The sequence below is a fragment of the Marmota monax genome, unplaced genomic scaffold (genome assembly GCF_021218885.2).
Source record: "Marmota monax isolate L192 unplaced genomic scaffold, Marmota_monax_Labrador192_F-V1.1 WCK01_AAM20220418_F8-fsc00281, whole genome shotgun sequence".
NCBI lineage: Eukaryota > Metazoa > Chordata > Mammalia > Rodentia > Sciuridae > Marmota > Marmota monax.
The window spans coordinates 36,303-92,380 of NW_026693208.1; the positions used below are offsets into that span (position 1 = coordinate 36,303).

The 56,078-nt window shown below is 38.2% G+C and overlaps 1 protein-coding gene across 2 annotated transcripts; it reads left to right on the forward strand.

The window, feature by feature from the left end:
* Nucleotides 1-15,686: 15,686 nt before the first annotated feature.
* Mep1a (meprin A subunit alpha) lies at nucleotides 15,687-55,690 on the forward strand. Of its 2 annotated transcripts, none has more exons than XM_046456042.2 (14): nucleotides 15,687-15,785; nucleotides 15,871-15,895; nucleotides 15,983-16,033; nucleotides 19,732-19,772; nucleotides 20,272-20,347; nucleotides 32,569-32,686; nucleotides 36,044-36,219; nucleotides 41,240-41,461; nucleotides 42,243-42,392; nucleotides 45,847-46,062; nucleotides 49,503-49,976; nucleotides 50,704-50,877; nucleotides 51,529-51,829; nucleotides 55,114-55,690. In XM_046456042.2, the coding sequence occupies exons 1-14, from the start codon at nucleotides 15,717-15,719 to the stop codon at nucleotides 55,271-55,273; spliced, it is 2,253 nt and encodes a 750-aa protein (XP_046311998.1). In that variant the 5' UTR covers nucleotides 15,687-15,716; the 3' UTR covers nucleotides 55,274-55,690. The 2 variants fall into 2 exon arrangements, with proteins under 2 accessions (XP_046311998.1, XP_046311999.1); XM_046456043.2 differs by lacking the exon at nucleotides 55,114-55,690 and adding an exon at nucleotides 52,333-52,459.
* Nucleotides 55,691-56,078: the final 388 nt, after the last annotated feature.

Here is a 56,078-nt window from a genome sequence, read left to right on the forward strand (position 1 = left end):
TCATTATTATGCATTCTTTTATATGGAATTTCTTTCACTCAACACATTTTGAGATTTATGTTATTAACTGTGTCAATAGCTTATTCCCTATATGAATTATACCACGATTTGTTCATGAGTTCATCATTTCATGGACACTGTGTTGCTTCCAGTGTGAGGCCATTACAATTAAAGCTGTGATGAACATTGTGTGCACACCTTTCTGTTTACACGTATTTTCATTTCTCTCTGGCAAACATTGAGGAGTGATATTGCGTAGTAACTAGGTAGACAAATGTTAAGGTTCATGAGTTTTGTTTCTAATTGAGTTGCCATGCCTGGGAAGGCAGGAGAGTCCTGGCTAAAGGACTTACTGGCTCTGAGTCTTAGAAGTAAAACCTATGTGGTGAGAGAGATAAACACGGCAATAAAGTGGATGGAGTGGCGGAGAAGAGGAAGATAATGACGATAGCTATGTTAAAGCTTCTGCTTTTGCAGTGCTTAACATGGACAGCACATTCCATTTTACTTTATTAAATCCTTACAACATCACTGAGAAGTATTATTATCCTCATTTTAAAGTTGAAGAAACATCAGTTAACTTTCTCAAGGTCACTCCAACCCATACTGAAAGCCAATTTCTTTCCTACTGGCTCTATGACCTCATTTAAGAAGTCCTTGTGGTTGTCACCTTTCACCTTGTTTCCTGATGCCATAGCCAAACTTCAGGGTAGCTACTTTGCCTTTTATGTGACTTTTTGTGTCCCAGTGTCCACTTACTTGGCTGCTGCCACCTCAGATGCTGACCTAACGTCCACCTGCACTGGGTCCCTTGGAGTATCAGTTGGTTTGGTTTGCCCCCACCCCTGCCTGCTCCACTGAATCTGCCCACTCCTTTCTCTTCCCTTCCCTTATTCCTATCAACTTGGCTCCACCCCTTCATCATCTCCACCCTCTCCATTGACAACCTCCATTATAATTTACCTAAGACCCTAAATGTGAATTCTTAAATTCACTTTTCTCAAAGCTTAGCAGACTCTTTCCTCAAAACTGCTCATTTGTTCTCCAAAATGTTTTGTTGTTTTTGTAAATAATTGTGGAAAAAGTAATTTTATACAGAAAATATTTGACTCTATAGCCTTACTCTGATAAAAACACATGTAGCATAAAAGGTATGGTGCTGTTGAGAGAAAGTATGTGGCTACTTTTTATCTGTTTGATATGAACTTCAAGATGAAAAACTGGATTTTTAAATGATTTGATTTTTCCTTCATCCCCTACAAATATCTAATTATAAGTAGGATAATTGACACACATTCTGACCCCTGATTTTTTTTTTACCAATAAATTCCTGCTTAGTAATAGTACCCTAAATTTAGGTCATATTTCAAATCATTTATATATTCCTTAAATTGTCCTCCAAAAGCCCCTCTGAGGCTCAACATGCAGATGTAATAGGAAGCATGGCTATTAACTAGGCAATTGGTAAGTTAAGAAAATGGGAGGTCACCGTGTGCCAAATGCAATCTCAAATCCATACAGATTTTACACATTATCACTTTGATATCCTGTATAAAATAACTAATTCACCCCATGTGTGAAGTTACTCTTTAAAAAAAAAACTTGAAATCAATTTGTAGTAAAATTTATCCTTTGAAATATCTAAGTAAAGTTATAAATGATGTTTAAATTATAATCCTGTGCGGGCAGTGATTTCCCTGAAGAGAACAACTTTATGAGGCCACAGCTATTAATATTCCTTGTGCTGGAGAGTGGTGCCCCCTGGTGGAAGATACAATACCAAAAAAAAAATCAGATCTACACTGGAAGCTTATAACAGTTCCTGCTTAGTATAAATAGCAATCACCAATGTGCAAACTAAATCCAAAATTGAATTTAAAAAACAAATGAAATCTTAGTAGATAAGGTTTTCAATATGAAACTGTATTATATGTAAAAATATAAATTATAATATAAAAATATAAAATTTGAAAATGACATCACTTCACAGATTTTAAAAAAACCAATGTTCAAAGATTTAAGTAACTTACCCTCAAGTCATAAAACAAATCTGAGATCCTGCTAAGAATTTTAGAACTTCTGGGAAAGCAACATTAGTATGCTGGCTGTCTACAATAGACCACAGAAATATCTGTCATGAGCAATACCTACATGTGGTGTGGCAAAGAAAAAAATCTTCATGATATCTCACCATTGTGTGTTCCTTAGACACGCTTGCTGTGTCTCACCCTCCAAAAGAGTGAATTGGTGGGAAGTTAGATAGGGGGCTGATGGCAACAAGGAAGGGGCTGCCAGGAAAGGTGTGAAGGAGTTGGGGTAGAGATTTAGAACTGAGGGTGAATCCATAGCACTGACTCAGGTGTTGCTGAAGAGGAAGAGGCTGGCTTGAGGCAACTTAGTGCAGGGTAATTGATAGAGGGAATACAAAAACAAGAGCAGGTTTGAATGAATAAATGATGTTCCAAAAAGTTAGTAGCTCTGTTTTTCAGGATTAGGCGACATGATCTGAAGTCTTGTAGGGTGTGTGTCTGCATGGATATTTCATTGACAGCCAGGAGATTATAGAAAGTTTATGCCTGACTGTGTTCATGAGATTCAAAAAACAGAACAAAACTCAAGTAAATCCACAAATAAATAAAAAGACCAAGAGCATAACAAAGTCTTCGTTCTTCTGTCTTTTGTGTGTGTGTGTATGTGTGTGTGTGTGAGTAATGTCAAAATACCCCAATGTTAAGATGTAATTATCATAACATAGTTCTAAGTCATATAATAATTGCATTTAGCTTTGATTATGACTACTTATGGATCCCAGCCTCCTTGTCTGAGAATTATTTATAGTATTATTGCAGCGATGGGCACCAGCTTAGGCTTAATTGGTCTCCTTATGCTGTCTAGGTTATTAGACAAGGGTAATGTTCTGAAAACTTTAGGTGTCCCTTTGAAGAGAGAATTCCACAATAGATTTCTTGGTTTAAAAGTATTATTCTTTCTAGGACTTTCAGGATTTTATAGGTTTCCAAGAACAGAAGTGAAAGAGAAGACATTGGAAAATTAGACAAATATACTCTAATCGTAGATTTTCAGGAACTGAGACAAGTGATAAAGGACATGTCTTGGGATCTGGAAGAATTGAGTAAAGTGTCTTAAATCACACTGACAGGTAGTCACCAACTTGTGCTCCTTGTAGAGTCAGGAGAATAAAACAAGTAGAACACAGGCTGTGGATTCAGAAAGAGGAGTGTTTGAAAACTGGTATTATGGTTTGGATGTGAGATGTCCCCCAAAAGCTCAGGTGTGAGACAGTGCATGAACATTTAGAGGTTCATTCATAAATGATTGAGTTATGAGAGCCTTAACCCAATCAGTAAATTAATCCCTTGGTGGGATTAACTGAGTGGTAACTGAAGGCATGGAGGGTATAGCTGGAGGAGGAGGGCATTAGGGTCATGGCTTTCGGGTATCTATTTTGTATCTGGCTAGTGGAGTCTCTCTGCTTCCTGATCATCATGTGAGCTACTTCCCTCTGCCACACTCTTTCTTCATGATGTTCTGCCTCACCTTGAGCCCTGAGGTATGGAGCTGGCTGTCTGTGGACTGAAACCTCTGAAACCGTGAGTCCTTAAATGAATAATTTTTTCCTCCTTAAAATTGTTCTTGTCAGATCTTCTAGTCACAGCAGTAAAAAAGCTGACTAAAACAGCTGGCTGCCAGTGACTTGGGGTCTTGTATAAGAGGTCAGGCTTTCTCAGTCAGAGTTTCTTAGCTGTATATAGATGCTGCTGCTGCTGATACCCAAGATGTTAGCTAGTCTACTCAGACAGCTACATCTGAAAACCACTGGGAGGCTACATGACAGCAATTAGTTTTCTTACTGTTCAAAGGCTGCTAAGTCTGAGATCAAGATGTCAGCAACTCTGATGTCTGATGATGATTTTCTTTCCTTCTTCCTGGCTTGTAGATGATTGCCTTCCCCCCTTCTCACATGACCTTTCATGTGTGTGTGTGTGTGTGTGTGTGTGTGTGTGTGTGTGTTGAGAGAGAAGGAGAATGTTCTATGGTATCTCTTCTTATAAGTACACTAATTCTATTGAATCAGGGCCCACGTTTATGAGCTCATTTAACCTTGAACATCATTAGATCTCCTAATAAAACCTCCCTGGAGATTAAGACTTCAACATAGTCATTTTAGGAGGACACAAAATTTAGTCCATAACAAACATCCAAGGGCTTTAGTGAAGATTAAGTGATAAAATGGTGTTGAATAGCTGGCTGCATTCTGGTTGTAGCACAGTGATAACAAAGGTTGACCTCCTTTGCCCCTTAAGGCACTTGCTGTGTCTGTCACATGTCTATCCTACTTGAAGGGTCTGCTATAGGAAACTTACATTTGGTCATTCTTGCAAACTGTTCTTGCTTGTATCATAGCATTTAACAAAGACTGGAAGCAAATTGGTTTGTTCATGTCATTAGTCTAACTATTCCTCACTTTTGTGTTGCCTTTGGCTGAAGGAATTTTCTCTGAGATGCTTTCAGAGGGTGGGAGAATTGGGGATGTTTTGCAGTATAATTACTTAAAAAAAAAAAAAAAAACAACTCAGTACATTGTTTTTTGAATTTGTTCTAAGGTCCAATCTGAGATACATTTCAATTGCAAATTCAGAGATTTGCATTTACTGTAGCATTTGCCTGTGATAAGTAAAATCTATTCTCACAACACAGAAAAATTCAGCATATCCATTTAACAGAACTTGAGGAAGCCACTGAAAGGCAAGCTGTTGAAGAACATCTATCAACATGGGGAAACCTTTATAGCCAGGCTATAATCCTAATGTATGAGGGGTAAAAATTTGCTCCCAGGATGTGGGCTCTCTGTTCATCTCACAGATTGTTTCTTTCTCTGTGAAGAAACTTTTTAGTTTGATTCCATCCCATTTATTGATTCCTGGTTTTAATTCTTGCGCTATAGGGGTCTTATTAAGGAAGTTGGGGCCTAATCCCACATGATGAAGATTAGGGCCTCCTTTTTCTTCTATTAGATGCAGAGTCTCTGGTTTAATTCCTAGGACCCCTCACACATCAGATAGAGCACTAATCTTTAGGGTATATAAAAAACTCAAAAAGCTAAGCACCGAAAAAACAAATAACCCAATCAATAAATGGGCCAAGGACCTGAACAGACACTTCTCAGAAGAGGATATACAATTAATCAACAAATATATGAAAAAATGCTCATCATTTCTAGCAATCAGAGAAATGCAAATCAAAACTACTCTAAGATATCATCTCACTCCAGTCAGAAAGGCAGCTATTATGAAGACAAACAACAATAAGTGTTGGAGAGGATGTGGGGGAAAAGGTACACTCATACATTGCTGATAGGACTGCAAATTGGTACAGCCAATATGGAAAGCAGTATGGAGATTCCTTGAAAATCTTGGAATGGAACCACTATTTGACCCAGCTATCCCTCTCCTCGGACTATACCCAAAGGACTTAAAAACAGCCTACTACAGGGACACAGCCATATCAATGTTTATAGCAGCACAATTCACGATAGCTAAACTGTAGAGCCAACCTAGATGCCCTTCAGTGGATGAATGGATAAAAAAAATGTGGCATATATACACAATGAAATTTTACTCAGCATTAAAAGAGAATAAAATCATGGCATTTGCAGGCAAATGGATGGCATTGGAGAAGATAATGCTAAGTGAAGTTAGCAATCCCAAAAAACCAAATGCTAAATGTTTTCTTTGATATAAGGAGGCTGACTCATAGTGGGGTAGGGACGGGAGCATGGGAGGATTAGATGAATTCTAGATAGGAAAGAAGGGTAGGAGGGAAAAGGAGGGGCCAGGGGATTAGCAAGAGCGGTGGAATGTGATGGATATCATTACCCAAAGTACATGTATGAAGAATCAAATTGGGTGTCAACATACTTTATATATAAACAGAGATATGAAAAATTGTGGTATAATTATGTAATAAGAATTGTATTGCAAAAAAAAAACAAAGTACATGTATAAAGACGTGAATTGGCATGAATATACTCTATATACAAAGATATGAAAAATAATTCTAATGCATTCTGCTGTCGTGTATTTGAAAAAATAAAATCAATAAAACTAGAAAAATAATTCTAATGTAATTAGTATATATATATATATATATTTTAAATCATGAAGGGAAAATCTGGTACATATACCAAGATGTTAGCAGTAGTTATTTTGGGTAGTGGTATTAAAGATAGCATTTTACTGCTTTGTTTTCTAAACTCTAAAACTATGGATAGTGAATAGAGAAACTTTAAACATTATTTTTTAAAAAGCTAAGACATCTGAAGCAGTGCTTTTTGTGAAATTCTCTATCAACCTGTTGGGGAGACTGAGCACTGATGAGTATTCTTGAGAAGGATAGGAAAATTTGTGACATTCCAATTCATTTAAATGGATAAATACATAATACAACATGCATTTTCAATGATAAAAATGTCATTTATAAAAGATAAAATATGTCAACAATGACATTCATAGAGATTTTCTTCTTCTTCATATATATTTATATATTTTTTTAATTTTAAAGATGTTTTAGAATTTTATAATATTCCATAATACACCCATTTTAGTATTGAAAACATTTTCTCCCTGCCCAGTAAATGAAGAGGCTGAATTCTCAAGAAAAGTCAAATTTAAAAGCCTTGAGAACAGGGATGTACATTATTCTCTGTTTCCCTCTCAGCACACATCCCCAGCTCAAGTGCATGTGGTGGCTAGATAAATACTGGCTGGGTGGTTAATATGGTGAGATAGACCATCTAATGGATTATCTGTGTTACTCATGTTCCTTGTTAGTGTGGATGGTTTTGAAATTGGTGGCATATTGAACTGCAAAATAAATATAATCAAATAAAAATTGTTGGTGGTGAATTGCTTTCAGACATCTTTCTTCCCCCTCTTTAGGAAACCTGTCAGTGTTTAGGAGATAAATTGTTGGATGAGAATCAGGGAGCTTTTTTAACCACAAAGCTACTCATCAATAGTTCATTTTGTTTGCAACCAGGCACTGTGGATTGCCCTCAGCATCTAGCCATGTAGGGTACATGAACTTATTAATTCATCAGGGGTTGTGTGGTCATTGGCAAAGACCTTCAAACGATGTTATTTCCATCTGCTCAGCCACTTGATGGTCCAAAGCCAGAGCACATGGGTGGGTCTTCTCTGAAACATGCTGACCCAGGATTATGAGGCTCTGTCTTGGTCTGTGAGGCTGCCCTGTGTTACAAGTAGATCAAAGACTCAAATGTTATGAAACCTTTCAAGTGAAGTTCACTGGTGGCCTCTGGGAATCAGGATAGAACAGACCCCAGTGAGGGAACAGCAATGAAGTTACTCATTTATATGGTACCTGATATGTTACAAAGCCTTTCACCTGCACTTTTAAAATTCTCTTAATCTTGTGATAAGGGAAGCAGAACAGATCTCATGAACCTATTCTTTTTATTTATTTATTGGTATGTGGTGCTGAGAATCGAACCCAGTGCCTCACACACGCTAGCCACTGAGCTACAATCCCAGCCCCTCACGAACCTGTTTTAAAAAAGAAGAAAACAAAACATGGATTCAGTATTTTGCCCAATGCCATCTGCTATGCTAGAGGAAGAATCGGGATTGTGGTCCCCAGGCTTCCTAAATTTTTTTAAGTCAACTTCATTGGAGTGTAACTTACAATCAAATTACCTAGTTTTAAGCAATCAATTCCATGATTTTCAACCACATTATATAGTTGCGTAACCACCAATACAACCAAGATGCAGGACAATTCTATCATGCCTAAAAGTTTCCTATGCTTTAGTGGTCAGTCAACTTCCACTTCCAGCTCCAGGGCTCTAGCAACACTGGTCTGGATTCTATCACTGTAGTTTTGCCTTTTGTAGTATTGAACAGATAGGTACCACATAGTAGAGTGAATCTCAATAGCATAATGTTATTGAGATTTATCTATGTTGTTACATGAATCAATAGTTCAATGCTTTTTATTGCTGATTACTGTTCCATGGTGAGCGTATTTTATATGTACTGTATCCTAATAGGAATTCGACTGTGACCTGTAAATATATCATAATTTGTTCATCTTTACTTGGGGATCCACTAAAATGCTGATGGATAGGATGCTTCCTATGATGTTTGCTTCTAAGCTCCATGAAGGTAGGAGCACCATGCCAACTCTGTTTGCCCCATGCCTAAAGTGACATCTGGCACAAGAAGGCACTCAATAAAAATATTATGGTGGTGCATGCTTGTAATCCCAGAGGTTCGGGAGGCTGAGGCAGGAGGATTATAAATTCAAAGCTAGCCTCAGTAACAGCAAGGTGCTAAGCAATTCAAGTGAGACCCTGTCTCTAAATAAAATACAAAATAGGGCTGGGGATGTGGCTCAGTGTTTGTGTGTCCTTGAGTTCAATCCCTAGTACCCCCAAAAAATTTATATTATGGATGAATGCACAAATGAATGAATGTTCCCATATAGCATGCAATCTGTTGACTAGTGAATCAGGTGAGAATGGAGACTGACCTGGGAAGAGAAACACATTTACTAATTCCTCTATTTAGATGAGTTGTGAGCATTGTACTTAACTTCTTCAAGTTCAGTCTTTCATATGAATACAATAATTCTTACCTTATGTGATATGAGAATTAAGAGAACCTATGTAGAAAAATTTATGCAGTCCTGCCATGTAATAGGTGTTGTTATAATAATTGCTATTATTTAAAAAAGAAATACCATTCAAGGTAAAGAACTTTGTAGGGGGTTGACAAACAGCTATTACCAGAAATTATACAGGAAAACCAAGGTATGACTTGTTTCCTTCCTTTCCTGATTTGTAAAGCAATTCAACCCATCAATTCACCCAACAATCAGTCATCAGTGACCAACATTCTTGCTTGCATGTTTGTGCAAAATTGTCCTCCTTAGTGTGTGACATGTGGCATTATTTTAGAAAGTGGCTGCTACTGTAGTTTTCCTATTCCCATCCTTGGAAATTAGAAGGTGAACTTACTTTTAAAATTTTGATTCAGCATGGGAATATAAACTGATCTGCTACTAATACAAGAAGTCTCCTTTACTAGTCTATTAACTAATTGATAACCCTGAAAATTTCCAATAGTGCCTGTTTTAGTCAGCTTTTTCACTGCTGTGACTGAAGTACCTAACCAGCACAATTGTAGAGGAGAAAAAGTTTATTAGAAGGCTCACAGTTTCAGGAGTCTTAGTCCATAGAAGGCCAGCTCCATTTTCTCAGGGCTCTGGGTGAGGCTGAACATCATGGCAGGAGAGGGTGGCAGAGGGAAGCATCTTACATCATGGTGACCAGGAAGCAGATAGAGTGACTCCACTCACCAGATACAAATATATATCCCATAGCCATGCCCCAATTCCCACCTCCTCCAGCCACACCTACCAATTCAGTTAATCCCATCAGGGATTAACTCGCTGATTAGGGTGAGGCTATAACCCAACAATTTCTCCCCCAAATCTTCTTGCATTGTCTCACATGTGAGCTTTTGGGGGACACCTCACATCCAAACCATAAAAATGCCTCACCCCATAGGGCCTCCAATTACCTTCCCCTTGTTACTTTAACTCAGATTCCTTGAGATAGCAGATAACACAGTTGGCTCTGAACAGTCTTTGGCCACTGGCCACTTGCATATGAAAATCAATCGTATGCAAACCACTGCAGTTATTGAAGGGAGATAGTATTACAAATCCCATTGTTTTTAAGAGGACGGATCGATCTTCCTGTTCTCTGAATCAAATCACATGTGCAACTTCCCCATCATCTTGTTCCATTTAAAAGATCTCAGAAGGAATGACTTTTTCCTAGGACAAAGAAAAATCTTCAAACCAAGCCCCGATCATTCTTTCTCCAACACCACCTCTCTCTGAAGGATTTCATCAGTCAGAAGCCCCCACACCCCACAACCCCGCGGGTCATGGCACCATTCTCTGTGACTAACACCATCTCCCTCCTTAAAACACTTTAGGATCCAAGAATCCTCAAATGACCAGGAACATCTTTATATTTAACAATTAAGTGTCCCTTTTGCAACTCATACTTGTTTCCTTATACCCAAACTTCTGAGGCAGTAGAAAACAGACCTCTTCCTCGGAATCACATTTCTGAGAACAGCCCCGTCCAGCTGTGCCTCCCTTCACTCAACAGTCCCCACATGTTTCCTCTTTGCTCCCAGATGCTGTGGTCCAGCTGGGCTGTCTGGACAGTGACAACCCTTCATTAGCAGAAGTTGGAGACCCTTCCAGAGCCTTGTGGTTTTCAGCTGAGTGGCTTCAATCCAAATACTTTACCAGGGTTGAATAATAAATTGGAAGATAATTAGCAACAAATGAAATAAACTGATTGTCTGATTTCTTCCCACACCATGCCAGGAGGGTGACAATGTGTTCTTTGTGTCCTATAAAGGAGAAAAAGCTGAGATCAAACTCACTGAATGCCCACATGGAGTTGGAGGGCAGTGTATCAAGGACCTAAAGCAGTGCCCAGGTGAATAAATCCTCCCTGGGTCTCCAACCCTGCCTGCTGGGAATGGTGTTTGCATAGCCCTAAATAGTTACCTACAGGGGTCTCAAAATTTCCACACAGGAATAACCCCCAAGCTTATTAAAATTGCAGGTTCTAAAAGGGTGAAGAAGGGCTGTTCCTAGGGTCACTCTAAAGTGGATTTCTGTGTTGACAGTCTCTCCAAATCTTCATATCTGATATGTCCCCAGTAGGAAACTAGAGGCTGTTATGATCTTTTGATTTTCTTATAAAAGGGAACCAGAGGGAAGCTATCCAATAACCATAAGCACAAATTCCACAGAGCCCTGTCCATCAAAGTATGTTCCACAGACTATCTGTACCAGCATCACAGCAGGTGCTTATTAAAAAGGCAGATTCCTGGGTCTCAGCCTCTGACTTGAATCAGAATTTCCAAATTCCACACTCAGGAATCTGTACTTTAACAAGTTTTTCAAGGAAATTTGAAGGACTCTGTAACTTGGAATCTATTACCCTAGAGGCTAAATCTTCTTAGTAAGCTATTAGAGATGGAATCCTGCACATTGGGACCCTGCATTGCTGCAGCTTGATTGTGGAAGCTTCGGCTGCCAGGGGCCAGATTTAGGTAGAGAAAGCTGCTTTTCGATGGTATTTTAGGAGCATTTGGCTTAGATTTGTGTGACTCTGGGAAAGTTTCTTAAACTTTCTGAGCCTCAGTTTCTTAGTCTGAAAAATGGGGATTATGTAGTTCCTACTTGATAGAATTATTGTAAGGACTACACTTCCAGTCCTTAGAACAGGGCCTGGCCCACTGTACTATGCACCGGTTGATTGCCACTGCTTCTGCTTCCATTAAAATTTTGACCACTACCTCAATCTCTACCATCTAGGGAGTTAACTTTCTAAAGCCTGGGACTATGACCATTTTCCAGGTTTTATAAATAAAGTTCTACTGGAATACAATCATACTTACAACTACACATATTGTGTAGGGCTGCTTTCTGGGGACAACAGGAGAGTTAAATAGTCACAGCAGGGATCATATAGCTTTGCAGCTTGAAATATCTGGTCTCTCTCTCTTCTTCTCCCTCTCCCTCTCCCTCCTCCCTCTCTCTCTCCTTTTTTTCTTGCAGTATTGCAGACTGAACCCATGGTACTCTACCACTCAGGTACATCCCCACCCCTTTTAATTTTTAATTTTGAGTCACAGTCTTGATAAATTGTTGAGGCTGGTCTCCGACTACAATCTCCTGCCTCCACTTCCCCAGTTGCTGGGATTACAGGCATCAGCCACTACACCTGGGGAAGTATTTTCTCTTTGACCCTTCACAGAAAAAGTTTGCTGACTCTCTCTTTACACACAGTGAAGCCCTGGTTAATATGTGGATCTCCCTGGGAGGAATTACAAGGTCGGTTGTGTTAGTAGTTAACTGCCAGCTGGCTGAGTGCCACCCACTGGACTGGCATCTATTGCAAGAACTTGGTGAGAGGAGAAACAGGGCAGAAAACATCTTCTAGAAGGGCTTGAGAGTCTTCTGGTTCAGCTCCCAGAGGACTCGCCCTGGACTTCTATGAGACTGAAGAGTCTGACAAAAGCACAGGTAGGGGTTTGTCATTTTCCACCGGTGATGGCTTTCCTCCCGCCACCCTGCTTCACAGGCTTCTTCAGTTAGTTGTTTGTAAAATGTCCTGATATCAAAGCAAGTCACTCCATCCAACACCTTCAGAGAAAATCATGTTTTGCCATTTTTTTCACCCAATATAACTAGTGGTTTACTATGTGCCAGACACTGGGACAGATATTAAAAATAAGCATGGACATTGCCCACAGGGTACATAATCTGCATTTGAACTGCAAAATCATAAGCCCTTCAAACCACGGACTTATGGCTCCAGCCTCATTCACTTAACATCCCAAACAACGAGGAAGTGCCTAGGATTGCAAATAACTGGTAACTAATTAACACCTTCAATCAAGATCATAAAAAGAAAATCACCAGGGCCAGTTGTGTCAACTGAGCTCTGATCACTGGCGGTCTCCCTGGAAGGAATGTACTATGTTCTTCTTGCCTGCCTTCCATCAGGAGGCAAGTGTGTGGATACAATGAGCTGTAGTTTATGGAGTGCTTCCTATGTTGCTCGTACCTGTGGTTTACATATGCAATCTCACCAAATTCTGTATCAGCTCCATGAAGCAGGAACCACTACCCATCTTAAACATAGAAAGCAGATGCTCAAAATCACCATGGAGATAGTCAACGGTGGAGGTGTAATTTCAATTCCTCTTCATCTGACTCCAACATTATCTTTAATCCTTATAGCACAGTGTTTACATATTTTTATGAAGGAAGGGAAAGATCTGGCTGGAAGCCAGGGAAGGTAGAGAGACCTGAATAGCCCCACTATTGCCCATTTGAAATCCAGACACCTAAGATTTAACAGAGTGCCTTGTCAAGCAACAGCATTGCCCTATTCCATTCCATTCCATTTCTTCTTTCTTTCTTTCCTCCTTCCTTCCTTCCTTCCTTCCTTCCTTCTCTCTCTCTCTCTCTCTCTCTCTCTCTCTCTCTGTCTCTCTCTCTCTCTTTCTTTCTTTCATACTGGGATTGAATTCAGGGGTGCCCTAGCACTGAGCTACATCCTCAGCTCTTTTTATTGTTTCAATCTTGAGACAGATCTTGCTAAGTTACCTAGGCTTGCCTCGAACAGGAATCCTCTTGTCTCAGCCTCCGGAGGAATGGGAGTACCTACCTGGCTACCTTAGCCTTTAGAAAACAAACTTCTACTTCCTGGCTTCCAAAATTAGCAAATATTCACTTTCATCATAATTGCTTCAGAATTTGAAAAAAAAATAATGTATTTAAGAGATAAAAGTCAGCTATGTTTTTTGCTCCCTGATACTTAGAGCCAATTATTCTTGTTAAGTTGATGTTCATCCTGTCCCTCCTCACCCATTTTTAAAATCTTATGGATTCATTTGCTGACTTAAGCTATTTTAGCTGTTGAGCAAGTTCTGGTTCTTTTGGAAAGCATATCTAATTCCAGCAATTAGAGATGGTAGGGGATGGCTTTCTATTCCCTTTTACACAGATGGCTTTGATAAAATAAAAGTTGGTCACAGGCATTTTCTGCCCATCGGAAACTGATCCCCAGCTGACAGCCTCCTGTTTTATGTCTCTGCCTCTTGGAATGTTCCTGTGGCAGGAAATGTTCTTCTATTGGGCAGCAGATCTGAGATGGAGAGATGCAGGCTCTAGACCTAGAAGAGTGCTCTAATATCAAAGATTCTTACACCTTGTGAATGCAACAACAGGAGAGCCTGGATATCCAGGAAGTACTGTGCTGGAGGAGATGGAGCCCACTGTGCACCTCTTCCCAACACTTCATTCAGTGACTTAGTGTTTTAGCTTGAACTCGACCATGATGAGAATATTTACACCATGGAAATCAACAACTACTACAATTGAAGGCTAGTTTCTTAGAGAGCTGATTGTTAAATATTCACCTGTGACTAACTGAATGTATCCTGTAGTTTATTTTCTATTCTAGCATAAACACAAAAAGGTACTATAAGGAAGATATTGTGGGAACTTTTCATTGTATTTAACTAGAAGTGGAACTTGTAGCCTATAAGTTTTATGTGCTTCAACTTCATTAGGTAGCATCAAATGCCCACCTGTATCCTAACTGCAGTGCTGAGATCTCCTATTTCCTCCTATTCTTGGTGACACTTAGTATTGTCAGCCTTCTCAATTTATGCTAGTCTGAGGTTGGGTTTGCATTTCATTGTTATTTGAATTTACATTTTTCTGATTACTTGTGAGGTTGAAAATCATTTTTTATTTTATTGAGTTTTCTTCTTTGTGAATTTCCTATTCATATTTTTCCCATTTTTCTCTTAGATCATATGCCTCTTTTTTCCCCCTTGTTGACTCATAGGAAATCCTTAAATTTCATGGATATTTATGAATTATTCTGGAATGAGTTTAGAATATGTCTAGAATTAGTCTAGAATTATATGTCATGAATATCCGATTATATGCAATATAAATATCTTCTCTCATTTGTGGCTTCTCTATTAATTGTGTTGTGTATTTGTCATAAAGAAGATTAAATTGTGATATAGTCAAACTTATTATTTTTCTTTTATGATTTCTAAGCCTCTTTCTTTTTAAAATAATCTTTTCTAGCCTCCAAGTTAAAGGAATATTTCCTATGTTTTCTTTTTCAAAGTTTAATCTTATATCTATGCTTTAATTTATCTATAGTTTATATTTGCAAATAGTGTGGGGGTGAGAATTTAATTTATTCCTCATGGAAATGCTATTTTTTCCAACATTATTATTAAACAGACAAAATTTTCCCCATTGATATTTTGGTTCCTCTCACATATGAAAACCCCATATAAACTTGCATCTCTTTTGATTCTTTCTATTGCACTCAGCGATCTTTTGTGCAATATTGCACTTTCTAATAATCATAACTTTGTAAAAATTCTTGATATTTATGTTTTAGCAATTCCTTTCTCTTTATTCTTTCTTTTCAGATTTTTCTTATTTATTCTGGGACATTTACTATTTTATGTAAAGTTCTAAACATTTTGTCAATTTGGCAGATTCTTCTGAAAACTCTGTTAAGATTTTTACTGAAATGACATGGAATTTATAGACTAATTTCAGACCAATCCATGAATATTTCATATATGTGTACACACACACACACACACACACACTGAGACAAAGGGAGAGAAAATATGAACAGAGAGGATTATATTATTTTATATTCTTCAATAATTGCTTTATAGCAGTTCCATAAAATTTTAATTCATCTTTTATGCTATAATGATTTAGGTGCCTTACCTATTGCCCATCATATATACTGAATGATTTTCATTCTACTATAAACTTTATGGTGTATAGAAATATATGCTGCGAACTTAGTATTATTTTTCCAAACTTTTCCCAGTCTCTAGTGCATAAGCTTTTCAAGTAGACTTAGTCTCTGCTCTTGAAAGGTCAATGACATTATCTTTGTCTACCATTTTTAAAACTACAGGATATAAGGAAGGGTTAAAGTTTCTAATATGACAATCAGGGCAAAGTCCAAAAGGTATTTATGACAAGGTGTCTTTGCTAAAATCAGCTCATTTGCAGCAATGGTCTGGGTTGGATCCACTTGTGTTCTCTCTTTTACCTTGTTTTTTGCCCACATAGCAGCTGTATCGGTAAGTACAGCTCTGCTCCTCAGAGTATTTTGAAATGCCACTCTAGTAAAAATTATCAATTTTCCCTATGTTTATTTCCTTTCAGATTAAGCATCTTCCGAAAGGAGATGGTAAGAATCAATTCAAATACACAATGTTTCTGAAATTTCTCTCTCTTGTTCAGCAAAATTAATGATTTTTTTTCTACTTTTAACAAGTACCAGATGCAGAATTTCATGAAGAGAAGGACATTTCAGAAATCAACTTAGGTGGGTACAATTTTCTAGATTGTTAATTTCTTGAAATAATTTAAAACCTAGTGATAAGATTGCTGAAAAGCTCTTACCTTCATAATACTTCATTGCATACTTTTTTGGGGGGATATATTTCTTGGTACTTAATTGAGATTTATAGTTTCTGAAAAATGGCAATATAGCAAGAAAAAGATTAGATTTTCTAGGGGGGTTTTCGAGTCTCACATAACAATTTTCTGTTTGTAAATATATCATATTGCCAGTTTTTATTGAAAAAAATAAGGGAAAATAAGAATGGGTGATTATTCTGCTTGCTAAAGACAATTATAAGGTATAAGATCAGGATTTATTTACTGGGGAAAAGACCCTGCCTTACCTATTGCCCATCATATATACGGAGCATTTGGTTGGGACCCAGAGCAGCATGTCAGTGGATTTCTGTTTAGACAACCTGCTCACAGGTACATTTACCTGTGAGCATTACATTGGAGAAATCCATGGTCTCATCCACTACTGGGAGGAGAGAAGAGCTGAGGAGCTGTCTCTTTTCCCTGTGTCCTTCTTCTGAAATGAGAGGAAAGCCTTTACATTTCAGGGTCTTCAGCCAGGAGTGATGGAAGTGGAGACATTCATGATCATAAGCACCTTAGAGTTTGCCACAGCTTTCTATCTAATGACTTCTCGGTCCAATCTTGAAGTGGAGTAAATGTCTTCCTTTAGCAGGAAGACAGGAAGCTCCTCCCAGTGAGGCTGACTCACCCCAGATCATAGGTTACAGTAATGAGGCTCTCCTCCAGGTCTTCTGACTCATATCTCAATATCTCAGTGCTAGCTGATGACAAATACAAAAACCCAGACCTAAGAGTTAAATCTCTCTGGCTTTGTTCCATTCACAGAGAAGGCAACTGGTTGATATTTAATTGAAACAGCTTGAGAATGTCTGCATGGGCAAGGTAGAAAGAGCTTAGGAAAGTAAATGAATGAATGAATGTAAACAGTTCTGAGGAGCTACTCTAAAACAGGGCTAGGATTAGAATTAGAAGTTTCTCAATCTCATCCTTATTTATCTAGTAAAAGTTAATTATTTTACCTCTGCACCATTTTTTTTTCTGGTCACCACCTCTGAACTCTGACCCCAATGAAGAAACCTCTCTATTATGTATCCCTCCTTTTTTTAGACCATTCCAGTGAAGCCTCTAGGACTGATTAGCTTAGCCATGTGGCTAGATTCTAACCTCACAGATGGGTTGGGACAACCCCACAGAGAAAGTTGTCAGCTTTTGCTTCCTTCTTTCCAAGACCTGCAACCTTGATTGAACCTTTCTATTCTGCATCACAGACCGACTCCTCTAAGTCTGTCATTTCAGGAAAGATAGCTCCTCCTCCTGGATTTCAGGCTCAGATCCTCAGTTTTCCCTAATCTTGTTTTTTTTTTTTTTTCCCCATACCTTACAATCTTCCAGCAAATGCCGCCATGCATACTTTCGGATTGGATGCCAGCTGACATATTTCCACCCTGTCATTGCTCCACCTGGTCCAAGTCCCCTCACAGCTGGCTTGCCCTTTCCCCGACCTCATGGCTGCTCCTCCTTTTCTGCTTTCATCCCATCTAGACCACTCCACACGACAGGGACAGAGCCCTCCTCTTAATAGTTTTCAGGTCATGTCTCTGGTCCAACCTACTAAGGACTTCTCTTCTAACACACAATGACAGCCTTACAACCTTGATTCCCAAAGCATGGTCCACAGGCCAATATCACCCGCATGGCTTAAGAGCTTCCTCAGCAAAGCAGTGCTTCGGAGCTCCACCAACTGAATCAGCATCTCCATTTTGATAGACCTCAGGTGATTCCAGGTGATCTGACCCTGCCCCATTTCTTACTACTCTTCCCCTTTCTTACGTGAGCTTTCCAGGCACGATGACCATGTAGCCATTCCACCATGAAAGCATCTGTCCAGTGTGTCCTCCCCCAACTTGCAGCATTGGCATTTTAGGAAACACATTAGAAATGAAAACTCTTGGGCCCTTCCCAGCCTTAGCTGCTGCCTCTACCTCCAACATGCTTCCTTTACTCCCTCCATCAGGTTTCTGTTCAAATACCACATCCTCAGTGAGGTCTTTCCTGACTACCTTTGTAAAATGGCAACCATCTTTCACCTTAGAACTCTTTCTCCCTTACCCTGTTTTTTTAAAATCATATATATATTTTTTTACCATTTGCCTTACTCTACATTTGTTTATTCATGTGCCTCCCCTTTCCCTCATTTAAGAATGTCATTATCTTAATGGCTTTGTTCTATTCTCTGCAGTATCCCTTAGCATCTAGAAAAAAGCCTGAGATATACTAGGCACTTAATCAGTATGTGTTACCATGAACCAATTGGGTAGATTGAGGCTTGCTTTCCCTGAGTGTGTACTTCCACGGAAAGTGCTTCCCAACCCCCAACTCTGGCTATGCTGAGCAAGCACTGGACCCAGGTCTGAGTGAGCTTGTTCACATTATTCTGGAAGAGCTCTCCTCTCAATTTATTCCCAATCTAGGCCAGGTGCCAGGAAATGCATATATTTGCTCATGTCAAGCCTAGGTAAGAGCAGGATGGACCAGCACAAAGTGCCCTTACTAAAAAGATAACTCAGAACCTGGAGCCGACTGACAATGAGGCAGTGGAGTCCTTGCTGTTTGTTAGTTTTTGATTATACTGTTATCATAGGAATAGATCAGGATAACAACATTAAAACAAATCTAGGAAATGTGTGCATAAGGAGGGGGACAAGGCAAGCATGTCTCCTCTTACCTAACACTCCATGGTGTCATTTGAGAGATTGAACCCAACTTTTAAAGGACCATAGGCTTTGCCACGTGGGCCTTTGGCTACTGCTTGAGATTGTGAGTGCCTGCTGATTATTCTCTGGCTTGGCTTCCCAGCTGTAAAACAGGGGCTGCCCTCAGATTAAAGTACAACCCACTGATCCTGTCTGAAGTTGTTTGCATTTTTGGGGGAATGCTGCTTGTCTCTTGAGGGTTATGATAAGAAGTGACATTCTTTTAAACCCTCAAAAAGTTTTCCCATAAGGATATTGCCCTTTAAGAATCCTATTTTCAGAAACAATTTGAGGCCAGGATTAAGCAATAGCTGCAGAGTCTGTTCTGCTAAGCATCTGGCAGTGGGTGTTTGGAGATGGTTTTGAACAGATCTGTCTGCAATCCCCTGTGGCCTTCTTTATTTCAAGGGCAGAAATTTAGGCTTCGTTTTGGAGGATGCCATCATTTTATCATGGGAGAAAGCAAAACCAGCCTATTGACCTAGGGACAAGGCAGGAAAGTACAACAGCACAAGGGACCCTGGATGAGAAGTCAGGAGAGTCAGTGTTCATTTGGTCACCGACCAACAAGAAGTTTGTTACTTCTTGTCTTTGGGTTCCATTTCTTCCTTTGATGAGAGGTTCAGAGTCACTGATCAATGAAATTCCTTCTAATTCACCCCCAGGCTTTTTAGACAAAGTCTTTTTCCAAAATTGAAAAGAGAACATAATAATACGTTATATTTTCCTGGCTATTCACGTATATCAGAGGGAATTTTTCAAAAAGAGTTTAACCACATAAAGATTAAAATTAAAGTTATATAATGGCAAAGATGAATTTTAATGTGGGAGATACCTTTTAATAATGTTCATTCACATTTTTTTTTTAATTTTTAAAATCCACCTCTAGCTGCAGGCTTGGACCTATTTCAAGGGGACATCTTGCTGCAGGTGAGTACCTCCCATTGACACAATAATGTGCTCCAGGACTGCTACACCACAGTGATATGGGTAAACCTGTGCTCTATGGCCAGCCCTGGGGTGGATTCTAATTGTTAGGCACATCCACAAGGACTTACACTGTGGTTGATAGTGACAAAAAAAATAGGAAAACGAAGCAAACAGCAGAAGAGTGTATAATTATTAAATGGCCTATCTATCCAATTTTCCTATAAGCCAAGAATAAGAGAAAAAGAAATGCACCAAGGTATGTATTCAGCTGTCCATTTTGGGTGATTGTAGCTTTCCTTTATTTTGTTCTTAATAATTTCTCGAATTTTCCAGATTATCTCTAGGGACTTTCTATTACTTTTATAACAAGAAGACAAATGTCATTAAATTGTTTGAATCACTTGATAGATTCTATATGGTGTAAGAATTTAGTGAAAGAGAAGGTCAATGTTACTTTGAGCACCAGGCTTCCCAGGTATCTTTGCTTGTGTTTTCACAGAACTCCAGGAATGCCCTCAGAGACCCAGACTCCAGGTGGAAGTTCCCTATTCCTTACATCCTGGCTGACAATCTGGGTAATACACTTTGCTCTTCATTCGGAGCATCTGGTTTAACTTTTCTTTCTCTCCTTCTTCCTACTCAATGACTTCAGTGTGTGTGTGTATATGGTGGGGTGTGTGTCACCATCAATGTATAGGAGAATATCCCAGCCCTGACAATTCTCATGGAAAGAAAGACATGACGTTTCATCAAAACCAGGGCTGCTTACCCAGTTTGAGATGGAGTGTCAAAGAACAATTTTAAAATTGCAGCACACATTAAAATATTAATAAAACCAAAAGCAACATAAATGAAAGCACACTGAGATAAAATTTGGCATCCTGGTCATGAAAAATTTGTACTTGAATAGTTTTTAGGTGGTATGAGGATACTATTTTGCCAGAGAAATATGTCATGTGTTTGAGAAATAAAGTGTATATTTCACTTGTTCATGGTCCTTTTACACATTAATAATATCTTTTTTCTCTCTCTTAAGATAATGATCTGCATTTTACTCATTGTTAAAAATCATAATTAGAAATAAGTAAGAGAAGCTAAGAGTGACTGACAGCTGAACATCCAGCTGAATTCATGCTTGCAAGACCCATTCTTCCTAGATAAACACCATTGTCCTAATTTGTTGGGAAATTGAGTTGTTTTCCCCAATGTTTGCCAGCATACTTGCAAATTCGTACGATGCCAATATTTATTGGAACATGATTTGAGAAACACCAACGTTCAAAGGGATTCTTTCCCATTACAATTGTTCCTCTTATTTGTCACATCTGTACCACCTTGTCAAGTGCCAGGCTCTGCATCTCCACCTGGAATTTTGTGGAGTCCTCACCATGCCTCTGTGATGTCTAAGTCAGTGTTTCTCAGAATCTCAGGTGCATTAGACCCACCTGAGAACCTTGGTAACATGCAGAGTAGGTCAAGGTGAGGACTGATATCCTGGGTGTCTGATGGTCTCCTAAGTAATTCTGACACTGTCAGTCCCATGCAGACACTTACTTGAGTGACAGAGTCTCATTAGCTGCCAGGGAGGGAAGAAATAATAGAGACAGGAAATAAACCTGAAATAAGACAGTGGCGTGGCACTAACGTTATAGCAGTACTTCTCAAGCAGTATCTCTTGAAAATCACCTTTAATGTTAAAAAAAATCAAAACAGTTTGCCCGCTTCCTAGCCCCTTCTCTTTATCCTCCCCAGCCCCTGGTAATCCCTCCTCTATCTTACCTCCCTGCTAAATAATTAATTCTTTTTAAAATTTCACTACTCAGTAATATTTCCTTGTATTAATATATGATAAATTAGTTGTTTTCCTGTTGATGAACATTTGGTTGGTTTTTTAAGTTTGTTTTTTATTTGTTCCAATTAGTTATACATTTCAGCAGAATGCATTTCGACTCATTGTACACAAATGGAACACAACTTTTCATTTCTCTGATTATACATGATGCAGAGCCACACCATTTGTGCAATCATACATGTACATAGGGTAATAACATCCATCACTCCACCATCTTTCCCACTCCCATACCCCCTCCGCTCCTCTCATTCCCCTCTGCCTATCCTAAGTTCCTCCATTCTTCCCTTGCCACTGCCTCCACATTATGGATCATAATTCACATATCAGAGAAAATATTTTGGCCTTTGGTTTTGGGGGGATTGGCTTATTTCGCTTAGCATGATATTCTCCAGCTCCGTCTATTTACCTGAAAATGCCATAATTTCATTCTTTTTAAGGTTGAGTAATATTCCATTATGTATATATACCACAGCTGCTTTATCCATTCATCTATTGAAGGGCATCTAGGTTGGTTCTACAGTTTTGCTATTGTGAATTGAGCTTCTATCAACATTGATGTGGCTGCGTCACTGTAGTATGCTATTTTTAAGTCCTTTAGGTATAGACTAAAGAGTGGGATAGCTGGGTCAAATAGTGCTGGAAATACTGCTTTCCAGAGTGATTGCACAAATTTGCGGTCCCACCAGCAATGTGTGAGAGTACCTTTCCCCCCACATCCTTGCCAATACTTATTGTTGCTTTGCTTGTATTCTTGATAATTGTCATTCTGGCTGGAGTGAGAAGAAATATTAGAGTACTTTTGATTTGCATTTCTCTAATTGCTAGAGAATGTTGGACAAGATTCTTAAAGCACAAGAAATCTTGTTAAGGAAGTGAGGGCCTAATCCGACATGGTGGAGATTGGGCCTATTTTTTCTTCTCTTGGGCACAGGGTCTCTGGTCTAATTCCTAGGTCTTTGATCCACTTTGAGTTGAGATTTGTGTAGAGTGAGAGATAGGGGTTTAATTTCACTTTGCTGCATATGGATTTTCAGTTTTCCCAGCACCATTTGTTGAACAGGCTATCCTTTATCCAATGTATTTTTTAGCACCTTTGTCTAGTATGAGATAACTGTATTTATGTGGGTGTGTGTCTGAGTCTTCTATTCTGTACCATTGGTCTACATGTCTATTTTGGTGCCAATACTATGCCATTTTTGTTACTATTGCTCTGTAGTATAGTTTAAGGTCTGATATTATGATGCCTCCTCTTTCACTCTTCTTGCTAAGGATTGCTTTGGCTATTCTGGGTCTCCTATTTTTCCAAATGAATTTCATGATTGCTCTTACTATTTCTATGAGGAATATGGTTGGGATTTTAATTGGAATTGCATTAAATCTGCAAAACACTTTTGGTAGCATGGTTATTTTGACAATATTAATTCTGTCTATCCAAGAACATGGGAGATCTTTCCATCTTCTAAGGTCTTCTTCAATTTCTTTCTTTAGTATTCAGTTTGTTTTATATTTGCAGTTATTATGAAGAAAACTGCTCTGATCATTGTTACACAAGTCTGTGTGGATATACTTTTTTAAATTTGGGGGAAAATACTTAGGAATAGAATTGCTTAGTAATATGGTAAGTGAATGTTAAATTTTATAAGGAAATGCCAGTTTTCCAAAGTGGCTGTGCCATATTACATCCCTGCTAAGTACGCATTTAAGTGTTCTATCTGTTCCACATTCTCACTAAAATTGGTAGTGCTAATTTTTTAGATTATAGCTATTTAATTATTGTGAAATGGAGTCTTGTGATTTGAATTTGCACTTCCTTAATGACAACTGATATTTTACACATTCTCATATGGTATTGACTATTTGTGTATTTAATTTTATGAGGTGTCTAACTTTTATGATTTTGTTTTTTATTGTCTATATTGTTTGTAGAATAATTTTATATATTATGAAGTCCTTTATCATACGTACAGTGAATATTTTCTCCTACTTTGTGGTGTATCTTTTTAAGCAGTGTGCTTTACAGGGCAAAAGTTTTAATTCTGATAAAGTCTGGTTTATCAAGTTTTAAACTTATACTTTGTATTTTTATATTCTAAACATTGTTGCTTAACTTGAAGTCATAATCATATTCTCCAATATTTTATAGTTTCAACTTATGTCTATAATTAAAATTATCATGTTTTCTAATCCCTAAACATTAGTTAGGTCTATTTAATTTCTCTCATCAATGTTTTATAAATTTCAGTGTAGAGATATTATGTGTCTTTGGTTAAATTTATTTTTAGACATTTCATTTTTTTGATGCTACTAAAATAGTAAAATAGTATTTCAAATTTTTTATTCAAATTTTTCTTATATAAAAATACAATGGATTTTTAATAATGACTTTGTATCTTTCTAACTTCCTAGATTTATTCATTAGTTCTTTTTATAAAAATTTGTATTTGTTCTTTTTAGATATACATGACTGTAGAATATATTTGGACATTCTATACATACATGGAGTATAACTTCCCATTCTTGTGGTTGTACATGATGTGGAGTTACACTGGTCAGTGTATTCATATACGAACATAGTAATGTATTAATTAGTTCTAATGTTTGCTGATTTTTATTAGTTCTAATTTTTGCTCCTTAGATTTCTTGGAATTTTCCATGAAAACATTTTATACAAATACATACACTATCATCATCATCGTCGTCATCATTTTCTATTGTTGTTTTTTTCTGTTGTTATTGTTGTTATTATTATTATTATTATTATTATTATTATCATTATGATGATGCTGGGGATTGATCCCAGGGCCTCATGCATGCTAGGCAAGCACTCTACCACGGAGCTACATTTTGATTTAGAATTATCTTTTTTCCAAGTCTTCTATTCATCTGACCTCTACCCCCTTTTTCCTGACTTTGTTTAATCACAGTTTTAACATTTCATCTTAATTCTCCTGTTGGCTTATTAGCTCAAACTCTTTGTATTAGCGCTCTCTCTCTCTCTCTCTCTATATATATATATATATATATAAAATGTACAGCTCTAGGGGTTACAGCATTCATTCTCTATATGTGATAGTCTCCTTAGATGGAATGTTATGCCATTTTGCATGAAATACAAGCATTTTACAATAGTATAATACCATTTATACCCATACCTTTTGTGTTATATATTTTTGTCTATATACTTTATTAGTCTGACCATTTTTGCTTCACATTATTGTTTTTTAGAATATTTAATAGAAATTATAGTCTTCACATTTACCTTCATAGAGCAACTTCTGGTGCTCTTAATTCCCCTATACATCTCAGTTCCTATCTATGTCATTTCTCTTCAGTCTGAAGAACTTTCTTTAGCATTTCTTGAAGAGCAGATGTATTGGTGACAAATTCTCTTCTAATTTTCATCCAAAAATAGGCTTTATTTTGCAGGATATTTTTATTGGAAATAGAATTTGGATTCGTAGTCTCCATTTTTTAATTTCAGCATTTTAAGGTTGCAATCCATTTTGTCTTTCTTTTTTCCTACATTTTATTGTAAGAAATTTAAATATGAAAAAAACATAAAAGCATTTTACAATGGATATTTACAAACTCACCACCTAGATTACAGAATTAACATTTTGTGTTTTGCTTTATCTCTTCTGTCCCTCCTATCCATCCCTCGATATCCAAGCCATTCTAATTTTGATGGATTTAAAAGTAAATTTCAAAGGCCTGGGTATAACTCAGTGATAGAGTGTGTGCTTAGAATACTTAAGACCCTGGGTTCAATCTCAAGCATCTGAATACATACATACATACATACATACAGACATACATTGTAGTTTAGTGGTAGAGAGCTTGTGCAATACACCAGTCCCTAAGTTTGAGCCCCAGTACCACAAAAATAACTAAATTAAATTAATAAGATTAAAAATAAATAAATAATTTTCATGCACTAGTATATGTTCTGTCAAATATCTCAGCCTACATATTGTTAACTCAAGCTCAATATTTGTTAATGGTTCTATTTAATGTAAAATGTACATAGGGTAAAAAATATATAAATTTAAGTATATAGTTTAATGAGTTCTTAAAGGATTATACACCTCTGAAACCTAAATTTCTTTCAAGAGATGGAACATTGTTCTCTCATGTCCTTCCCACTTACCTCACCTTACTGAACAAAAACTGTTCTATATTTGTCCTTTTGACTCCTAGATTTTCATATTCTAGACTTTTATATAAATGGATTCATATGTTTTGGTATCACATTACTTTGACTAACAATTTTTTTTTACTCAATAGAATGTTCTTGAGATTCCTCAGTGTTGCATGCATCAGCAACTTGTTCCTTTTTATTACTGAGTGCCATTTATTGTATGATTTAGTTTATCACAGTTCTTGTAACTATTTAGGGTTGATTTCCATGTTTTGGCTACTATGAATAAAGCTATTAAACTCCAACTCCACAAACAAAATAAAACAAAAAACAAAACAAAAGACAAGAAAAATCTACTAGAAACATTTGTTCACGTGCTTTTAAAAATATGTTTGTATCTTCAGAATAAATACCTAAGAGCAGAATTAGTGGACTTAACCATAGCTGTAAGATTAGTGTTAGCCTCTTTCTATGAGCTTGTACCATTGTACATATCCACAAACAATGTATGAGAGTTCTAATCACTCCACAACCTCACTAACATTTGCATTGACCTTCTTTTTAATTTTGGCCATTATAGTAGGCCAAAATTATAGTGGGACATGTAGCACTGTTTTATGAATTGTTTATAATAGCAAGTGGTGCTATTTTATTAATTTGTATTTCCATGATGGCTCATGATGTCTCCTTCTTTCAGTTACTTATTGGTCATTTCTCTATCTTCCCTTGTGAAATATTTGTTCAAATGGTTTAGCTATTAAAAAATTAGTTTGCTTATCAATTTATTGTTGTGTTGTAGAAATATTTATGTATTTTAGATATGTCTTTTGTCCAATATATTTATATATTTGGCAAGCATTTTGCCCGTTACATTGTCTTTGGTCTCAAATGTTTTTGTTGAGAAATCAGCCATCTCCATATTATGGTTCCCCTGTATGTAATGTGTTCATTTTTTCTCTAGATGCTCTTTATTTTTGTTTTTGTAACAGTTTCACTATATGCTTTTGTTGATTTTCTTTGTATTTATCCTACTTGGGTTCACCAAGCTTCTTAGATCTGTAAGGTAATTTCAAAATTACCAAATATTAGTAATTTTGGGCCATTATTTTGCTCAAATAATATTCATTTTTAAGAATATTTTCTCTCTGATTCTTACCACTTGTAGTCTTTTGTTAAACTCATCAAGTAAATTTTCTATTCTGGATATAATGCTGATAGAATTTTCATTTGTTCTTTCTTCTCATTTACTTTTTTGCTGAGATTCTTTGTATATTGCTTTTTTTCTTTAATTCCTTGAACAAATATATAATAATGATTTTCTTTGGATTTGTTTCTCTATTGACTGCTATTACTATATTTATGGATTATATTTTCCTGTTTCTTCGCAGTTCCAGTAATTTTTAGTTCTATATTAGAAAGTTGTAGATGTTACATTGTAGAGATGCTACATTCTATGTTAATTTTTGTTAGAGCAGTTAAATTACTGTATGATCTTCTGGGATTTGTAGAGGATTTGTTTTGGTCTTATCCTTTGTTGAAAGCAAATCCCTAAGAGCTGGAACACTGTCTTTACTCTTAAGCTATGGCCTTGCCCAGGTTTTAGTGGATTGCCCAAGGGTTTTCACAGCCTGTCTATTTTGGCTTTGCTCAAACTCCAAATTCTTTTTGTACTGTGGTGGGCATCCCTGAATTAGGTGTTCAACCTGATCAACTTTCCACTAAGCTGTGCTCAGCCCTCTCCCATTTATGCTGAGTTCATGAGTCAGACAGGATTAGAGGGTCACTTATATACAGATTTGGGGGACCACTTTCCCTCCTCATCAACCATGACTTTCCTTTTCCATACTACCTTCCTTGATTTTCAGCCACTCAGGCTGGAACTCAGTCTCAAACTCTTCCCTGTGATATGTCGAGAAAATACAACAGCAGATATGCTTGAGTTCTCTTTTCCTTGCACTGAAAGAATTGGGAAGCATCCTCAAACAAAATAGTGTGAATCAAAATAGTGTGAATAGTATAAGTGTGAATCTTACCCAGTGAAATTTCCTTTCATGGTTAGAAGTTTTCTCAGTTTTCTTGTTTGGTCCTTTTTCAGTGTATGCAAAGTTTTTTTTTAATTTTTCAAAGTTTCTAACTGTTATCTGTGGGAGGTGTAGTCAGATTCCACCTCCTCTATCATTACAACCTACGAAACTCAAAGGATTCTTACATGAAATATAATTAACCTTCCTTTGCTCGTGTTTCACTGTGTATAGTCATTAGTGCCTGAAGCTAATTCTTATATTATTTGATCCAGACTTAGGAGAACTAGTGGTTTCAAAACTAATGTGTTGTTCAAGATAAAACCATGTAAAACTTACAATGTCCACACATTCTGCTGGGAATGAGGGACACAGAAAAAGATATGCTCCTTTTTTTCAAGGACCTAACAGCATACTAAGTGGAACAGATCATCTCTGTAAAAACAGCTCATGAAAATCTGGTGTGGCTCCCACATTGAGAGGAGGATCACCCAGGGTTGGAAAGATGGAGGCTTCAACTGGCTTTGCTTTCTTTTTTTGTCCCCCTGCTCAATGTTGTTGGGATAATTTTCACAAAAATATCAGAGTTGACAAGTTTGCTTATTTAGGTGTTCAGAGGGAAGAAAAGGTATGATTTTGATATTAACTGCTCACAGAACCCCCAGTATTTGGCTTCAGGAAAACAAAAGCAGTACTCCAGATAGCTTGCCTTCAGTATTAGCAAACAAATTTTTGTTTTTACACTTTATTCGGGTATCCTGGATATATCTCTTCATATTATAGATAACTAAGTAAAAATAGGTAAATGTGTATGCAATTTACCTATTAGGTAGGTTTAATGAATGCTCTTGTTATTGTTATTTGTGTTGTTTCCACAAGTTATTTATTGACTATCCAATGACTATTTTGTTTTAATTTTATAAATTATTATTTTAATGGTACTAGTAATGGGGTACAATACAACAATTTGATACATGTATACAACATGTAATGATCAAATCAGAATATTTAACATTTCCATTTAGTTAAAGATTTTAACAAGATTTTTGACTAACATAATTATTGTACATGTTATGAGGTACAAAATGATATTTCAATATATGTAGATAATGGATAGTGATCAAATCAGGGTACTTAATATTTCTATCTCCATAGCATTACTTGTATTTGAAGTCTTCAAGCTACTCTCTTCTTGTTCTTTATAAAATATGTAAAAGGTTATTGTGAATTATGATCACCCACTGTGCTGTGGAACCCTAGAACTTTTTGCTTCCATCTGTGTTTTGATATTCTTTATTCAGCCTCTCTCTATTTTCCCTCCAACTCTCCGTTCCCAGCCTCTAATAATTACTGATCTACATTCAAATTGACTCTTTTTTAGTACCCACATGAGAAAGAGAAAATGCAGTGTTTGTCTTTTGATGTCTGACTTATTTCACTAAGCATAAATTTGCTGCACATGTTTGGATATTTCTTCTTATGGCTGAATCACATTTCATTATGGATACACACCACGTTTTCTGTATCTGTTCATCTATTGGTGGGCATCTAGGTTCATTCCATGTCTTTGCTAATGTGAACAGAGCAGCAAGGGAATTGAGGTATTTCTTTGATCGCTGATATCATTTCCTTTAGAAATACACCTAGAAATGAGATGGATGGATCATTTGATAGATTTGCTTCTAGTTTTTTGAGCAACCTCTGTGCAGTTCTTCATAGTAGCTCTGCTAATTTACCTTCCCAACAATGTGTAAGAATCCATTTTCTCCAGAATTTGCTATTTTTTCTCTTTCCTGTAATAGTCATTTTAACTGGGGTGAGATGATATCTCATTGTGGTTTTGATTTGCATTTTGGCTGAGATGTTGAACATTTTTTTCATAAACATGTCAATTATTTGGATGTTTTCTTTTTTAATTAATTAATTAATTTTAACTAGGTATACATGGCAGTAGAATTCATTTTGATTCATTGTTCACAATTGCAGCACAACTTCACATTTCTATGGTTGTACACCATGTACTGTCACACCATATGTGCGATCATACATATACCTAGGGTAAAGATGTCCATCTCATTCCACCATCTTTTGTGCCCCCATATCCCTCCCCTTGCCTTCCTCCCCTTTGCCCAAAGTTCCTGCATTTTTCCCATGCCCCCTCCACCAATTTCTTTTTTGTGGTGCTGGAGATTAAACCCAGGGCCTTGTGCATGTGAGGCAAGCACTCTACCAACTGAGCTATATCCCCAGCCCAAGTATTTGTTTATAACATTTGCCTATTTAAAAATTGGATTATTTGTGTTTTTTGTTGTTGGATTTTTTGAGTTCTTTATATATTCTGGCTATTAATGCTTTATCAGATGACTTTTTTCCCATTCTGGAGCTTGTCTCTTCCCTCTATTCATTGCTTTCTTTGTTGCACAGAAGCTTCTTAATTTATTTATGCTTTTGTTGCTCTTGCTTTTAAGGTCTTATTTTTTTTAAAGAGAGAGAGACAGAGAGAGAATTTTTTTAATATTTATTTTTTTAGTTTTCGGCAGACACAACATCTTTGTTTGTATGTGGTGCTGAGGATCAAACCTGGGTCACACACATGCCAGGCAAGCGTGCTACCGCTTGAGCCACATCCCCAGCCCAAGGTCTTATTTTTTTAAATATATATATTTTTAATCATATCCTATACTGATATGTTGAAGTGTTTCCTTTATGTTTTCTTCTAGTAGTTTCATAATTTCAAGTCTTTTATTTAGGTCTTTGATCCATTTTTTTGTTGATTTTTGTACCAGGTAAGAGATAAAAATTACATTTCACTTTTTCACATATGAATATTCCATTTTCCCAGTGTTGTTTATTGAAGAAACTGTATTTTCTCCAATGAGTGTTTTTGGTTCAATGGTACAAAATACAATGCCCATGAATAACGCTATGACTTACAGCCAACTGATTCCTGGGAAAGGCAATTATAATTATTTCTTTAATGATTTTGATATGATCTCTTCAGAGCGATGCTGTGGAATCTCCAGCATGATAGCTTACTAAATGAAACAAGGGTCAAAAATCCATGACATAATTACCTGGTAAACTGCCAAGAATGATAAATTCTTTAAGTGAATGCATAAAATGAAATGTGCAAGAAATATAATTCAATTTTATATGACTTGGTTTAATTTTTAACTGTGAGCTCAACCTTCACTGAGTTGATGGGAAGAAGAAACTGCACACAATGTAAAACCCAATCTCAGTTCCCTGGAGTATCTTTCCTCTTCACCCATCCTTGTCCGGCAATGCCCAGGTGTGAGCCTCTGGGGTGAAAGGGAAGCATTTGATCTTTGGTCAGCATCTACCATTCTTGCTCCTCTGGTGCATTAGGCTTCTGCTGCTTGAGTTCCAATAGAAATATCTACTATGTGACTCTCCTGAGGCAATGTACTAAAAAAATCTCTACTCCAGTGGGGGAAAGGAAAAGAGAAAATGGGCAAGTTATTTTATTAAGCCACATATACGTATGTGTCCCTATTCTGTAATCATATTTACATTGTACATTTTAAAGTATGTACATAAGGTTTATGTCCACAACTAATTTTGCAGTTTTAGTTTCTAAGTAAATTGTTTACTACTAAAAATATATATAATGTGCTGGGTGCAATGGCACATGCCTGTAATCCTAGTGGCTCAGGAGGCTAAGGCAGGAGGATTGCAAGTCAGAGACGAGCCTCAGTAAATTAGTGAGACCCTGTTTTAAAGTAAAAAATAAAAAGGCTCGGGTGTGGCTCAGTGGTTAAGTGCCCTTGGGTTCAGTCCTTAGCACCAAAATGTCATGGGGCAGACTGCTCAGAAAATGTACCAAGTCCATTTTGTCCAAATTGGAGATCTTTTTTTCTTTCTAAATATTTATTTATTTATTTTTAGTTGTAGTTGGATACAATACCTTCATTTATTTATTTTTATGTGGTGTTGAGGATCCAACACAGGACCCCACACGCACTAGGCAAGTGCTCTTCCGCTGAGCCACAACCCCAGCCCCAAATTGGAGAGTCTTTATTTAGCTGGCTGGCCAGTGACTTCTCCCCACAGTACCCATAACTGTCTCTGCAAGGAACAGCCTGGAGCCTAAGCATTTCAGGGTTTTTAAAGGCAAAAACCACATCAGGGTTGATGTAGCTACAAGCAAGCAGGGGTACAGAAGCTGAACTGAGCAGTTAGCAAAACAATGCAATGGATACATTGGCATTTCCCATGAGACTTTCCAGGTTAGCATAGCAGCAAGCAAGCAGAAAGGAAGTGGGTCAAAATGACCCTAGTTGAGTACAAGTTAGAGAATGGTTACTAACGGCTAGACAACCAATTTCTGACAGGGTACATTGCCCAAAAAAATGGGAACCAAAAAGAGAACAATTTTACACTGTATCAGAATTGCCATTTTGTGTTGCCAAGCATGCTATGCCAAGCAACTATTGATAGGTACAGAGGGAGAGTGTTCCCATGGGAGAAGCATTTTTTATATGACATGGATTCTTGGGGTAAAATGGAGTCTGTTTGGTCATTACCCATATAGCTTGGCCCATAACAAAAAACAAACAAATAAATAAATAATATATGAAAAATAAATTTTATATGTATGTGCATATATATATATAATTTCTATATATATATATATATTATATATATATGAAATAACCCTCTGTGAATTTCATGTAGTGGCATGGTTTTCTATAAGCTATAAATTATGTCTATTATCCAAGGTCTAAATAATGCTCATTCATTTTTTTTAACTGTTTTTTGCAGATCTAAATGCCAAAGGAGCCATTCTCTATGCCTTTGAAATGTTCCGCCTCAAGTCCTGTGTGGATTTCAAGCCCTATGAAGGAGAAAGCTCATACATCATATTTCAAAAATTTAGTGGGTTAGTATGAGATATTACAGAGTGTGAAATATCATGCATTCTCTGGTTTATAAAAAATGACACAACTATTTTTTAAGGGCTAACAGAAGAAATTCCAAGGAAACTAAAAGCCACATCAAATCTTTCACTGTGAATTTTTAAATTTTATGACATTCTAATGTGCTAAACAGAGAATGAATTGTTTGGATTATGTCTGGGCCCCAGATAATTTTTTTCTTTTCCTAGGTTTATGTCATTTTTAAAAATTATAGGGCTTTTTTTTAAAAGTAAAGTTTATTGAGTTATAAATTATACCTTCCTAATGGTACTTTTCTAAATTGTAATACTCTCTTAACTGCATCTCTGAAAAGTTCTAGATGTAAATTTGCTCTTTGTAGGATGTACTTCTAAGAACAAATTACTGTTATATCAAGAAAGGAGGTCTCCATCCTCAATTGTGTGTATGTTGACCACCAACCCGGTCTTGATGCAGTTGGAAAGCAAAGCCATCACCAGGAAGACACTGCCAGTTTGTGTCTTCAAGCCACCTGAAACCATGTCCTTGCTGTGGTGCCTATCACTGCCTGCAGATTTTGTCCTCACAGATTATCTGGTTCTGGCCTTGGGGTTTTTTTAAGGAAAGTTGGCACATCATTTAGCTCTTAAGAAAAAAATATGCAAAACATTAGCAGTAAACTAAATAACAAAATGCTGATGATCACTTAGCTACAAGTTAAATACCTAGCTTACCCAAGAAGTTATTTTCTTAGCTCATTCTTTTATTTTAAAATAAAAGGTTAGCATAGCAGCAATCAAGCACCTACTATGCACCAAGAAGTGTTCTAATCTGTAGGTAAAAGAAGTGTGAGGTGCAGTCTTAGAATTCAGAAGTTGGCAGGGGAGGGTCGTAAGGACATAAGAGTTTCAGGGCAATTGGGGAGTGCCCTACCTGGTGGCAGGATGGAATTGGGACCTCCAACAGTATGGGGTGAAGTACTGGGATGGCTGAGGAGGGTGTCAGGGACATGAAGGGAGAAGGAGTTAGAGGCAGAAGACAGAGAAGGACTAATAGTGGTGGGAAGAGAAAGAAGAGGAAGAGGAAGAAGGGGAAGGACGAGGAGAAATAAGAAGAGAGCAAAGAGAATCTGCCTTACTTGAAGGACTCATTAAACTTTGTATGAAAAAAGAGCCATGAGTGAGGGAGCAAGGGAAGTTTATTTTTTGAGGTTTTTACAGGTCATATAAATGGAAATAGCAATAGTATTTGGACAGTCCCTTCTCATGTGAAGGGAAAACATTTATATATACAAGTATATCTCAGGACTTTCCAGAACCACACAGTTTAGAGGTTCTCTGCTTTTGACTACTTCATCTTGTCTTGGTAACTTCTGCACTTCAAGAAACTACTGAAGTCTTTAGTTATTTATTGCAAACTTCAGGGGGAAAATTAGCTTTCTCAACACTTTTATTTCCATTCTTTACTCCTCTTGCATCACTTTTTTTTCATAGAGAGTAACTTATTAAAGAAAATTAAAGTAGTATGATTATTTCCCAAAAGTTCTTTTCTCAGTTAAATTCTCTTGGCTTATTTCTAACCATTGACTTGGTCCGCAGATGTGACTAAGGGGGTGGTCACCTTTGAGAGACATTCTTTATAAAAGCTCAATCTAGTGGACTCTCATTGCCTAGGGCCCTTGATACATTTAAGTTGGGAAGGGGAAGAGGAGAGTCTGGGGAAGGAGAGGAGGAGAGTCTGGGGAAGGGGAGGAGGAGAGTCTGGGGAAGGGAGTAGTCCACAATGTTCCCAAACTCTTCAGGGCATTGGTCCCCTGAGGCTGGAAGCCAACTGGGCTGTTTCAGAACACAAGCTCAAATGGTCATGGTATGGAAGAATTTATGGAATTTTTTTTCAAGTTACACCTTTCTGTTGTTTGGGATGGGGTATTAGTATGAAATTTTGTTGGGGAGGATATGGAAAAGAGTGGGGGAAGAAATGATTAATGTTCCTCCTGGTTTGGTGATACTTTGCAGAGTAAAGCCTGGTTTGGCAATAAAATGCTATCATCTAAGAGTCAAGATTATCATGGTTATATTTGTACAACTTGGTAATTTTACTATAAATCATGGAATTGCACACTTAGGGAAGTTTATGGTATATAAATCATATCTTATATAATTAGAAAATAAATAAATGAGATACATTTTGAATAGAACGCATATCCATTCACGCTTGAGTGTATTTGTCACTGTTTTGGGGAGAACAAAGGCAGACAATAGTTCTGTCACCAGAGTACTTAAAATCCACAGGTAACATTCAAAACTGTTAGCAATTTTCTCATTCTGCTCAGCATTGACCATTGTTTCACAGTTTAAAGCCAACAAAGAGATAATGTGTGGGAAGCTTTGGGTTTGCTGATAGACAGGGGAAATTAGATTTATGAAAAAAGATTTTAAAAAATTGGGAAAAAGAGGACTAGGGGCTCTGCCACAAGGAATTTAGGGAAACTTCCAGAAGTTTCTGAGCCCAGCAATTTCTGAGGGAAGTTCTAGGCCCTCCCTGTCTGGGGCCACCAGGAGTAAGTTAGGCAGCCTTCTGGTACTGCCATATGCCATAGTCCTGCACAAGGGATGGCTTAATTGACTTGCTTTTTAAATGAGGTTCTATTCATAATCATGAAATTTACACCTGCTCATTATAGGGAATTTGGAAATTTATTGAAGTATAAAAGGAAATTTAAATTCACCACAGCCATCACTCAGAAACAACTTAATATTCTGGTCTGAAGGTAATAATGTTATTTTTGGAGTTCCCTTGTGGGTTTATGAAGGCGAGAAAGAATACTGACTTTTATTTCTTTCCACCTTGGTGCATTATTAGGATTAACTTGCCTCTAAATGTGTACCAGGAATTTTTATTTTAACACTTGATCTTAGTCAAAAGGCTGAGAAGTGATAGGATCATTGCTTTTAAAGCTGCATAATAGTCCCTACAGGGGAATATGTTTGAATGATTAGTATATGAAACCTCTAAATGGTTTATTTTTTTAGGTCCATTTATAAATTTTTGTTTTTAATTGATACATGCTTTAGTAAATGTGCATATTGTGTAATGAACTGGACAACAGGTACAAAGTTTGGTTACATAAGCTGAATTAATTCTGGTGTTCTAATAATCATGGGATGGTGATTACAGCTAACTATATTGTAATGAATATTTCTGAACAACTGGAAGGAGCACAATAAAAGTTCTCACTATAAATAAATGTTATTTTTAAAGAATCAGAACTAACTTTCTTCTCTTTTGTGTTCTGAAATCCTCTGAATTATAGCCACTTAAGAATTCTCTAGGAAAAATATCTCCTTTTCTCCTCTTTATAGGTGCTGGTCCTCAGTGGGTGACCAACATGTGGGACAGAACCTGTCCATTGGCCAGGGCTGTGACTATAAGGCCATTGTTGAACATGAGATCCTGCATGCTTTGGGATTTTACCATGAGCAGTCAAGGACTGACCGGGATGATTATGTGAACATCTGGTGGGATGAAATTACGTCAGGTGTGTATGACCCCAATGGGTTGGGTGGAGGTTGCTCTTGCCTTTACAGCTTGTGAGGAACATTTCTGAAATGGCAAGGGCAGCGCTGTGTGGACAGGAGTTTCAACCTCCCTGGTGGAAAACAGACCTTGAAGAGGTGGTGACTTCTTGGGCTTTCCTTGGGCTATACAGATGTGATCATAACTCTTCCTGGAAAAGGTCTCATGGGATGGTGTGCATTGGTTAACTCTGTGGGGGCTAACAAAGTTAACCAGAAGTCTCCACTTTGTATTAGTGTTTTTCTTAGCACACTATCTAGAACTCTACCTTCTTTCTTTTTTTTTTACCATTTTTTTAAAAAATGGTGCCTTATAGCTGTACATAATGGCAGGATTTGTTGCTACACATTCGTTCATGTACAGAATATAACAACAGAATTTGGTCAGTATGACTCCCTAGTATTTCTCTGTTCCTTCCCTTCCACCTACACCCTGGTTCCTTTGTTCTACTGATCTCCCTTTGATTTTTGTGAGAGACCCTCCTCCCACCTTTCTTCTTCTTTTCCTTTCTAGCTTCCACATATAAAGGAAAACATATGACCCTTGTTCTTCTGAGTTTGGCTTGTTGCAGTTGACACAGTGATCTCAAATTCCATTCATTTTCCTGCAAATGATAATTTCATTTTTTACTTTGTGTCTGAATAAAACTGTGTGTATATATGCCACGTTTTCCTTATAGATTCATCTGTTGATGGACACCTAGGCTGGTTCCGTAGTTTGGATGTCGTGAGTTGTACTATTATAAACATGGATATGCATGTATCACTGTACAGTCATAACTTTAATTCTTCAGGAATGGTATAGTTGGATCATATGATGGTTCCATTCCTAGTTTTCTGAGAAATCTCCATACTGATTTCCACAGTGGTTGTACTAATTTACAATCCCACCAACATTATTGAGTGAAATAAATTAGACTTCTGAGGATACTAGGGTTACTTTTTCTGTTTGTGATGTCTGTGGCTCTCGAAGGCCCAATAAGTGTGAGTTGACTTCAGGATGACCCTGGGACACACACCAGAATATTTTTTTGTGATTTATGAAATCAATGATAAACATTTAAATACCAAACTACAGTACCAAAAATGAATACTTTTATCTGTTATTTATACCTCCAATTGTGTTAATTCTGGCTTATTATTTGAATTCTGGTTAATCAAAATGTAGTGGTCTTTTCTTCCTCTTTCCTATGCATTCCTCCTTTTCTGTGCCTTCCCACACTGCCCAAAAGATAACAGTTTTATCTTACATACTATGCAGTTATGTTATTTTAACAATCTTAATATTCCTTAGTTTTGTTAGAATTCCTTGACTACTGCTTTCCTTGTTTGAGACAACTAAGTTGAATTTTTTTAAGTGCACCAAAATGTTATTTATTGAACAGTTTCTTAACGTGCTTTAAAAAATAGTAAATTTCTGAAGATACTTAGATTTTTAAGTAGGGATTAGTTCAGGGAGTGAAAAACATTATTTGGGCAGTAAATAATTAATGAAACTTGAATTCATCAGAAATGCCTTAACTATTACTGCACATGGCTTTCATGAACAAATAATTACTCTGTGTAAATCAGTTTTAATTAGATCCCAATTTCGTATGTGGGCTCATACATCGCAGGGCATCTATAATTTTATTTTTAGAGGTATGGAATAAGTGATTGAGTTTTAAAATTAAATATGAATCCAATAAAGATTTCTGGCAGAATCAGCTCGATTTGGAGTAAGGTTGTCAATGGTCCTCAAATGAAGTAGGAGAATGATGGCTAATGCTCCCCCCACCCCCAGTCCCTCATATTTTGGTAATTCCATGAGTGTGGAGTGCTGGGGAAGGGAAGAGTGCAGGAAGTTATCCCTGAAATGCATGAGGACCTTTTCAGCATCGTAGCCCAGGAGGAGGTAGATCTGGAAATGGTAACCTCCCATGGTGGTCCCACCAGGGTAGAGGGTCCGATACAAGTGACCTCTTCCTCCGCTCATGGACTGGAGATGGGCATAACCAGCTAGGAATTCAGCAGCCTACCTGCCCCCACCTCTATCCAGTTTGGGTGAAGAAATTTCTATTGAAAGCCTTTGATGTCTTCCAATATAAATAAAGCAAATCTGGGCTCCTTCTTTGTTGAAAGTTGGACCCATCTAGTCAGCTTTGCCTGTATCTGCCCCCTCTTTGAAACTGCTTTCTGTGTTCTGTGGTCATTTTGCTGTTTGATTTTTCTTAGCTTTTGTTTCTCAGCCAGCCCATCCCACTGAAGGGAAACCCATTCCCTAATCTGTGCTGCACATGGGCGAAAGAGGAGAACTATGTAATTTGTGCAAGCCTAGAAGGTCACTATGACTAAACCTTCAGACATACTCCAAGCCATCCTACCTGCCCACTGAGCCGGAGATCAAGTAGTATTCTTTGCCTCCCAGTTTAATCTAGGAAAGTGTTTGAGTGTATTCACCCAGAGATGAAATCACAGATGAGACTTCATGTATTCAACTCCCAGTGGTAATTGTATTATAACTGGGTGTTCCTGGTATGTAGAAGGGAAAGAGGAATGAAGGCAAGGGCCAAGGAGTAAATCTTGATTGTGAGTATCAGGGTACTTTTAGACTTTGTCTGTGTTTGCCTGTAGTCCTGCATTTCTTACCGTCTTGTACATGTACTTGGCTTTGCTGAAAATTCCATGAGAAGTCAGAAAACATCCCTGTGTGTAAGTCTTGAAGAAGACACTGTTTAATGTTTTTAAGATAGTTTTAGAATCAAATGAAGTCCCCTTAATCAGGGTGAGCCAACACATTTGCTAGTGTAATTTGCAGATTTGCTTAGCTCTGCTTATATATGGGCTGCTCAACATTTATTTGCTTATCTCTTATCTATGTTTTCATCTGGTACAATTCCATATATCTAAATTGCCTACAATCACTGGTGAGCTTGTCTCAAATGAGATATCAAATTCCACAAGATTATAAATGAAGGCAATATTATTTCTCATGGTAATTTATGACCTTTATTGCATGTCATCGCTGGTGCTGCAATCTTATTATTTAAGAGGACACTTTACTGGCAATGCAGTTTCTGTCCCCAAATCAATCACATTTTTGAGTAAGAATTGTTGGTTCCCTTCTGCTAAGGAAAAAACTCAATTTCTAAAGTCCAGTAGGGTTTGGTAGACTGTAGACCATGGGCCACTTGCTTTTATAAATAAAGCTTTATGAAAACACTTTATGAAACACCCATTGGTTTACAGATTGTTGATGGCTGCTTTTGTGACTTAGTGGCAGAGGTGAGTAGGAGAGACAGAGAAAATATGGTTTGCAAAGCCCAAAATATTTCCTGCATGACTCTTTATAGAAATCGTTTGCTGACCTCTGGTTTACAGAATCCCTCTGTCTTCAAGGCTTTTATTTGTGAGTTTCCTGAGGGTCAACCTATGCCCTGTGCACCGTCAGGGGCTGCTGACTTTCTAGCACAGTTCCCAACAGGTTGGAGGCACAACAAAAATGTGTTGAATAAATTTTAAATAATTATTAAAACCATTTGTTAATAAAGCATTCTGATAAGAATTTTTGAATAATAAAAATAAGATAATATATTCTCATTTGATGATTTTATGGGAAGTTAAAGAAACCATCCAGCAAGTGCCAACCAGAGTCAATATGAGATCTCAGACTGAAGTCGTGATCCTCACCACCACCTGATGCTCTTTACAATCCTATCACCTCATATACCTCCTAGCACCAAGAGCTCTAGAAAGAGTTACTTTCCCACTTCCCCAACTGAGCCATTTATTTCTTTCAGTACCGTGCCACCTTTGCAAATACTTTGATTCCTCTCAAATAATTTCTCACCAAATCCCTGCAGGTTGGGGGAATGAAATATCAGTATTCCAATTTTGCTGTTAAAATGAGGTCTTGCTCAAAGAGGTCCATGGGCTTCAGCAAAAGCATTTGGAAGGTCCCTCCAGCACCTGCTGGAGCACCATCTGTTTGCACCTGGTTTCTCCAGGCCACATGTTCCTCTGGGTGATCTTCGAAGGGTGTTTCCTTCTATAATTGCTCAGAACAATTGGATGAGGAGCTATAGAAGGAGAAGAACACAAGGATACAAAGTTACGGTGAGAAGAGTTATGAGCATTCTCATTTGGTTTTCCTATCATTCCCCAAAATGGAAATTAAAAATATGTGAACCTTTCGCATGACTGCAGCTAGAGGAGTAAATTTTTGATGACTAATCAATTGAAGAACGTCTCACCAGTATTCAGCTTTTCACTTTTAGTTCCGTATCTCCCTCATGTTACTCTCAGAAAAATATTTGTCTTTCCAATTTTTGTAGGAAAAAAATTCTTCCTATTTTATTTTTCTCTCCTTAAAGCTATTTCTGGACCCAAGGGAGTAGATCTTAATTGACAAGAAACCCCTTTCTTACCAGCTGCTTGCCTTTTCTTCTGGCCCCACAGATTTCTTTTTCCTAACCAATGAAGAGCTGGCCAGATACAGCAATGCGCAGACTTGGTGGCTGACGTACTTGGCTACCGGGAAGATGTGTCTTGAACATAATCAATGTGAACATTTTCCTGAATTCAAAAACTCTTTTTCTCTCCTGCCTTTTGGAATACTTGCCTCAGATTATCTGTTTTTCTTTCTCTTTCTGAAGAGATGCCTCATCCTGATGCCTCCCCCAACATGTATAATGCAACTTTGCATTAAATGTATACATATATTTAGTAAATTTGTAAGTATTTATATATATTTTAGCATGAGTATTCTGTGGTTGTTCCAATAATTTCATTCATATTATTACATAACTTTTTAATGTTATATATTAATTGATTTGTATTAATAATAAATGTATTAATTTACACATCATATTAATTTTAAAATATGAATATAAATTGAAATCAAAGATTATTTCCCTTTTGGGGGTTTACGAATATCTAGTCAAATAGTAAAGGTTGGAGGAAATATCATGACTGGTCAGGACCTGTGGATTCTCTCCCTCACAGGTCACCAGCACAACTTTAATATCTACGATGACAACTTCATCACAGACCTCAACACACCCTATGATTACGAGTCTATAATGCATTATGGACCTTTCTCATTTAATAAGAATGACAGTATTCCTACCATTACGACCAAGATCCCCGAGTTTAACTCCATCATTGGGCAGCGCCTGGATTTCAGTACCATTGATTTAGAGAGACTGAACCGAATGTACAACTGCAGTGAGTATCGCTGGGTCTGAGGACTAGGATCGCTAGTTTTCACAGACGTTCCCTTGGCCTTAGTTTGCTTTACTTTTCTGGAAGGTTCTGGTTAGGGAACAGGGATAAACTATATAATCTTAGGTGCTTTATCTCTTGACTAGAAAAGTTTATAACATCTACCTACCTCATAGAAAATTAAGTTCATTGATTTAAGAAAATCAGTAGTTGTGTTTTGTAAAATTAAAGTATTGGACAAATGTAAAGAGTTGTTATCATCTAACTTCGTTAGCTTCCTTTTGAAGGGTGTTTAGTTATGTAAAGGTCAAGAGAGACAATGGGCTTGAAAGTATTTTGTATCCTGCAAGATTCTTTACCCATGCTATTTTTAAAGTAATCCTTTGGGATGGGTGTTTTCTAAGATGACCCCACTAGTCTTCACAGGCGTGGTCTTTAATTCTGTTTTTTAAAAAATGTGTATAAAATACCTACCAAGTGCAAAGCCCAGGGTTATAAGTATCTTGTTCTTGAGCTGAAGGAGTTCATAGTTGGCATTTACATAGCAGAGAATGATTACAGGTCTTTTCACTTGGGCTCTGCAAGATAGATAGGTTTGGGTCTATGTTGACAAGTTCTAAGATCTAAATGACAATGATGGGATTTCCATGAGAAAAAGTCAAGAAAATAGAAGGTTCGGATCTGGTTGTATTTGAACAGTGAAGTTTTAGTGGTTTAAGACATTAGTTATTTGGAATGAAGATGCTTTACGTTTTTAACCAGATGACAAAAATGTCATCTGCAGCCACAACTCATACCTTTTTGGACCACTGCACTTTTGAGATGACAAACATCTGTGGGATGATTCAGGGCACCCGAGATGATGCTGACTGGGTCCATGAGGATGGCACTCAGGATGGACAAGTGGATCACACCTTGGTGGGACAATGCACAGGTCAGTGAAAGTGGAAACCTGGTGATTGAGATGGTTCAATTAGGTAATGGCAGCCAGCATGTTTTGCCTTAATTAGAATGTTTGTTATCAAACCTGAGAATCTAAAAAAGAACATTTCTCATATCTTAATTACTAACTCAATAAAAAGAGTCCAGATAGGTTGGGGTTGTTGCTCATAGCTCAGGGACAGAGTGCTTGCCTATCATGCACAAAGCCTTGGATTTAGTCCCCAGTACTGACAAGATAAATAAGTAAATAAATAATCAATAAAAATTTTTAAAAATTCATGCTCTGAACATGCAAAAGAAAGATGTATTTTAACAATAATGAAACTGATATGGACATAAGATTGATAAGATATGACCTTGTAAATAAGGGTAATGTCTCCATAGCCGAGTACTCCAATAAAAATATAACATTAGCCAACATACATGATGTTAAATTTTCTAATAGTCACATAAAATGTAAAAGGAAACAGGTGAAATTCATTTTAATATTTTATTTAAGCAGGTGTATCCAAAATATTAGCATTTAAACAGGTAACCCATATGAAAATGATTGTGATGCTTTGCTTTTTTATAATATGAAGTGTCTGAAATATGGCATGTATTTTACCATTACAGAACACCTCAGTTTGGACCATCCACAATTCAAGCTTTCAGTAGCCACCTGTGTTTGGTGGTCACCATATTGCATAGCACAGTTTCAGGTGGTTCCTATATATAGTTCTTGTAGCAAAACAACCATACAGTCAGACAGACCTGGGTTTGAAATCTGGTTCTACCACTTACTAATTGTGACCACAAGAAATTGCTATTGTGTGTGATTTTATTTTATTTTTGAAAAAGTCTTTGAATTTGTACAACTCTGAACATCAAGCTATTAATACTTCACAGAGGGTGAAAAAAGATAATCCATATGGAGTACCCAGCTACAGACCAGCAGCTTCACTCTTAATTTTTTCATTTACTATTTACATTTCTGTTTTTGTATCTTTTTATTATGTGCCTATCATGAAATCATCTCAACCCCTGGAAGCAGGTGGGGTTATAGATTATAATTAATTTTTCAAAGACTGGACCTAGATGCACCATTCTATAGGTCTTCTGGCTGTTGTGGATTCACTGAGTCCCTCCTATCTGAGAGCTGGTTAGATTTCTTTCAGAAGGGACCCAGCTTGTGTCCCAGATGCTAGGCCACCTGGGATTATGTCTGAAGTCAGAGCCACTGTCATTCTTCCTCTCTGGCCTTGGAAGAGGGTGAAAGTTTCTTTCCCACACAAGCTTTTCACACCTATCATCCCAAGTATCCAAAGGGTAATGATCCAAGTCTGATGTTCTCTCCAAGTTGCTGTGGTAGACTCTTCCACCCCCCCACTGTAGGGCTCACTGCTAGGCTAATACACATCTAGACAGAGCCATGATCTTCATTTGAGAAGATCATTCATCTTCCACATTCTGCTGGAAGAATGTTCTACTACCCAAGTAGGAAAGGAAAGGACCACACCCCAGAAGAAATACAAGGAAAAATCTTATCAGGGTAACTTTACCATCCATAATGCTTCCTCTTGGGTAGCATTTAAGGGACTCAGTTCCACTGCTAAAGAGCACTTTTACTAGATGCATTGACTTCAAAGGATTCCTTAAGATAGAACCCACCCCCTATTTGCAATGTAGACAAAAGAAAGAACACCTGGTTAGTGGCAGAGTTGGGCACACATTTAGACCTCCTGAACCCCAGGTTTGAGTTATTGACTCTCACTTTATACTCTTTAGTCCATAGGGGCAGGAATTCCTGATCAAGGACCACCTGAAAAACTTATTAGCTCTGTGAGCACTACTTTTCTTTAACTCGAGCATTCAGTATTTTATGATGCAGAGGTCTCAGACCAAAGTTCAAGTATTGAAAAGAGCATACCAGAAAATCCAGTTTTCTTGGATGTAATATTAAAGTCGTTAAGTTGGGGTTTTGTTTTGTTTGTTTTTGTGGTCCTGGGATAGAACTCACGGCCTTGCACATACTAGGCAAGCAGTGCACCATGCAGTCATATCCTCAGCCCCCATGAAGTTATTTTTAAGCCTTTTGGAGAGCTTATTTAAGCCATCAATGCTTGCTGCCAACACAAAAAGTACTTGCTGTATGTGTGAGGCAGGATGAGGCAGGGAGCATGGCCATAGGACTCAGGACTATGCTATATAGTCACTTGATTTTTATTTTGTGAAATGTTTTGATTGGAGCCCTGTGATAAGCAGTTGAGTGCAGAAATATAGTTTAAAATACCTCTTTATATGCAAGAAGTTTTCATTGTGCTGGACTTTGAAAATTGTGCTATTTTTTTTCCCAAACAACAGTTGTTTACCTGTTTATTTTTAGGAGAAAGAGTTTTGAGGCATCTGAGTTAGGCAAACTCCAGCTTGGGCACTAATATGAATCTTTTCACCTTCTTTTCCACTGTTCTTCCAACGCTTTCATTTAACTACAGGTGAAATTCTCATGTAGTCCTTATGATATCTTGGATGCACTGTTCTATTGGACAGTAAAGTTGCTTTTACACCTGATAATACACCCAGTTATTAAGCAAGAAGCAGGGGAATTTGAACCCTTCTCATCTTGAATACTTAAAATTCAAATCCTAAACCTACAGTTCCTTGTACAACCAAGAGGCTAACTTAAAATGAATCTCTAGTTTAAACAATGATGTCAATGAGAAAAATAGAACAGGTCTTATAGAGAACGCATCCCATCAAACTTTGGTTGAAGCTTGTGTTTCTTTAAGTCAGAGTTATACACTTAACACCCTTTGGAACAAAGGTAATCAAAAGAGAAAAAAAGGAAAGAAAAGGAATGTCATAAAAATACAAGAGAGTCAGGAGAGCAGAGGAATGGGGGTGGAAGGTGTGGGTGGGAAGGGCAGGAAAAGGGGGAATGAGATAGACCAAATTATACTCTGTGCATGTATGACTATATCACAATGAATCCCATTATTTTGCATAACTGTAATGCACCAATAAAATAAAAAAGAGAAAGAGACAGTGCATAACTGTGGCTTTAAAGTTTGCTGTGGTGGCACATACCTGTAATCCCAATGACTTGGGAAGATTGAGGCCAGTCGCAGCAACTTAGTGAGGCCCACAGCAACTTAGCAAGACCTTGTCACAAAGTAAAAAATAAAAAGGACTGGGAATGTAGCTCAGTGGTTAAGCACCTCTGGGTTCAATCCCTGACACACACACACACACACACACACACACACACACACATCTATGCCAAGAACTGTGGCTTTAGCCAGTGACTGTGTCTACTGAATATGGAGAATACTGAATACTGACAAATGACCTTCTTTTTGTTTTCCTCAGAAGAGTTCTAGCCTTTTTGTTTCCTGTCTCACTTTGCCTGGGTGAGGCACCTGGGTGTGGGAAGCCAGAGATGGAGTGCTGGGCTGCTCTCTCCACAGGTGCAGGCTTCTTCATGCACTTCAACACCAGCTCAGGGGAAGCAGAAGAGGCAGCCCTGCTGGAGTCTCGGATTCTTTACCCCAAGAGGAAGCATCAGTGCCTGCAGTTTTATTATAAAATGACAGGAAGCCCTTTGGATAGACTGGTGGTCTGGGTCAGAAGGGACGACAGCACTGGCAATGTGCGCAAGTTGGTCAAGATGAAGACCTTTAAAGGTACTTGGAGGCATCCCCACAAGGAACACTTGGCTTAAAACCTGGGACTTCACTCCTCTTCCTTCCTCTTCCCTTACCTTCTCAACCCTTCTAACCTCTCCCTCCTTTCTCCCCTTCCCCCTCTTCCTCTACTTCCTCCTCCCAAGAGCTTACCATGTTGCCTGGCAAGTTTCACTAGATGAATGTGGTTACCACAGCATTGTTTAACTATGCTATTTAAAAGGCATATGTACCTTCAGTTTTCACTAGTGCTTTGGGGGAAGCCAGGACCACAAGAAAGAAAATGGAAGATCGGAAGGTAGAGATGGGAAGGTAAATGGGATGCAGGATTTGATGTTGCTGGACAGAGAGTAGTTCAATTATTGACCATAAGTGTTTTTGCACCTGTTCTGGAAAAACAAACGATATCATTATTTAATATATGGAAGTAACTTGAAATCTGCTTGTAAAGTTGGTGGGAACATAAGCCATGTCTGTTAATTTTACTATAATCATCTGCATGTTCTAAAATAACACAAAGTGTTACTTTGTGTATTTCTGTAAGAGGGTCAGCATGAAAACCTTAAACTGCTAAGGTGGGCAGTAGGATCATCTGGCTATAAATCCAGACCCAGGCTTCTAAATCTACATACTTTCATTCTTTTGTTGTGGCAGTTATATGTTCATACCAGAAACAGAGACAAGCTTTCCTGTTTTGTTTTCCCATTCAACAAAGAATTTCTCAATTAAGATGAACTGGGGAAAGGAAACCTTATTTGCATACCTTGGAAAAGGCTGCTGCTCTTGGAGGAAGGAAGGCTCCTAGAGATCATTCAGAAGAATAGATGCCCAAACCACCTCTAATCAAGCCCTTCTGTGTCCCATCTAGGAATTTTACAGAAAATGGTTTTAAGGGGTTCATTTTTCTGGATGAAATTTATCATAGCAGGTGTAATGCAAAGATGTTAACTAGATGACCTTTAAGAGTTGAGAATTTGTTACATTACCAAAGTCTAAATATTTAATAAAAAATAAGCTAGAATATTTATATCAGTGGGAACTAATATCACTCGCTTTCATCTAAAACTGAAAATGTGACCCTTGTAAGCACAGAATCAATCAAGCAACCATTCCATGCTTTACAAGTTCTCTAGAAGCATGATATAAATTGATTTTTAAAGTAGTCTGTTCAGATACTGTCTTGTTAATGAAACTTTTCTAAAATGCTAGTTGAATATTGCTTGGTATTTATAGGGTTTTCAATGTAAGATAGTTACAGTTGTCTTTGAATAGCTTTTCATGTTTGTGATATATATTTTTAACCAAAATGCTTACATACAAAATGTGTCTATATTTATATCTATGTATATAGCATATGTTCTATAATCCATAAAGCTAATATACAAACTTATATGCAAAAAGCTTGCATAAAAATATGAGTATGTGTGAGTGCACACACACACACACACACACACACACACACTGAGGGCAGCCCCTAATAATAAATGACAAATCTGAACTAACAAAGATGAAATTTCTCTTGAGCAATTCTAGCATCTTTATCCCCTGATTCAGGAGAGTCCTGTGGAAGCACTTAGATAAAACTTGAATGATTTTATCAATGACAGTCCCTCCCCAGATGGCATAGCCTCTCAGGACTTTCTCTCAGTACCACAGTCCCATGTTTCAACCTCATTATAACAACATATATTATGAAAAAACAAGGCAATTACTCATTAACAAGAAAGGAATTTTTATTCTCTTGTCAGAATTCCCAGCATCTATAACCCTGCTGGGTAAATAGTACAAATCCTGTGCCTCTGTCCATAATCTGGGCTTTCTGACATCCATTACCTTTCCAGTCCACATGTCCTCCACCTGGCTGTAGTGCTGGACCCAGGAGATGGCAGGTCCATTTGTGTTACCCATGTGGTCCGTGCACCTTGTCCACCTTTCTCCTACATATCCATGTCACCTAGCCATACAAGCTCCATTCCAGAAATAGAACATTGGTAGATCTTTCTCTTGTAATTGTTCTTAGGATGACCTGAGGAAAAAAGGAGATAAGAGGAATCTTCAACTTTGGAAGAAATAGACCTCTATAAGGAGATTTTTGGTCAGAAGACACAGGAAAAAGAACAAAGATAACTAAAAGGCCCTTTCCTCAATGTCATTTCAGGTTAAATTCCTTGGCACCTATCTGAGCTCATTTTATTCAACAAGATTTCTACTTATGTAGCTTTTCCTTTCTTTCTTTTTTGTCTGTTAACCCAGTGGTAAGGTCTACCCTAGGCAAAATATCAAAGTCAAGGCTTACTTTTGGAAATTCTGAGTTGCTCTGACCTAGCAGTTTCCTCTTCCTGGTATCCTCAGGCTCCTTTTGGCGTTCTTATGCTGTTTGGCCTAGGATCCCACATTGTGGAATAGTCCCCTCACCCTCTTAGGCTCAGCGTGTAATTAAACATTTCCACTTCTGGTTCAGTTCAGGAAAAAAAAATCAAGTAGACCCAATCATCCCTAGAATGTGGGTATTTGGATAAAAGTGACTGTCTTTGGATGATCTGGATCCCCCTCAGATACTATGAAGAAGAGAAAAAAAATATAGCCTTCCAGATTTTGGCAACAAGTCAAATGTTGGGCCTTATGGAATTATCATTATTTGACTTTGAAAATGTCTGTTTCATATGGTACAGCCTAACATTTGGACATTTTAATGCTAACACGAGGGAATGGAGTTCAGTTACAACAAACCCAGGAAGAAATACAGAACCTGTGAAATTACATGGTGGTGGATGTTTTAGACAGCTTTTTCATTGCTTCAACCAAAACACCTGACAAGAACAATTTAGAGGAGGAAAAGTTTATTTGGGGGACTCCTGGTTTCAGAGGTCTCAGACTATAGAGTGCCGACTTCATTCCTTGGGGCTCTACGTGAGGCAGAACATCATGGCAGAGGTAAGCAGCTCAGGATACTGCAAGGCAGAAGCAGTGAGAGAGCTCCTCTCAAAAAGGGCAAAATATATACCCCAAAGTCACACCCCCAGGGACCCAGCTCCTCCAGCCATACCCCATCTACTTACAGTTACCACTGAGTTAATCCCCATCATGGATTAATGCCCTGATTAGGTTAAGGCTATCATAACCCAAACAATTCACCTCCAAATCTTCTTGCTTTGTCTCAGACATGAGCTTTTGGGGGACACCATGTTTCTAAACCATAACAGTGGAAAACAAATTCATGATTAAGATTTAATGATGATTTTAAAATAGATCATAGATGTCCTTTTCTTAAGCTATTTTCCCTTACTAGAAAGCTAATGAGTCTGTAATGGTGCCATTTTATAGGGTTGCTGTTAGAAGATTGAATGAGATGTCACATGCCTGGCACAGTGCAAGACTCATAGTGAGTATTCACTACACGTCATCCACCATTGTCATGAACCTTATTTTTCTGTCCTCAGGAGATTCCGACCATAATTGGAAAATTGGCCATGTGACACTGAAAGAGGAAAAGAAATTTCGCTATCTCTTCCAGGGTGCAAAGGGTGACCCTCAGAACTCAAATGGGGGCATTTACCTGGATGACATCACTCTGACAGAAACACCATGCCCCACAGGGGTTTGGACAGTGCGGAATATCTCCCAGGTGCTTCAGAACACAGTTAAAGGGGACAAGCTTCAAAGCCCTCGATTCTACAATTCAGAGGGATACGGTTTTGGGGTGACCTTATACCCCCATGGAAGAATAACCTCCAGTAGCTCTGACTACTTGGGAATCACTTTCCACCTGTGCAGTGGGGAGAATGACGCCATCCTGGAATGGCCGGTGATTAACAGACAGGCCATAATAACGATACTCGACCAGGAAACGGATGTCACAAAAAGGATGTCCTTAAACCGGTTGTTAACCACCTCTGAGTCCCATACATCTTCAGGTAGGTGGTTTGAGTATAAATAGGGACTCTCAGTCTGGAAAGGCTAACAAACATGATTCTTGTCTATACAAGAAAGAACAACATTCTCTCACATTTTTTCCCCCTTGGGCATATCAACAACATAGTTACATTGAATATTTATGTTAAGACTTTCAGTGTCACATTCTCCTCCTTGTCTTTCTTAAATTCACTCACCAGGCATCTACTGAGGGCCTGCAATGTTCCAAACTCTGTGCTAGGTACTTGGATTACAAGGAGTCATGTGGTTCCTGCCATATTGAGCTCTCTAATGGAGAAGGCATATATTGCTAATCATTTATCAAATATTCAGAATTCGTAGGCTCTGTGCTGAGCTAATGGACTGACTCCAAAATTATTACTGAATGTGATTACATCCATGAAATAAACCTACATCAATAAAAGAATGGGAAAACTATTTTTTTTTCAAATGAAGGGCCGTAGTAAGCCTTAGAACAAAGCAGGTGTAGCCATCTCTCTCTTCATTCAGGAAGTCGCTTAGTGGTGGACAATTGTCCTTTCAGAGCTATAGTTTTCTGCCCCCCTCATCTCCTGATTCTGAATTTTTGTTCTGGAAAGAGTAAATAACCTGATTCGTTCCCACATATTTTTTTTTCCTGACGAATAAAGTCCCATATGCTTATGAAAGACAAATTGTAAAGTAAAATACATAAGACAATGTGATATTACGTTACTTATCATTTTGCAGCAATAAATGACTCTATAATCTGGGACAGACCCTCCCTGGTGGGATTCTATGATAAGGACTGTGATTGTTTTAGAAGCATCGACTTTGGCTGGTCTAAGGCCATCTCCTACCAAATGCTGACAAGGAAGAGTTTCCTTAAAAACGATGACCTCATCATTTTTGTGGACTTTGAAGGTATTTGTGCTGCTCTTCTTCTGTCAATCATCCTTGCTCTGTGTGCTCCACTGCTTTCACACTGATTTTGAAGCATTTCTATGGAAGGTGAGGGGATCTTCTTTGAGGATGAGGCCAAAATTTTTTAAAAAGATGTTTTGCAAGATGCCACAGGTTACTCAATTGATCAAGGACACATGTCTTCACTTATTTTTATCTTTAAATATATTTTTAATTTACACATAACATTGTACATCTTTGTGGGGGTACTGTGTACTGTTTTAATACATTGTACAATGAGCAGACCAGGGTAAGTATGTTGTCTGCTCAAACTATTATCATTTCTTTGTGGTGAAAGACTACATTTTTAACTGTCCTTGGGAGAACCCAAAATTTCATCTTTTTGTTAATTTATCAAATCTGACAGTTGGCTGATTTCCATTTACTTATGCTTCTTCTTACAAGCTTAATAAACGAATATGTGAAAAGACCACTTTAAAATAAAAATTGTTGCCCTCATGAGACATCAGCTGGATTCAAAGCCACTTTTACATGTCCCTAGGGTGATGTTCACAAGGGATAGGAGTGACCCAGAGAACTTTCTTCATAGTAGATTGTTAATCATTGTCACTGATTAATTCTGGGTCTTCCTCACCTGTCTATTTCCTGAAGATCTTACCCACCTGAACCATACGGAAGTTCCCACCAAAGAGAAAAGGTCGATGTCTCAAGGCCTCATCCTCCAAAACCAGGAGCAGCAGACCCCAGTAGAAGGTTCAGAAAAGGCCATGTTAGAGGAAACCTTACCTGAGAGCCGGGACCAGGAGCAGCCCAGCCGACGGAAACGTTCAGTGGAGAACACAGGCCCCTTGGAGGACCACAACTGGCCACAGTACTTCAGAGATCCGTGTGACCCAAACCCTTGCCAAAATGAAGGAATCTGTGTGAACGTGAAGGGCATGGCGAGCTGCAGGTAGGCTCAGTGGCCAGGAGGCAGTGGTATCAGCTGGCCTGCTCCCACTGTCACTTGATGTTTGCAGGTTAGGGCGATGACTGTGTGAGATGGACAACCAGAGTGGTTTTCCTTGACTCCAGAAGTGTGGGCCCTGGTTTAGTGGACTCACACCACCAGGGCAGAGGAGTCCCCAAGTCCCTTGTGTCTTAATTGTCATTCTTTACTCACCTGTGGTGCATTGTTGACAATATCCAGGGTGTTACTGGAATCTCTAACTCTACCATAGTTCTCACAAATGACCCAGGGGTTTTAGCCTAAGAACTTTCTGCTCCCTGACCTGCTCCAGTGGACTCAAGAGCAAGCTTAAATCTTCTCTATCTATAGAGAAGATTTATTATTATTATTATTATTATTATTATTATTATTTCTGTAGTTTATCTGTTCTGATGTACTATTATTATATTTTCAATAACAGGAATGAGAATATCTGATTTGCTTTTACTGCTTGCCCTGTGTCACAGGCTCTCCCAAGCATTATACCTGCATGATCTAAACTGATCCTCTCTGCCACCTGTGACCTGTGACGTAAGGGCTCTTCTTATCCTCCTTCAGTGCATTGGGAAGTTGAAGCTCAGAAAGATTAAATGATTTGTCTAAAATGGCTCAGATGATAAATGCTGGAGCTGGGACCTGCATCAAGTTCTGTCTGCACGATTTGCTCTATTTGATAGTTCTTTTTATAATGTTCATTTGTGTAAGAAACCTAAGAAGTATTTCATAAAAGGACGTGTGTAATGACAGAAGCTTCAGTTGCATTTGACAGAGCGGTAGCAGATTTAGGAGTCATTCAGATTGCCTTGAAACATCTACATTTCCTCTGAGTTCTATCTCCACTTGGTTTCTTCTTTTTTAAAATTTTCATTTTGAAATAATTTTAAACTATGGGTACACTGAAAAAATACTACAGAGTTTCCCTATGTCCTTCAAAAGACTTTCCTTAATTTTGGCATCTTACATAACCATGGATGACAAACAAAGCCAATAAATAAATATAGATATAAAATTATTAACTAGGCAGTGGACTTTATTCATATTTCCCAGGTTTTTCCACAATGTCCTTTTTCTACTCCAGGATCCACTTCAGAATCACATATTATGTGGTTCTTTTTCTTTTCTTTTTTTAAATTTTATGTTTCCTAAGTCTCCTTAGTCTGGGACAATCCTTAGTCTTTAATTGTCTTTCATTCCCTTGCGACTTTTGAAGAGCGCTGGTGGGATATTTTGTAAATTTTTCCCTAATTTTGGTTTACCCCATGGTTTCCCATGATTAGCTTGAGATTGTTTTGGACAAGAGAGGACAGAAGTGATATGTCCCTTTGTCGTCACTGGTGACGTCAGCCTTCATTGCCTGGCCAAGGGGGTGTTCCCCTGGCTTTCCTGCTTGACAGTTGCGGATCTTCTCTCTGCAACGAGTATGCATGTTGGGAGAGATGCTCTGAGATCATGCAGACACCCTGCTTTTCCTCAGATCCTTGCCCACAAATTTCAGCACCCCTTGGGGGATCCTGCCCATGGCTGTCACCACTGTGGTCTCCCAATGATTCCTGTTTCGTCCACTTCCTCCACAGTCACTAGTTGGGATTTTTCTATCATGAATCACCATCCTCTCCCCCATTCATTTATTAATGCAATCACTTGTTTATGACACTAAGGAATCATAAATATTTTACTCCATGGGTGGACATTTCAGTAATTCCATTATTTATTTTGTTGCTCATATGGCTCCAGCTTTGCTCTCTGGGAGCTCTTCCAGGATGGCTCCTGTGTGCTTTCAGCATCACCCATAATTTCACCAACACAGTGTTATTTTCTGGTACCAGAGGATGGTCCAGTTTCATCTTTTATTCTCCCTGCACCAGCTGCAGAATCTATCACTTTTCTAAGGAGCCCTCTGGTTCCTGTATTTTTTTGGGGGGGTACCAGGGATTGAATCCAGTAGTGCTTAACCACTGAGTCACATCCCCAGTCCCTTTAAAAAAAATTAATTTAGAGGTAGAGTCTCACTGAGTTGCTTAGTGCCTCAATAAGTTGCTGAGGCTGGCTTTTGAACTCATGATCCTCCTACCTCTGCCTCCCAAGCCTCTGGGATTACAGGAGTGCACCCCCACACCTGGCCCTCTGTTTCCTTTTACTGCAGAATGCCCACCTTGCTTCTCGAGGGCTTCATGGCCATGGGTCTGCACTCTGCACCTCTTTACTTGATAGGTCCTTGGATGCCAGGTTCTGATAGGTGACTCCACTCATGTGTCAACCTCCCATCAGTCAAAGTATTTCCCACAAACCTTCATCTGTGGATGAAGCTCTTCAAAGAGTTTTAATTCTATTCAGAGAGAATATAATTAAACTGTATTTGGAGGATACTGGGTTAGAAAAACAGTTGAACAAATTTGCTATTAGTGATTTTTAAGTATATTATCAGGCTAGAGATGAAGCCTATAAAGGTAAAATAACTTCAGGATTAATAAAAGGGGGTCTTGACTTCTGACTGCCTCATCCTGCTCTGTTGAGTAGCCTTTGCAGCAGAGATGCTGTTTGAAACAGAGTCTGGAACGGGCATGATGGAAGGGACAAAACGCTACCCTTGATGCTTTGCTTCTGGAATAGTTGATCTTTATATCAAATAACATTTTATACACCCTGCACCCAAAATAACAGGGTAAGGTTATTATGTGCCAACTGTGTATGGACCACCTTGGCAGGTACAGTACCCTCATAATTTCATGTGGGCTTCCGGACAACCTTAAGAGATAAGTAGTAGGACACTACCCTTACAATGATACCATCTGAAAGTTTTGAAGTACTGACCAGTGCAGTGAGTCAGGCTCTATCTGGGGAATCTCCCCTGAAGTTCACGGTCAGAGCCAGTGTCAGATACCATGTTCTTGAGTGTGCCAGACCTTCCTCCTGAATTCTTGGTGGCCAGGATTATTGGACCTGGGGGTCTACCTCTCAGGATTAAGCTTCTTGTGTAAAACGCATACTAACCACGCAATGTTGAGCAAGTTAGCAAACATTTCTGAGGTTAAATGAGGATGGTGAGAGGGGCCTGATAACAATCTCTACCTCTCCCACTGCCTTGAGAGTTTAAGTTCAGTGATTTGCATATTGTGCTTGGAATGGAGGCAGGCATGTGGTTCTGCTCTAGGCTGGTTGCTGCTGTCATGTTTAGGGTGGTGCTTGATGCTAGGAGGCACCTGAGGCCCAGGTAGTTGCCACACTCCCCTTGTGTCCTGTTCTCCCAGGTGCATCTCTGGACATGCCTTCTTCTACACGGGGGAGCGATGTCAGGCCATGCAGGTGCACGGCAGCGCCCTGGGTCTGATGATTGGTGGCATGGCTACTGTGATCTTCGTGACCATCACCATCATCTCCATCATGATGTTTCAAAGGCCAAGGCAGTGACCCACCTGCTGATGCCAGCCAGACTGCAGGAGCCCCTTCCTCTGCTCAGAACACCCTTCACCACCAGTGTGGTTTGGAGCAGTTTTTATCTGCCTTGCTTTGAAGGGGCCTCTGAGAACCAAGACCTCTAACCTCATGTGTGACCCTTGTCATTTTTCTGCCCCCCACATGGTTCTGTTACCCTGCTGTGTGCTCCTAATGTATCTAGTGTGTCCAATGACAACACTCATCATGTTTAATTATAAATCACTTGCTTAACTGACCATCTTTCCCATACAGAGTGAGCTCCCATGGGGCAGAGGCATGTTATCCTCATTGACCATGCTAGCTCCAGGGCCCAGAAGTGTGCCTGGCTGGTACATTGTGGGAACTCACTAAGTGTCAAATGAATACACCAATAAATGAATGAATAACCGAGGTTGATTCTCATTTCTTTGACTTGATATTCTCATTTCAAATCAGTACATATGATGAAATCCACATGTGTGTATTAGAATAAAATACTAATTTTTCATCAGTTATGATAGTATAATTACTCTTTTTATGTCTTTTTGAAGGATTTCTTAGTGATAGAGCATTTGTCCAGCATGCATAAAGCTCTGGGTTTCATCCCCAGCAACACACACACACACACACACACACACACACTGTGGGAAGCCCTAAAGAGAACAGCGCCTCGTCAATCTTTTTCTTTCTCTAACTCTAAGAAAAGTGTTTTAATAAATTCAGTAAATATATAGTTAATATTTTCTATGTGTCCAGCTTTGTATATATGTATGTGTATTGGGGGCTGAGGATGTTCTTT

Coding starts and splice junctions, on each gene's coding strand:
- Mep1a (XM_046456042.2), top strand. CDS start 15,717: ATGGTCTGGGTTGGATCCACTTGTGTTCTCTCTTTTACCTTGTTTTTT. Junction 15,896..15,982: donor GCATCTTCCGAAAGGAGATG/GTAAGAATCAAT, acceptor ACTTTTAACAAG/TACCAGATGCAGAATTTCAT. Junction 36,220..41,239: donor GTGGGATGAAATTACGTCAG/GTGTGTATGACC, acceptor TCTCCCTCACAG/GTCACCAGCACAACTTTAAT.